The sequence below is a fragment of the Fistularia commersonii genome, chromosome 7, assembly GCF_037954325.1.
Source record: "Fistularia commersonii isolate RoL2024-O1a breed Wild chromosome 7, RoL_Fcom_v1.0, whole genome shotgun sequence".
In the NCBI taxonomy this organism is placed as follows: Eukaryota; Metazoa; Chordata; class Actinopteri; order Syngnathiformes; family Fistulariidae; genus Fistularia; species Fistularia commersonii.
Genome location: NC_141290.1, coordinates 9,326,712 through 9,395,175, shown reverse-complemented (window position 1 = coordinate 9,395,175; position 68,464 = coordinate 9,326,712). Strand labels below are relative to the sequence as shown.

General features: G+C 51.9%; 5 protein-coding genes across 9 annotated transcripts in view; 2 read left to right on the top strand and 3 right to left on the bottom strand.

Annotated features, from left to right (window-relative positions):
* The first annotated feature begins 13,353 nt into the window (after positions 1–13,353).
* On the top strand, positions 13,354–28,296 carry nckap1l (NCK associated protein 1 like). The gene is made up of 31 exons (XM_086149680.1): positions 13,354–13,494; positions 14,365–14,475; positions 14,574–14,666; positions 14,774–14,830; positions 15,073–15,215; positions 16,888–16,978; positions 17,090–17,227; positions 17,591–17,639; positions 17,716–17,872; positions 17,962–18,018; positions 18,098–18,194; positions 18,288–18,397; positions 18,660–18,792; positions 18,968–19,049; positions 19,137–19,195; positions 19,264–19,409; positions 19,492–19,624; positions 20,381–20,500; positions 20,604–20,743; positions 21,052–21,183; positions 22,496–22,714; positions 22,809–22,939; positions 23,875–23,972; positions 24,162–24,255; positions 24,928–25,010; positions 25,903–25,983; positions 26,844–26,937; positions 27,037–27,153; positions 27,654–27,763; positions 27,854–27,943; positions 28,020–28,296. The coding sequence occupies exons 1-31, from the start codon at positions 13,405–13,407 to the stop codon at positions 28,134–28,136; spliced, it is 3,372 nt and encodes a 1,123-aa protein (XP_086005806.1). The 5' UTR covers positions 13,354–13,404; the 3' UTR covers positions 28,137–28,296.
* Positions 28,297–31,472: 3,176 nt separating this feature from the next.
* On the top strand, positions 31,473–39,986 carry LOC147232686 (dual specificity calcium/calmodulin-dependent 3',5'-cyclic nucleotide phosphodiesterase 1B-like). 4 transcript variants are annotated; one of them, XR_015106386.1, is made up of 14 exons: positions 31,473–31,690; positions 32,774–32,887; positions 33,027–33,209; positions 33,503–33,569; positions 33,648–33,764; positions 34,554–34,694; positions 34,855–34,955; positions 35,979–36,104; positions 36,560–36,661; positions 36,734–36,854; positions 38,411–38,484; positions 38,620–38,678; positions 38,753–38,886; positions 39,174–39,986. XR_015106386.1 is itself a non-coding variant. In XM_086149681.1 (14 exons), the coding sequence occupies exons 1-14, from the start codon at positions 31,638–31,640 to the stop codon at positions 39,325–39,327; spliced, it is 1,605 nt and encodes a 534-aa protein (XP_086005807.1). In that variant the 5' UTR covers positions 31,473–31,637; the 3' UTR covers positions 39,328–39,986. The 4 variants fall into 4 exon arrangements, 3 of the variants coding, with proteins under 3 accessions (XP_086005807.1, XP_086005808.1, XP_086005809.1); XM_086149681.1 differs by having other exon boundaries at positions 38,561–38,678; XM_086149682.1 differs by having other exon boundaries at positions 38,403–38,484.
* A 465-nt stretch (positions 39,987–40,451) lies between these two features.
* LOC147232685 (uncharacterized) lies at positions 40,452–50,785 on the bottom strand. The gene is made up of 7 exons (XM_086149678.1): positions 50,429–50,785; positions 45,410–45,470; positions 42,880–42,917; positions 42,730–42,793; positions 41,968–42,153; positions 41,727–41,852; positions 40,452–41,390 (listed from the first exon to the last, which is right to left on the bottom strand). Exons 1-7 carry the CDS (start codon positions 50,507–50,509, stop codon positions 41,329–41,331), a joined length of 618 nt encoding a protein of 205 aa, XP_086005804.1. The 5' UTR covers positions 50,510–50,785; the 3' UTR covers positions 40,452–41,328.
* A 4,402-nt stretch (positions 50,786–55,187) lies between these two features.
* npffl (neuropeptide FF-amide peptide precursor like) lies at positions 55,188–55,812 on the bottom strand. Its single transcript, XM_086148825.1, has 3 exons — positions 55,611–55,812; positions 55,429–55,532; positions 55,188–55,348 (listed from the first exon to the last, which is right to left on the bottom strand). The coding sequence occupies exons 1-3, from the start codon at positions 55,746–55,748 to the stop codon at positions 55,228–55,230; spliced, it is 363 nt and encodes a 120-aa protein (XP_086004951.1). The 5' UTR covers positions 55,749–55,812; the 3' UTR covers positions 55,188–55,227.
* A 2,137-nt stretch (positions 55,813–57,949) lies between these two features.
* The window catches only part of itga7 (integrin, alpha 7), a 24,036-nt gene continuing 13,521 nt past the window's right edge, over positions 57,950–68,464 (bottom strand). For both annotated transcript variants that reach the window (XM_086149677.1, XM_086149676.1), the window contains exons 7-25: positions 68,405–68,464; positions 68,147–68,230; positions 67,939–68,071; positions 67,586–67,681; positions 67,429–67,490; positions 67,189–67,358; positions 66,952–67,101; positions 66,555–66,670; positions 65,075–65,261; positions 64,912–64,986; positions 64,743–64,822; positions 64,582–64,659; positions 63,397–63,499; positions 63,076–63,291; positions 62,594–62,710; positions 61,858–61,971; positions 61,588–61,686; positions 60,608–60,733; positions 57,950–59,201 (exon numbers count right to left, since the gene is read on the bottom strand). The exon at positions 68,405–68,464 is cut by the window's right edge and continues 137 nt beyond it. In XM_086149677.1, the coding sequence (XP_086005803.1) occupies positions 59,046–59,201; positions 60,608–60,733; positions 61,588–61,686; positions 61,858–61,971; positions 62,594–62,710; positions 63,076–63,291; positions 63,397–63,499; positions 64,582–64,659; positions 64,743–64,822; positions 64,912–64,986; positions 65,075–65,261; positions 66,555–66,670; positions 66,952–67,101; positions 67,189–67,358; positions 67,429–67,490; positions 67,586–67,681; positions 67,939–68,071; positions 68,147–68,230; positions 68,405–68,464 (2,222 nt within the window). In that variant the 3' untranslated portion in view covers positions 57,950–59,045. The remainder of the gene's footprint in view (positions 59,202–60,607; positions 60,734–61,587; positions 61,687–61,857; positions 61,972–62,593; positions 62,711–63,075; positions 63,292–63,396; positions 63,500–64,581; positions 64,660–64,742; positions 64,823–64,911; positions 64,987–65,074; positions 65,262–66,554; positions 66,671–66,951; positions 67,102–67,188; positions 67,359–67,428; positions 67,491–67,585; positions 67,682–67,938; positions 68,072–68,146; positions 68,231–68,404) is intronic.

The window sequence follows — 68,464 nt, the reverse complement described above, 5'->3', positions numbered from 1 at the left end:
CCCGTCTGAGCTGCTGTTTTTCCTTTTTCCCTGCAAGAGTGTGTGTGTGTATGTGTGTGTGTGTGTGTCACGTGCTCCCCAACAAAATAAATCCAGATGTTTTTCCATCTCTATCTGTGGAATCCTCATTTAGCCCGATGGGAAGCTCACAGCGATGATGGGTGGGGGGAGCAGGTAATAGGAATACTAAAAACAAACATGGCCGCCGTTTGCGGCGTCGCATTCACGGCGTGTTTCTTCCACGATCCCTGATGGGGGGGCAGGCACCCCGACCCGCCCCCCCGAGGGGAAAGCGGGTCACTGGGCCAATGGAGCGAGCTGGAGAGAGACAGTGGAAACAGTGTTTGGGACCCGTCTATTTGTTGGCGCAAAACTCTAAAATACATGAAAGGAAAACCAAACAAATCTCCATATGTTTATCTTGCGGCAACCTGTGTGTACACGTGCACATGCACGTGAATTCTAATCTCCCAGAGAGTGGTTCGATTGTGTGTGTGTGTGTGTGTGTGTGTGTTTGTGTGTAAGGAAACGTCTTTCTAGCTTTCCAGCATGTGAGAGCCGATTCATAGCCATCCCCGCTACCGGCCCTTCAGAATAAAAGAGGGGGTCGATGTGTGTGACAGCGGGCGCTACCTGGTAAACGTGTGGCCGGGAACAGAGTCGCCATTGAGCCGGGCGCCGCCGCCGCCACCGCCGCCGCCGGTCCGAACGGGCCCCCTGGTGGAAGAAATCCTTGTTGGCCCCCGGCTGGCAAAAGAGCAGCGGCCCGCTAAGCCGATTATAGAGCGCCATTAAACACAACGAACAGCGGATAAACTGCCCCAGCCAAATGTGTGTGTGTGCGTGTGTGTGTGTGTGCGTGTGTGTGTACACGGCGCGCGCTGGCATTGTCATTTGTTTTTAATGGGCTTATTACACAATAAATGGACCCACAAAAGGGCGGCTGAGGAGAATAATGCCCCGGTGTGTTAGCGGCTGCTAATCTGACCGCGGTGGCTAACTCTCACTCGTTCACCTCCGTTTAGCTCTTTTCTGAGGGGGGAGTGTTATTAAGAGGCTGTTACACCGCGATGCAAATATAGCCCCCCACCACCACCTGAGGCGCAGCTGGCTTAACCCCGTGCGATGACGGCGGTGTGGGAGGTGAGCGTGGCTTCAGTCAGCCGGCGGTGGTCACGGCAGCGCCAGGGGGGAACAACTGCCTTCAGAAAGAAGATCAATGGATTCTCTGTTCAGTCTTGGCGGGTGGAGGAGGGGAGGTCATTCATTCATTCATTCATTCATTCATTCATTCACTTATTGAATGGAAGGAGTCAATCCCAGCTGTCATACAGCGAGGGGTGGGGTTCACCATGGATCAATCACAGGCCACTTATGTTTTGAGACATACGGCCTTTCACCAGAGCATGGCTGTATGCTAATACAGCTAATGCTAATGCTAGCCGGCAAATGCAATGACTCAGTGTTCGCTCCTTCAAAGCAACGCTCACATTCGGGGGGGAGTATTTTCATCCTAAGTATTTGCTGAGGGAGTTCGCCTGCAGATGTTTGCCATCACTCTTTTCACACACATACACACACACACACACACACACACACATTGACATTAATGTTCAAAAGAAATTATCTTTAACTTTTGCAAAAATGTTGAGTGGGTGAATAGTTGTTTGACATGTGAATGAGAGGGTGAATGGATGTATGGCTTAGATAGATAGATAGATAGATAGATAGATAGATAGATAGATAGATAGATAGATAGATAGATAGGGTCCCTAAATCAGACGCCGCTAAAAGTATCATTAGCCGTTAGCCGGAGATGACGAGGAGCATCAGTTAGAAAGATTGTTGGTGAATGCTAACCTAGCACCGCTAACCACATTGTCCGCTTCCTAGCGACAGCTTCAGACTCATGGCCTGGCAGCAACCTGAGCACCGCTGATTTCCCCGACGTCCCCGGTTCGAGTCTCCATGTTCTCCTCGGGTCTGCGTGGGGTTCCTCAGGGTGAACACATGCAGGAGGTTCATTGGAGACCCTGGATTGACGTGTGAATGAGAGGCTGAATGGTTGGATGTCTTGAAATGCAGACCTGTGATTGTTCCAAGGTGAACCCCGCCTCTCGTCCAATCACATCAGAAGCAGAAGAAGTGGAAGGAGGTGTGAATCAATCCTCCATTGATGATCAACCAAATTGATTTGTTCTATTGATCCCCTGAGGAGTTCCTGAGATGTTACGCTATGAGCACTTTTGGCAAAGGCCGCTTGTATTTTATTTTGAAATCCGCGGTAAAACAAGCAAGCATACCTGGCGGGGGGGGGGTCGGACCTTCCCTCCGGCTCACTCGACATTTTATAAACGACCCCCGTTAGGAAAACATCACTTGGGCCGCGTGAGCATTTTCCCCGCCGCGCTCCACAGAGTCCCCTCTATGCGTCCTGTTTGAGGAATCCTCCAGCCGCGGAGGTGGGACCGCGGCGGCCACAAGTCCGGATTGTGCGGCGCTCACCTCATACGGACACTGAGCGCTTTTTTCAGGCGGTGGAGAACAGGCCTGTGTCAATACACGCCGAGACAAGGTCCTGATTTATCCGCGCGCCCTGACGCACCAGAATTAGCTGAAATAGCCAGTTTCCACGACCCAAATGTCTGAAATGCCTTCTTTATCCAGGGTTTCACCTCGGAACTTGGGTGCAACGTTGAATAGTTTTGTTTTGTTTTTTTTTTAAAAAAGACTGTCGCCAGGGCAATAGCCGCCAGGAATGATTGAGCTCCTCCGGGCCGGCCCATCTGCCGGCGGTTTGAGAGCGACGCGCCCAGGTTTCCTGCCAGCCGGCGAGGATTCATCCCATATGGGAGTCTTCCTCCCGGTGTTTGCCCAGCACAGTAGCGCTCAGTCGCCTCGCCGGTGCTCGACATGCACCGCGGGGTTCTGCTTCTGAGCGCCAGACATGGCGACACCCTTCATTTATATCTTCGGGGAACGGTGTGAAATTAGGAAGCTGTCATTGGCGTGAAAAAAAACAAAACGCGGACCGAATCCCGGTTTTCCGGCGAGTCCCGTTCTGCCGTCGTCTGTTTGGATTTTCAGCCCAGACACTAAATCTCCTCACCAAACGCGGCGCTCAGATGGACTCGATTAAAGGCTCCTTTGCACCGTCTGAATTCTTATTGGCCCGGGACAGGATGTGGAATGCTATGAAGTCTTCGGGACCTCGCGTACACCGCCAGAGATGATACCGTCTGACCAACGTTAATTCGGGGGTTCTCGAAACGGGACAATCGACGGTGTCTTCTACTTTGGAAAGACGTGCATTGGAAGGTTCGGAGGAGGCACTCCCGTTCACGCCTAACAGGATTCACGCAACCAGTTCACTCTCATGTACACGCCTAATCCCTGATTGGCTGTCACAACAACATCACACGTCTTCGCTGACGATGTGTCGTTCCAGAACTTTGAAATGCAAATGCTGATATTTGTTTGCGACCTTGTGTTGTATGTCCTTGAAAAGGTCTATCGGGGTCACCTTCGCTCTCAACCCTTCAGTGATGGAGTTTGGATAGGCGTCTCCTCAGGCAGAGACGGTTCCATCGGCTCCTCGCAGGGGGCGGATCGTCTTCGTGACAAGTCGGACGGCTTAAACACAGCAGAGACGTCCGTCTGTCCGCCCTGTGATTAGAGGAGGCCTGATGACACGGTAGTTCACAAAACTACAACGTCCTGGACCGCTTCCAGAAATCTAATCAGGCGCGTCGCGAGAGCGACGCCGACATTCTCGGCGGACACAGCGGAGGTTCAGACAAAACAAAACGCCCTTGTCTCTCATCAGGGCGAATAAAAAGGAAACAGATTCCTCTTTATTTGCAGCCTCTCATTATAAAGCGAGAGCCATCAGGACGAGCGGCGGCGAAGTTCATGCGCAGGAAACCAGACGTAAGAAGAGGCGGCCAACCCTGTCCCGATTGTCCAGCCTCTCTCCATACTCTGGAGGAGAATCCCGTTGAAGTAGCCCGTCTTCTTCGGCGAGGCCGACCAGCTTCAAGCACAACGGCGACATTCCGCATTTGGCGAGCTCCCGCGGTATGATCCTGTGCGCTTGTGTTTGTGTATTTGTGTTGTTGCGCCTCCCACATCGGGGGATTCCTCATCCTGCACCCTCCTGGCACCCGGAGGAGTCCGTTTTGCACAGAGCATGAAACATATACCAGGAGTTGGGCTAGTTAGCAGCCTGTCTAGCTATTGTTTCACCCTCCCCCCCCGACCCGCTCTGCTAACACACAGTGCATCGCGAATTGCCTCGCCACTTTCCGGCGACAGAAAGAAGGGGAGCTCTAGGACTGCAGGCATACAACCCATTGCAGATAAAAAGAGAGAAAGGAAAGTGGGGATGAGGTCGGTTGGGATGTAGGTAGGATATGTTTTTTCCAAATAAAAGCTTACAGAGAGAAGTTTCAGAGCTCACGCTGGCGATTCCTGAGAAGAGGCCGATGCAGAGATGGAAGGAGCAGACTGGAAGAACTAAAAGACGAGCGGAAGGCATAGGCTGCTTCACTTGTATGCTCACGGCACTGTGGGTGAAAGGGTGCAAGTGCACATCACCTCCAGATGATAAATATGTGCAAATCAATCCAAGGTGTTTTTGTGGTATGGAGCTGCCCCGGCGCTAAAGTATGTGCGCCGCAGTCGCCCCCAAGACAAAAAGTAGGGCCGGACAAAAGAGATCAACAAATCCTTCAGCACTGTACGCACCGAGCTAGGTTTGCATCGGGGTCAGGGGTCACGGGGGTCACTTGAACTGACCCTGTTGCTGAAGGTGGGGGGGTGCGCGTTAGCAACCGGGGGCACTGCTTGGAGAAGCCCAGTGGATGTGGCGAAAGGTCTCGGGGAGGCAAACAGAGCAGAGGGTCAGTTTGTTTGTGGTTCTTGAGCGGAGATAGCCCTTCACAAAGCCCCTCTAATGGGAACCAGCTGACCGCTAATAAAGCTACGGGCCGGCCGGGGCTATTTGCTTTTGTTGTGGACTTTTAGCGAGGAGCTTCTGTTTATTGTACTCCGCTCTCCCAAGCCCCTCAAAAGGAGGCAGGAGAAACTCGCGCCGGGTTGGAGTTTACTTTGAGTCTGCCGGATTTCGGCGAGCTCTTCCGCAAGTTTTCCCAGAGACAGAGGTTCACTGGCGCCGAAGCACCGCGATACGTCCATGTGCAGGCACCTCGGATTTTTTTTGTCTTGGGAGTCCAGTTCATGAAAATATTTGGAGAATCGGTATTTGGAAAGCACAGAGTTAAAGTAATTTCATGCGATATAAGAACACAAACGGCTTCGGCGACACAAAATGCTATTCATTAAGCGGGATTTCCTGTAGTCTGGGAATTCTTTGTCTTCTCATTCTTATGAAACACGGGTTACTTTTGACCCCTTCGGTGGTCGGATGAAACCGCTGGAATCGGGAAAACTGGTCACAGCTGTTAAACATAACCAAGGTATTGTGCCGATTTCAACTTCGGCTACGCTTCACGGGCCTCGGGCCAAAAACTTCCCTGAATCACGGCGATGCCGAGTTTTTTAAATACAACAGCGCCGGGCGCTCTGAGGCAGGGGGCCGATAAATTATCTGTTTCTGTCATGTTTGGGATGCCGGATGAGTTCACGCGACGCAATTCTGGTTAATCACAGCATCATCTGCGTAAAGTCACATGGGGAGACTCAAGAATGTGCTGAAGTTGACAGACTGCGGAGGTGGTGGCGGGCGGGGGGAGGTGGTGAAAACAAATACCCTTCCCTTTTTTCATCGGCTAAAGGTTGGCGGGGCCCGGAGGACTGAGCATCCTTTGTTGGACCGAGATGGGGGGGCGAGGAGGGGCTCTTAGGTCTCAGACAGCACCATCTGGATCAAAGCTCCACAAGCAAGGCCCCGGACTTGTTCCTCGCCGTGATCTGAAGATGATGGGCAGGGAGTCGTCCAGAGGGGGGAGGAAAAAAAACCCTCGGACAAAAACGATTTACAAAGAAGCACACCCCAAAGAGAAGGAGAAGAAGAAGAAGGAGCTCAGGTGGATTGTTTTCAGGGTTTGCAGTTTGGGGTGGTCGCCGGGCAGGAGGTGGAGGTGGAGGTGGCGGCGGGGCTCCGGAGTCCTGACAAAAACCGAGACAGGCCAACAAAGCTACTATTCATGTCCCCTGTAATGGAAACGTGCCCCCCCAAACCCTCCTAACCCACCCCTGTGGAAAACAGAGCGAGGGGCAAATCTGCAAAGACAACAGAGAGGGGGACGTTCAGATCTCCTCGCCCCCGAAAGGAAGCAGGCATCTGCACCAGAGGGCGCAGATTAGGTCGGAAATGAAAGGGCCCGTCTCATTCCTGCGCCGGCGGCGGGATGGAAGTGGCCTTGGAGGCCTGGGGGACCCTCGCCGACCCCCCACCTCCACCTCCAACTTCACCTCCACCAGGCCTGCCTCTGGCTGCTGCCCCGGACAGTCAAATACCCGCGATGCTAGCATTTATGAGCTAAGGTACTTTGCCAACACTTTGCTACAAAAAGAGATACATGTCTTGTACCATGGGCGAACAAACTTCGACTGGGTTTACATGTCGTCGGTTTGCATTGGCATGATCACTATTTAGACTCACTGGACGTCGTCCTAGTCGTCTTTCGATCAATCGATAATCAATCGCACTCCGCGCAGTACACATACCTGCCACAGGGGGCCCTAGTTGGTGTTCTCTCCCGGACTAACCCGACTTACGATTCCGGGGTGATTCCCCGGAATCGGGGGCGGTCGTGAAAATCCAACGGCTCGGCGGCTGAGGATCGACTCAAGCGACACAAAGACGTCCCTGTTGGTGATCAAAGGTTGGAACCGGTTCCAACACCCTCGTTTTTTTTTTCTTTTCCCCCAATAAGTGTTTGGTTTGACGGCCGGAGGCCGAGGGCTGGGATGTCCTGTTTCCTTTGGGTGGGCGGGGGGGTTCCAGCCATGGAGACACTTGAAGGCCAAAACTGTTTTTATTTTCATTTCAAGTGTGTGTTGTGATTGGACGGGAGATCAACCCCCCCCCACCCCCCCCCCTCACTCCAAAAGAACAGATGAGCTGATCCAGAGCACACTATTTCCCAGAATCTGTGTTGGAGTTCTCATGATGGGGAAGAACAATTGTTATTGTTATGTTATTGCTATGTTAATACAATGTTAATCCCAGGTTATTACCATGTTCTTGCATTAATTTCTGTAATTACACTTTTGATTTTCATTTCAAAGTCCAGGAATTTAACTCCTTATGCTGACTCTGATCTCAGGCGGATGAAAAATAGTTGTTACTCCCCTGGTGGGTTCTTGCCATGTTCTCTCCACGTTCTCCATCTTCTTGAAGACCCTAAATTGTCCGCAGTTGTGAATGAGAGGCTGAATGCTTTCACGTCCCCGTGTGATTGACAGCTGCCCGGGCGGCGGCAGTGATTGGCTCCACATTCAGGCTGTCAACACATCAAGCCTCTCCTACATTGCCAACCGGTTCCCGCGGCAACTGTCAGAGAGACACAATTACCTCGTCCGTCGCCCCCCCCACACACACGCGCTCCGATGACAGCTTAACACACACCTGTGTCAGCCGTTACCACGGCAACTGATGGATGACGGCGGCACGGGCCGGCACCTTCAATCCTGTGACTGATTGGCGAAGGCGTCACCGGGCCGGACGCATGGAGGATGTGGGGGGGGGGGGGGGGGGGGGTAAAAGGGCGGCGAGGGGAGGTAAAGGGGGGGATGAGTGGGGTAAAGAGGGGGACGTTCATGGGCGGGTGGACGTGAACACTGGGCGCTCTGTGCGGCGAGGCGGCGTCTGCCCGGAGATGCTATCTTTACCTCGGCTCATACAAAAGCCTCATAGACGGTGGGCGCCGCCAAGCGGGGGGAGTGCGACGCTCGCAGGCGCTAGCAAGCACTGCAGGGGGGAGGGAGGGGGGCAACCTGGATGATTCAAGGTGGGACGGGGGCGGAGCCACGTGTCACGTCCGGCGTCCAACGGGGTCGTCGTCCCCTGGTCATTTGCTAAAATTCCATGATGGAGCCGCTAGCTCTTCCCATGCGGATTGGCAGTCGATCCAAGCTATTATAAAGTTGTTGGGGATTAGCATTATGCTAGCTGTTTCAGCCAGATGCAGCTTCTTCAGGGAGACCCCGAGGTCCCCTGACCATATTCCGCGGATAGTTTTTACTCGGGAGCATAAATACTGCACGTGCAGACCATGGTGTGCACGCCGCTCGTAAATCTGGCACCCGAGCTGCAAGAAAAACGGCTTTCCTCTCCTGGTCCGGCAGCCCGACAGGATAAAAGGAAATAAAATAGAAATACTGTTTTTTTTTATTCTTGTGGCTGCCAGCTGAGCTTCTGGGGGACGGGGGCAGTGGAGGGAGGGTGTTTGGGGGGGCAGATGACAGGTAAATACAATAAAAGCTAAAAATAAAGTAGTTTGGCCCTGCACACACAACAGCATGTGTGTGTGTGTGTGTGTGTGTGTGTGTGTGTGCGCGTACCTTTTTTTTTCCACGCATTCCACTGCATTTGCGTTTTTCCCCTCTGAAAAAAACAATATTTTATTCTATTTTCTCTTCTTTTTGCGCCCAAACAGGCTCCATTAACCAAACACACCAAGTGAGCCCTGACAGGGCAGGCCAGTACTCTAAGTACCGCTATTAGTACTATTTCATGCTCCCTTGTACCTATTATCATACAATTGTGTATTTTCTTTAAACATATAATTATTAAGTTGGTGCGGGATAAAAGAATGCTAGGATCGTGCCAGCTGTTTCAGGAAGATACAACTTCCGGGACGTCTTGGAGCCCCATCAGGTCCTCTGATTATTCCAAAGCAGGTGACCAAATCCGGGTGGGTCGAGGGGACGGGATGCAGGAGGGAGGGGGGGTTAAGTCCTCCCAACCTGCTAGTTTGGATCACTAATGCTCCCCTCCTTCCTGGTCGGATCTCACGGGTCACTCTCCCAGACAAAACCTGAAACAGTTTGCGGCTGAAGCCTCTGCCAGGTTAGGGGATTACTGTCCAACCCCATCCTTCAGCAGCACCCCCTCGCTTCCCCCACCGCCGCTGCGCCCAACTTCATTTATAGCCCTTGACCTCCATTTACACCCTCCCCCGAGTGTCTTTCTGTCTGCTGGTTCTGTTTGTGTCTGTCCGTGTGAAGCTTTGCCAGGTTGTGGGATTTACAAGGCCGCGCACGGAGGAGCGGAGGCGGGGTGCACGTAGCGCCGGCTAAAGATGGAGGCGCATGTTTGCGACCTGTCGGCCTCCCGCCGTCGGTAAGGCCAAAGTATACGGGCGGCGAGTGTTTGAGTGTTTAGCGCTAACGTAGCGCTGATGTTACTTGGAAAAAGACGCGTATCCCGGTGGAGTTAGCATACCAACGCGCCCGGGTGACGATGAGGAGCGGAGACGGGATCTGGGTTTTTTTCGCGTCGACCTTTTTCGCGACTCACATACCTAAGTAGGTGAAAGTGGGCGTCCTCGTCGACACGACCCGTCGATGACGGCTAAGTATTTTAGTGCGGCGCTGTATGGCCCGCGCCATCCTGCTCCACCCCCAAACATCCACCTCCCGTTCCTGCCCCGACTTGCTGCAGCAGAATGTCGTCCCCGTCAGCTCCTCTATATTTAACCATTCAAATGAGTATAATTACACGCCGTGCGTGACGGCGTGGCCCCGGGGCCGAGGGCTTTACCGGCCTGTTGTTGAACGGGGGTACGTCTGCTGCGCTGATCCGACAGGAAGAAAATAAAAGCTGTTTATGATAGTTGTTTTTACTGCTAATACAGGGAGGGAGTCAGGTATGTGTTCTGACAGAGTACTCTGACGTACTGACAGAGTTCACCGCGTCCACAGATACCTCAGTGCAAGTGTCTTCATCACTGTCAGTGTTCAGATTTGTCGGGTCCGTAAATCAGAACTTAGCCTGGCAAACTTAGCCTTGGTTCAATGCAGCGGTGCGTTCGGACATCCTGCGCTGCCGGCCGGGCTACATGTTGTGGACCGCATCTCCTGACCGGCCTTTCTGAGAGATGCCATGTGTGCTGACACCTGTGGTCCAGATGTCAGGAGGTTTCTGGGACTTTCTTCCTCTGCCATCACCATCCTCTCCTCCGTCAGCTGTCGGAGCAGATGGCCGGAAAGACGGCGGTACCTTCGCTCGCCTCAATCGCTTGAGCGATTTGTTTTGACTAGACAAGCCTCCGATGTTCTGGTGTACGGAACCTGCCTCCATCCCTTCCTGGGGTTACGATGTTGTACACATGGACAGATTCCAACCCCTTGCTGTTTCTTCTGGTCAAAACCAAAGCACTAATCTGCTTGCTCCTCCACTGTCTCCGCCTTAATGATGCATTCTTGCGATGATACTCCCGTCCCAGACAGCCCGAGCGCCTACCGCTCTCCGGGCAACAGATTATTCCCTCCAGTTCGCCGGCATCGGTAATTGCTTTCTCTTCAACTTCGGCGGCTCTCGTTAATAAAATAGGACCGCCTGCCCCACCTCCCGACTCACCCTTCACTTTACACCTCGCCGAACCCGTTACCACATCCCCAGGTGTGACGGAGGACTTCTGGGAAGAACAGAAAGTGACACCCGGCTGCCGAATAACTCGGGACCTTTCTAGTTTACATGACAGGTCTTTAGTCTCTCTAATTAAGCGGACATTAGCCTGCTGTGCTAACAGTCAGAGGGGCGGACTCTGGGAACCTGGAAAGATGTTTTCCAGTAAAGGATTAAACCCCCCACCACCCCACATCTTCAGCCTGCCCACTGAAATCCAGTGTTTGGACCTGCACAATGAAAATAGCCCTGATTTCCAATTTATAACCAGTACAAAAAAAAAATGGAGGATGCAATACTTGCTTTGAGAAGGGGATACTGCAGATGCAGAATTGACTTTGAGAGGGAGTACTACAGATGCAGTATTTGTTTTGAAAAGAGTACTACAGATACAATGATTGCTTGAGAATGAAGGACTAAAAGTGTAGTATTTGCTTTAAGACAGGAGGTACAGATAGAGTGCTGTCGTCGAGAATGCAGTCCTACAGAAGCAGAATCTTATTTGAGAAAAGACTATTACGGCTGCAGTTGTTGCTACAAATGTAGAATTTGCTTTAAGAAAAGACTACAACGGATAAAGTATTTGCGTGAAGAAGAGTACCACAGATGCAGTATTTGGCTGAGAAAGGAGGTCAGGATCCAGAACCTGCTATGAGAAAGAAGTGCTACAGAGAAGGCCAGAAAAATCTTCATTGAGGCTTTGTAGATCCAGAAAGAGCATAGAATGGGCTGCAGAGAAGAGCTATGGTTGTATGAGGAAGTCTGGAGTGGTGGAGAAATATGTTAGAGTGGTGCAGGACATGTATGACAGCTGTGAGACGGAGGCGGGATGTGAGGTTGGTGTGATGGAGGTGTTCAAGGAGGTGGAACTACACCAGAGATCAGCTCTGAGCTGATCCTGGCTGACAGAATAGGTTAGATGGGAATCTATATTTACAAATGACAATGTGACCTGTGATTAGAGTAGGAAGAAGGTGAAAGAACATCTACAGAGGTGAGGTATGACCAGGAAAGGACAGGAATGAAGGGCTAAATATACATGTGTGAATGACAGGGCTGAAGAAGGAGGAGGATTTTAAGTACTGAGGGTACAGTCTGGAGCAACAAGGTAGTGTGGAGAAGATGTGGAGAAAGGTGTGCAAGCAGGTCGTGAAAGTTGAGAACAGGTCGACATCAACCAGAAAGGAAAAGAAAGGTGTAGAAGATGTCTGGTTTGGAGACACTGAGAAGAAGACGGGAGACAGAGCTGGAGGCAGCAGAGATGACTTTGTGGAAGTTTGCTTTGGGAGTGAGACAGATGGAGAAGATCAGGAACGGGTCCATCAGAGGGACAGGGAACATGTTAGATGTTCTGGAGATAGAATAAGACTGAGAAGGTTTGGACATGGACAGAGGAGGGATAGTGAAGATCTGAGTAGAAGGATGCGGTAGAGGTTGGAACAGGAGATCTAGAGGAGGACCAGAGAGGAGGTTTATGAATGGAGGGAAAGAGGACATGGCGTTAGTTGGTGTGAAAGGAGAGAGTTAGATGGAGGTAGCTGACTGGCTGTGGAGAACCCTTGAGAAAGCAGCCTGAAGGAGAAGAAGGAGAAGAAGAAGAAGAAGAAGAAGAAGAAGAAGAGCAACATACATGCTAACTCGTCACGAAAGGGAGCGTGCTAACGAAGCAAAGGAAGTGTCAGAGAGCCAATCAGCAGGGAGAATTATAGCTGTGCCAGGCATTGACCACAAGAGGGCAGACCAGCAGCTGATTGTAGGAGACGGCCCTTTCATATCATGTGGGGTTTAGGGAAGCTGTACTGTACCTTTGCAGATCCAGAAATAGCAGAAGACAGGGTTCTGTCTGGTCGTATGAGAAGACAGAGCAGAAGACAGAGGAACTATGGTCATATGAGGAAGTCTGGAGTGGTGGAGACATGAGTCAGAGGGTTGCAGGACATGTATGACAGCTGTGAGACAGCGGTGAGCTGCAAAGGAGGAGTTCAAGGTGGAGGTGGGAGTGAATCGGGGTCAGCTCTCGGCCCCTTCATGTTCGCTATGGTTGACGGACAGATGAGGTTAGACGGGAATATCCGTGTTTGCAGATGATATTGTGATCTGTAGTGAGAGCAGGGAGCAGGTGGAGGAACATCTGGACAGGTGGAGGTATGCTCCTGGAGAGGAGAGGGAAGGTCCGCTGCAGCAAGGTGGAATACATGTGCGGAACCCAAGTGGATTGGTGAGGCTACAGGGAGTGGAGATGAAGAAGGTGGAGAAACAAGCAGGTTGGAACGGGTGGAGAAAAGTGTCAGGGGAGATAGAGGAGTATTAGAGGAAGGGTGAAGAAGACAAAGGTGAGAGCAGCCTTGTTGTCTGCTGGACAGACTCTGAGGGTGAAGTGAGGGTGGAGGCCAGGCGAGGATACCGCTGAGAGCTGCAGCTGCAAGTTCTGCGGCGTCACACTTGTTGCATAATCACACCACCCTTTCACTTCCTCCTTCGCCTGCACCTCCAAGGCAGAGGTATCTGCTGGTCAATGACACCATCTTGTGGTACAAAAACATACAAGTAGTACTCCAAAGCCCTGGATGGCTCCCACCATCTACAGAGCAGGTGGAGGAACAACACGACCGATCCTCAAACATCTCTCGACTTTGATTGGCTCCTCGGAGCTGCCCAACATGGCCGATTCTCAATCCGAAGCCGAAGCTCCGCCCCCTCAAACCCACGGCAACCCATGTGACCTGGGCGGGGCGCGGGGTGCACTTGTTCCGAAGGAGCTCGGCGCTCAGGAACTCACTCCTGCCCCCCGCTGAGACAGAGGAGCCATGGACTACCAACAGAAGCTGGCGGAGAAGCTCCTCATCCTGAACGAGCGAGGAGCCGGGGTGCTCGTTCGCATGAGCTACATCAAGAAGGTGAGGAAGGAGGCGCCGCCACCAGACGCGATACAAAGAAGGAACTTGAGGTTCTGTTTTTCCCCGAATGAAGTATTTCTGGATATTTCTCCACCCATAGTACAATATCTCACAATACCAGCAGTTTAAGAGATACTTCTGAAGTACTTTCTGGCCTGTTTCGGAACAAAGTACCCTGAAAAGCCTGGAAGTACTTCACATAATCAAGCATCTCCGCCGTTGGTGATAAAACTCAGAAAGTACTTCAAACAGAAGTAACGGCGCAAAGTGAACGAGAAAGAACCAAGCCTGAATGAAAGTTGTGTGTGTGTGTGAGAGTGAGTGAGTGTGTGTGACAGTGTGTTTGGACATCACTGTCTTCGAACTGCGTCTGTGTTTTCTCCTCCAGACAGGAAGTTCTACCAGGAAGTCAACCCCTCCTCCCCCGCCGCCGAAATCCTCCCCCCGTCGCCTCAAGTTTCACCCAGAAAATGAAAACAGATCTGTCAAGCAAAGATTGAGTTATCGTGTACTTTGTACTTTGTACTTTGTACTTCGTACTTCATCATTTTAGCTGAGATAGCCTGATAGCATTGTGCTAAAGAAAACTGCTAATGGGGAACCATTTATACTTAAGTGGCGTCTTTTAGGGAAGTACAGGTACTTGTTCTGCACAGTGCTTGCAGCACTTATAGTACTTGGGACGAGTATTTGCCGAGATATCTCACCTCATGCAGTGTGTGTGTCACATGACCACAGCCGTCACTTCCTGTTCAGCCCTCCTATGACTCAAATAATGCCCACATGCTCTGTGTTTATATAAAATTTGGCAACAACGTGCTTTTATTTTGATGTTGTGACTCTTCCCTCTTCCCCACCCTCCTGTTCTAGACCTGCGCCGATGTCAAGCAGCGTCCGTCGGTCCTCACGGACAAAGCCGTGGAGCCCGCCATCAAGTACATCAACAAAAAGTTCCCCAACGTCGACTTCAGGGGAAACAACGTAGGTGAAATGAAAACACGTATCTTTGCGTCGTGTTCAGATCGCAAAGATTTTTAGGAGATTATCCCGTTTGTTTTTTTTGTTTTTTTTTCGTGCAGCATCATTTGGCCAACATCCAGCGGCAGAAGGCGGAGGTGCTGGCGGTCACGGCCAGCTACTACGACTCCTTCCTAGATGTGGTGGAGTTCCGGGTGAGCGTCCCTCGGGAGCGATTTGTTGTTGAATAACCCTTGTTATTGTTATTATTACACTGTTATTACACATGTGTTGCTCACGTTTTTGTTTATTAAATTCTCAGGATCATGTGTATGAGTTGCTGAACACCATCGACGCCTGCCAGTGCTTCTTCGATATTGTGAGTATTGCTTGAGTCGCTTTGTACGCATTTGGCACCGCTGCTACAACAGAAGGGCCGCAAAACTGCAGCTTGTCAAAGAAAAAAAAAAAACATGCATTCCCGTCTTTTCACCGATCCCCTGAATCTCTCCTCGCAATTCATACTACACCTACCGCGTCCGCATAGCGGCGCCGCTAGCCTGGACCGACCGAGATCACGCTTATTACAAAATAATAAAACAGATCATTCATTATTCACAGACCGTCAACTTCGACTTCACCAAGAACTACCTGGACCTGATCATCACCTACACCTCGGTGATGGTGATGCTGTCCCGCATCGACGACAAGCGAGCTCTAGTGGGGATGTTCAACTGCGCCCATGAGATGATGAAGGGCAGCAGGTGAGGCAGACGCGGTACAATTGTGTTACGACAGCATTATAACAACAATGGCAACCACTCCAACGACTGCAGTGAACGTCATACGTTCGCAACGTGGCTTGTGAATGAGAGAGCGAATGGTTGTCCAGTTGAATCTGGACTCACAAACTCATCTACCGGACCTACGAACAGCGTTTCCGATCAAATTTTGAATGGCGCTCGGTGAGCCTCTGTGCACCAACACGCTAACAAACAAACTCGTGGGCTTTCCGAGTTGTGGTGTTGTTGCGTAGCGGCAATCCTGTGTGCTACTCCGCTTTGTTTACATTGTTGATTGTTGTTCTCTTGTTCTAATGCTTTGTTTGGGCTTTCCTCAGTGGGCTAGCCCTCATTAGGGTTCCCAAAAAGCTAAAAGTGCGAGTGGTGTTAAGAAGTAAAGAATCACAGTGGATTTGTAGGAGGACGTAGCTAAAGCTGAGCGCGGTGTTGGTGTCACAGATCTCGCTGAGCACAACGACACGGCCAAGTCAACCATCTGTACCATCCTGAAGAACCTCCATCCATTCATTTTCCCTCGCTTATCGGAGTCGGGTCATGGGGGCAGCAACTGGAGCAGTGAGGATCAGAGCTGCCTCTACCCCGCCACATGGTCCACCTCCTCTGGGGGGACCCCAAGGCGTTCCCAGGCCAGCCTGGAGACATAGTCTGTCCAGCATGTCCTGGGTCTTCCCCATGGTCTTCTCCCAGATGGACATGCCTGGAATACCTCCCCCGGGAAGCGTTCAGAGGGCATCCTGACCAGATGCTTGAGCCACATCATCTGACTCCTGTATGCTGAGGAGCGCCATGTGGCTCTACTCTGGCCAATGTGGACCAGGCTCTGTCACTAGTCATGCAGGGACCGAGCAGCTGAACTGCGTCCGACTCCATCTAGTCGTAATCTCTCAGCCTTGCCCACCGGCTCGAGCTCCTTCCCCACCAGAGAGGTAACATTCCATGTCTCAAGAGCCGGCTTCTGCAGCCGAGGATCGGACCACCAAGGTCCCCCGGTCCGGCCACTGCCTGGCTCACACTGCACCCGACCCCCTTGGCCCTGCCAGTGCTCGGTGAGCCCGGTGGAACAGGAACCTGTGTCGATCCTTCGAGCCCCATGGGTAAAGGCCCGGCCACCAGGTGTTCGCCATCGAGCCCCGCACCTGGCTGCAGGGGGGGCCGCAGTGACCGCTGTCCGGGCAAGGGACAAAGTTTGTTTATCATGAGGGTCCTCTGAGCCCCGCTTTGTCTGGTACCTCACCTGGAGAACAAAGATGCGCTAAAGACGGCTGATGTGGCCAAAGGTGCTGCTACGCTAACGAAGCAAAGGTCTCAAGTCTTAGAAGAGGTAGGAAAGTGAAGAGTTGGCTTGAATGAATGAAGGGCAGCTAGCTGGAGAAAGCGTTAGCGAGAAGGCTTTACTTTTGCTGATTCAGCGAAAGAAATGCCTTGTACAAGTGCTGGCAAGAAGAGAGAGAACAGCAGAAACACAGCAACAATTAAGGTTATCTAATTCTTTTCTGCCCCAAATAAACCCAAAAAAAGTATAAACCACGACGTCATTGACATTCGGCGATTGGCCGGTGGGGTGGCGTGGGAGGCGGAGCCAGCGACGGCGAAATCAGAACCTCCCTAACCAAAGGTGTTCTCCCTCCCACAGCGACCCTTCGTACCCGAGGCTCAGCCAGATGTTGGTGGAGTACGAGCACCCCTGGAAGAAGCTGGCGGAGGAGTTCGGCCCGCACACCAGGGTGAGTCTGGGCAAGGGAAGGGGTGTCGGCAGTTGACGTGTTATTACTGTGTTATAACCATGTTATAACCGTGTAATAACATGTAACGTGTCATCCCCGACCCGGCTCCAGACGGTGACCTCGGCCCTGCTGTCCCTGAGGAACATCTACCCGCGCAGGAACCTCCCGGCTGAGCAGTGGCGCGGCGCCCAGCTGCTGAGCCTATTCGCTTCCCCCGCCAACATGCTGGAACCTGCCTGCAGTGACACCGTGAGTCCCCCCCTTTAAAAAAAGTAACCTTCCCCAGCCGGAGGGTAAAGCGTGTAATCTGTGAACCCCCGCGTCATTAATCAGGATTAATCCATACTTACAGCTATGGAACATGTTTGATATTGGACTTCATATTAAATCCGTTAAGGGTTTAAAAAAAATAAATGCTTCATTTCTAACATCTCCTTCTGAACTGACCAATGGCAAGGCAGGGTACTCACATAACCCCTGTAACTAGTTGTTACATGCCTATTATATGTTTATAAGCATGTTACGACCGTGGGTTTCCGAAAACACGAACAAACCACTTAATTTTCTCCCGGGTTACATGCGTGCTGTGACGTTTGATGCCCCCCCCGGCAGATGGCCTGCGAGTTCCTGCCCATGGAGGTGATGGAGCGCTGGATCATCAGTAAGTTCATGCAATCGGGCCTGGAGATCAGAACCTGTTTGTAACAGGATAAAAAATACCTACTCTTCCCCCCCAGTCGGCTTTCTGTTGTGCCACAGCAGCCTCGGCACCAACCAGGCCTCCCAGGATCTTTGGAAAATGGCACTGCGGAGCGGCATGTACCTGTCACTGGCTAGGGACGAGCTGCTCAGCGTACACAAGGTCTCCGAGGACATGTTTGATGGCATCAAAGGGTGTGTGTGCGTTTATGTGTGTGTGATACGCACTCCAATATGGCTTATTTGAAGGTAATAGCCAGTCACTGTTTTTGGGTTTTGTTCAGCTACAGCAAGAGGATTGCGGATATCAAAGAGTGCCGGGACTTTTTCATTGCCAATAGGTGAGACGCACACACACACACACACACACACACACACACCAGACACACTGACGGCTGTTGTTGTGCACCTGGCCGGTAGTGGAGCGCTACACCGTGAGCGGAGGCACTTTCTCCGAGGAGCGATAAAGGAGCTGTTCAAGGTTCTGGAGGACGAGCCCGGGCTGCTCGGGCCGAAGGTATGCGGGAGGAGCGAGAAAACATCCTGCCTTTTTTTTTTTTTTTGTCAAATCGGTGTAAAAAGCTTTTCCTGCGCTCTTTGTCCCCTCTAGGCCCTGTTTGTCTTCATGGCCCTGTCCTTTGCCCGAGACGAGGTCCTGTGGCTGGTTAGGCACTCGGAAAACATGCCCAAAATCAAGACCCCGGAGGACTTTGTTGACAAGTAGGTTCCCGTTTGAGAGCAGGGGTGGATGTGGTGGAGCTGGTGAAGTGGGACCCCCCTCGCTTTGGAAGGTTGGCCGTTCGATCCCTGGCTCCCGCCTGCATACCGAAGCATCTTTGAGCAAGCCGCTGAACCCCCAGTTGCTCCTGATGGCGCGGTTTGCACATTGCTGACAGCTCTGTCGCCATGGGCGCGTGAAAAGGAAAAGGGCCAATAAAGTGAGCATCTGGCCTCCCTCTTCTTTTTCTTCTTCATCTTGAAGTCAGATGGCGGAGCTGCTCTTCTACATGGAGAAGCTGGAGACGCTGATGATCAAGCACCAGTGTGTGGTCCAGCGGTACCACGTCCAGTACCTGGCCCAGTTTGACGCCCTGGTTCTCAAAGACACTATCCAAGTAGGTGGCAGCGGGTTCGGGTGCCGATGTTTCGGTAGGGCCGTCCTGGTGGGTGCGGGGTTGGTGGCAGTCGTCTGATTGACATCAAGTGCAGAAAAAGTGGAGTTGGCAAAAGAGGGGGTTCAAGGGGTGTAGGCTCTTTGACAGAAACCCCTCCCATGCTCTTGCTTTTCAGAACATGCATGTGTGTCCAGAGGAGGAGTCGGTCCTGCTCAGCTCGTTCGTGTCCACCCTTTCTGCACTCTCCATTAAACAAGGTAACGTCACTGTGGCGGTGGATACCGTCCCCCCTGGGAAGGGGGAGGGAGAAAAGTATGCCAAAGTTTTGATGTCACTCTCCACAGTGGAGAACAAGGAGGAGCTGAGTCTCAGCGCAGTGAGAGTGGACTGGCTGAGGCTACAGGTACGATCCGGTAACCTCAAGCAAGCGGGGGTCAGTATATCTGTGTCTAAAGAGTTCTCCGCCCTCAGGCCTACACCAGCGTGAACAAGGCCCAGCTGTCGATGAAGGACTACCCCGACCTAGCCAAGGTGATGAGCCTGATCCAGTTCCACACGATGATGGTGGACAACATGGAGGAGTTGCTGCAGGAGACGTCAGACCTCTCCGTCCTCTGGTGCATGCCGTCACCTCCTCAAACTACAGCAACTCCACTCCCTGGGCCTAACAGCCTGCCCCTGGTTCTGCCCCACCTTCAGCTTCTTCCCTCGGGTGTTAGAGCGGATGTTCTGCCAGAGCAGCGAGGAGATGAACATGAAGCGGTACCTCATGGCCTTCCCGGCTGTCTGCTCCAGCTTCGGCTACTGTAGGCATCCTATGTGTCCAGAGGAGGTCAGTGTTGAGTCACCCGATGGAGCCACGCCGGGGTTACGAAACTTTCACATCAGGATTCAATGAGGGACTCGTTTATGTCACCCTTGTTGCTGTTCTAACACTTGTTCGGTCTCTTCTTCAAGAAAGATTCGGAACGCTAAGCGGCCCTGAAAAAGGGAACCGCAGTACTCAGAGTTCTTCTTCTTCTTCTTCTTCTTCTTCTTCTTTCGGCTTTTCCCGTCAGGGGTCGCCACAGCGAGTCAACTTTCTCCATCTAACCCTATTCTCTGTATCTTCCTCTCTCACACCAACTACCTTCATATCCTCTCTCACTACATCCATAAATCCTCTCTTTGGTCTTCCTCGAGACCTCTTGCCTGGCAGCTCCGATTCCAGCATCCGTCTACCAATATATTCACTATCTCTTCTCTGTACATGACCGAACCATCTCAGTCTGGCTTCTCTGACCTTCTCTCCAAAACATCGAACATGTGCCCCTATCCCTCTGATAGACTCATTCCTGATCCTCTCCATCCTGGTCACTCCCAAAGAGAACCTCAACATCTTCATCTCTGCAACCTCCAGTTCTGCCTGCTGTCTTTTGGTCATTGTAACAGTTTCTAGTCCATACATCACCGCTGGTCTCACCACTGTCTTGTACACCTTTCCTTTTATTCTGGCTGTACTCAGAGTACACACAGTACAAACTGCCTTGTTCTGCAAGTCGCCCGCCTTGAGCATGCTCATATCTGCAGCACTTGTGTGGTGGCATAGGAGGAGGGGATGGAGAAACGGAGTCTGCGCCTGTGCGTGACCTTCCTGGAGGAGATTGCCAAGCAGACCAGTGCCATCGTGTTGGAGATTTGCGCGGAGCAGTGGAATCTCAGTGAGCAGGTCTGAGTGGTCAAACGCCAACCAGCCTATTCGCACGCCGCGCTGTACGCGGTACTGCCAAGTCGTTGGGTGCCTGAACTTCTTCTGTCCGCCCGCCCCCTAGCTGCTGCCGAGGCACTGCGCTGAGAGGATCAGCGCGGCTCGTCACAGGAAACTGAAAAAGCCGGTGCAGAAGAAAGGGGAAGTCGAGAGAGAGAAGCCGGGGGCGGAGAGCATGAGGAAGGACCGGAGTGTCGTCAGCAGGTCAGACCCTCCTCCTCCTCCTCCTCCATCCACTCCACTTTCACTCCATCTTTAGCCGTTACAAAGAGGGGATTGGGAGTTTGCAGACGTGCAGCAGGTGTTTAGGGTCAAAAGACTGTCAACTTTGTCCCCATTTGTAACAGTTAGTTCCCGTGGCGGCCTAGACATCCGCTGTCCGCCGCCATAGCCAGGACCTTATTTGTACGGGGAGGTGGGAGAACGTTCAAACTGACACTCACCATTAAAATATTTGTCCTGATGACTTGCATCCTCCCTTTCTCTCCCTCCCACCTCCTCTCTCCAACCAGCCTGGACAAGATGCATCTGATACTGACCGAGCTGTGCTCCTCCTACAACCACTGCGTAGACATCAACGTCTTCGAACACATCGTGGTGCCCACCGAGTTCCTGCTCTCGCACCTGGAGAAGCGACTCTCTGGGTATGCAAGGCGGGGTTTGGGGTTATTGGGAAGATGTGATTTGAAAGTGATGAACGAGTCAAAACCAAACGGACCACCTGGGCCTAAATACGCAGGAGACACCAGGATATGAATTAAAGATGAACTATTACTCAGAGCCTAAGAGGTTCTCCACAGGGGCAGATTGGTTTGAGCTTCCACCGGACAGCGAGAAGCTCCCTGGTCGGATTGTCGGGTCCATGTTCTCCCTGTATCTCCATGGGTGCACTCAGGGTTACCCGGTTTCCCGCGCCAGTCAAAACTTGCAGGACTTTCATCGGACATACAACTATGGTCCGTAGTTGTATGTCTCCAGGGTGGACCCCCTGCCTCTGTGCAGGACAAGCGGTGTAGATATTGAATGAAGGTACTCTAAGACCCCCAGGAGGTCTTTGCTAGCAGACTTTGGTGGGCGGGAGGGGTTGCGTTGCAGATAGGAAAGAGTTGATTCAGTTACCTTTTTTTTTTTTTTTGGATACGATCACGAGAACCCGGGTTTGGAGGGATCTGATGAAGAAGAGCTCAGTCCGAGAAACCAGTAGCCGAACGGCACCTCTACCTCTTCTGAGTAGAAACATCTAGAGCAGCATGTCCAGCAACAGAACTCTCCAAGCAACAAAATCCCCAAAATTCAAACCTTTGAAGGACAGAGATCTTTAATGTTGACTTGTAACTAAAAAAGCTCCTCTGTTTGTCCTTGTCTGGTTTGGTTTTGCCCAGAAACGCTTCTGGAACGTTGTGTTTCGGGTATTTCAGGGTCGTAGTTCACGTAAACCAACCATCTGGTGGTCGCTCCGCATATTTCCCTCAAGATCTCCCTAGAAAGCCGCTCAAGTGTGCGAGAAGCCCGGTTCCACATCAGGCTCTTGAGCGTCCACTTAGCTGTCAGAGGCGCTATCCTTCTTGTCTACGGCCTGCTCTGCGCCGTTTCACCCCTAACTGGTATTTAGATTAGAGCCTGGTACCGGGGCAACCCGGCGTTCCTGTCGGTTTGCTCTGCTTAGTCTCTCCATTGTAACCCGTCGCCGTCTCCACGATCACCTTCACGTTCACCGCCGTGGATTCCCCTGGACGTTAATTAAAACACGGTCCATCCGGGCGTAGCGGCAGGAAGGAAGGGAAACAAACAATGGATAAAGCGGCGGATTGATTCCCGAGGCGGGGAATGTGCCGGGCCTTAATGGCCACGGCGATGCCGCCACGGCTCGTTTCACCCATTCCACTGCAACATCTGTCCAACCTCAGCGCGCTCCCACCCGGCGATAAGTGACGCGGGCCAAACATGTTTCCCCAGGATCATCGTGAGAATGGCCAATTACAACCAGACCACCCAGGAGATAGCCTGCCCCCTGGACCTCCTGGCGGGGATACGGGCCTACACGGACGGCCTGCACAGCCTCTCCGGATATATCAACGTGGACGTGGCCCGGCTCGTGAAGACCGTCCTGCTGCAGCAGACCCAGCCGCTGGACTCCTACGGAGGGCAAACGCTCACCAACCTTTACACCACCTGGTGTGTGTTACGCACCGTTACCCGTCCCTGTGCACACACTCATTTCTGGAGGTACATGACGCTAAGGGACGCTGGTGTTTCTTCTCCCCTGCAGGTACCTGGAGGGTCTCCTGCGTCAGGCCAGCAACTCACTGATTGCCCACTCCCCCACCATGCACTGTTTCGTCAACCAAACCACCGAGCACGAGCCCAATTTCAGGGCGGAGGAGTTCTCCGACATTTCAGGTCCATAGTCTACGATGCAGCGAGACTACCATGAGGCGCCACTCTCGGTCGGGGAGTGTCATCACCAAATTCTAACTCCTGAAAAAACGATTTAAACAAGTGGACACGACCGGGGTGGCTGGAGAACTTCAGCTTTGAAAGGAAAGGGTAGAATATTGCAGAGACCTCCAAAAGGTTCTGCATGGATAATAGCATCATCTTGCTCCTCTCTGATTTCAGCATTTTCAGCGGTAGCATACATTTGACAGAATCACACCAGGCTGTGGTGAAATGGCCGCCGGCTCTCAGGCTCAGGGTACTCGCCCATTCGATGCGAGCGCACTGACCCTCGCCGCCCGGGAGGAGGTCCAGCTGCTCGCTGTAGCGCTGTGCAGTTTGACTTCTCACCGCCTGTCACGCCGTTTACTCTGAGTCTGCCTGGTTCATGTAAGCTTCAGTCGTACTTGTCAGCCTCCTCCCCCCCCTTTGTTTCCGCCCCTTCCTCTTCGCCACTCCAGCTATCAAATGCTGTCCTCCCGTTTCCACCGCCTCGCAGGAGCAAGTGACCCCTTGGTTACTTGTATGCTCGCTTCACTATATACATCACATGCGCACACACACCTGCCCGCCCCCCCTTTTCATGAGATGCACTCCGCAACTTGCCGCACTTCAGTAGATACCCACGCGGAGCGTCACGCTCGCCGGCTAATTTTAGCTGGTACAGAGCTTCCTGCCGGGGCGACTCACTCGCCTCTCCATTAACCACCTCCGCTTTTAAACAGGCGCTTCCGTCCACATTCAGGAAAGGATGATGGGCTGTCTGCTGGCTGTCGCAGACACGCACACACACACACACACACACTGCAAAGAAGCCAATTTGTTGATGTAAACTAGTGTAGCCCCACCTCTAAAAGCCACAAAAGACATCTAACCGGGTCATGTGACCTTCTGAACAGAGCTGCGGGCCCTCGCCGAACTCCTCGGCCCGTACGGCCTGAAGTTCCTGGACGAGAACCTCATGTGGCACGTCACCTCTCAAGTTCGGGAGCTAAAGGTAAGCGTACCTGTCAATCAAAGGAGGCCTGTCAATCAACTCTCTCCCGGGCGTTACCTCGGGGTGAAAGCTATGAAATCAAAGATGGGGGAGGGTTCCTCCCCCCGCCCCCACCACTGTCAATCTGAGCTTCAGGTGATGGTTGATGAAGTCCTTCTGAAGTTCACCCCTCCCCCCTCCCCGTGTCAGAAACTGGTGGTGGAGAACATGGACGTCCTGGTTCAGATGAGGAACAATTTTAACAAGCCGGAGGAGATGGTCAACCTCAGGAGGCAGCTGACAGGTGAGAGGCGGGAGGTGGAGGAGGGCGGGTGATGGAGAAGATGAACGGGGGAATTAAAAGAGGGGTGAGTCAAAGGGGAAGCGAGTTAGCCTTCGTCTCGGCACCCGTTCAACAACCCTCAGAATTTAAGGGAACGCTCCTAGTGTGTTTGGTTAGCTTAGCGCAGCTAGCGGCGCCAGGAGTGTGCCCGAAGCGTCCTGAAGCGACCGATTAGCAATCTCACCTCAGAGAAAGAAGGTTGCCGGTCTGATTCCCCGCACAGGGTTGCATCTTGTCCTCCCCCTGCATGGAGTCCTTCCGGGTTCTCCGTCTTGAACGTAGTGTCCGCCACACGGCTCCATGACTGACCGGTGACGAGGCCCGGGGTTAAACCCCGCCCCTATCCCCGGTGACCGCTGCGATTGGCTCCGCCTCAGGGTCTGAAGGAAAACAGGGAAAGTTCACATCAGTACTGGAAATGTAACCGACGGTTGCTCCCCATGGTCCGGTTAGCATCTTGCTAACGTCTCAGTGTTTGAGGCGGCAAGATGTGAAAGCACGACAGAACTGAAGACCTTTCGCCGTTCATTCATTCATCAAACAGGAGCCTGTAAATGATTCTTGCGCCCGTTGAGCTCAGCCTAGCTGTGTCCAGAGGTTTGAACCCAACTTGTATGTCTGACGTTCATGTAGGTGGTGAGAACGTGCTGAAGAGGGTGACCATCATCGGCGTGATCCTGTCCTTCAGATCCATGGCGCTCGGCTGCTTGAAAGACGTAATGTCCCAAGACAGGAATGACTAAAAATAAGATTAATTAATCTGAGATTAATTATAGTTAAAATAGTTTGCCGAGGTGAGAATAATTGAACAGAAATTAGTTACGCTGTCATTTAAAGTGAGATTTTTTTTTTTTTTTTGGTTATAATAACTTGAAGTGAGATTGAAGAAATTAGATCAAATGATTAAAACTGAGATCAAACTGAAATGACTTCAAATGCCTGACAATAAGATTAGTAAAACTGAGTTTAACTAAAGTTGAAATTAGTTACGTTGAGATGAGTTAAAAATCGATTCAACGGAGATCAGTTGAATTTAAACTAGTTACACTGTGATGTTTAAAATAAGATTAATTTAGACTGAGATTGAGGTGAAATTAATTCAAATGACTAAAAGAATTAAACTGAGTTTAATTAAGGTGAAATTAGTCACGCTGAGATAAATTAAAGAGTTAAACTGAGATTAGTTGAACGAAAATTTGTTACACCGAGTACTTTAAACTGAGATTAGTTAAAGTGAGTAAAACTGGCATTAGTTGAACTGAGATGATGCTGTGTGTTGGCACTAATGTGTTTTCTAAAAATAAAGCTGAAATTAGCTATGCTGATATTACTTGCACTGAGATTAATAAAATAAGATTATTTAAACCGAGGCTAGCGACGCTGATATTAGTTCAAACAAGTTAAACTGAGACTACTTAACCTGAGATCAATCATGCTGAGGTTAGTTTCACCAAAACTGGTTACGTTGATGTTAGTTAAAATAAGATTAGCTCAACCGAGATTAGCAAACTCTGAGATTAGTTAAAATGAATTATACTCATATGAGTTAAACAGATTAGCCAATCTGAGATTACTGGTGTCTTAATCTCATGAGAACATCCCTTCCAGGTCCTGGACAAGCACTGCTCTTACATCATGGGCCCCATCAGGTGCATGAGGGACTCCATCTCCATGGAAACCGAAATCAAGGTAAACCTCGGGGGTTGACGCGTACGACCATCTGACCGGACCGTACCATCACAGTCTATCAAGGGGGGGGCGGAGGACTTTTGAATGATAAATGATGAGGACATTAAATGAATTAGAATGAGATGGAGGGGGGGGGGCATTTGTTTTTTTTAATAATACAAATAAATAATAAAATGTGAAATAATTCCTTCACCCCCCCCAAAACCTGAAGGTCAACAAAAGGTCATTCCTGGCTGTTATTGATTCTTCTTACTGTCCAAGTCAACGCCCGAAGCCGGGACGTACCACCTCCAAGCACTCTGTAGAAAAGAGTCCATTTGCTTATATAATAGGAAAGTTGTTGGGGGGGTAGTTGGGTGGGAGGTTATAAATCAATATTTCATCCCAGCCTGAGAGGAATTTGAGATCCAGGAGGGAAAAAAAGAAACCTTCCCTTCCTCTCGTTGCCGACCAAATTGAATTCCTTATCTCCCCCCGGAGCGGTCCATGTGAATATGACCCCCCCTCAGCAACCCCCTCCACCCAAGCTACCCCTTCCCACCCCCTCCAACCCCTCCAGCCAGGCGCTCTCCTACGTCTGGTCCCTGACAGCCGCGCCACAGTCCCCGGCCAGGATAACCCTAAAGACGTCAGCAGCCTCCATGACGAGGGTTGAAGGCGGAGTGGGTTCTGCTGAACAGTCAGCAGAAAAGAAAAGAAAGAAAAAAAAAAATCAGCTGGAAACATTTTTGCACCCCCCCCCCAACGATCCAGAGCATCCACACGATGTTATTACACTGTTATTACACATGTGTACTGCTAATTACATGTTTATTACAGTAGTTTTAGAGTGTTTTGTGCCCCCCCGCCCCACCTTATAGGTAACGCTGGGTGTCTTTGAGCTGGCCTCCAGCGCCGGACTGCCCTGTGACATCAACCCCGCCCTGGTTGCCGCCATCGGCAACTTGCAGACAGGTAAGGCTAACGCCATTAGCCGTTAGCTTTTAGCTGTAAGCGTTCTCCTGCGTGTTCTAATATTTTTTTGGGGGTGGTTGGGGTGTAAAACCTATCCAGACAACACGTCCATCGACGAAGAGTACAAGCTGTCCTGCCTGCTGCTCGTCTTCATCGCCGTGTCCCTGCCGGGCCTGGCCGCCGACGCCAACTCCTCCTACAGCCGCGAGCACGGAGGTGCACGTTCGCCGGTTTCGTCCGACTTCGCAAAGGCGGTTCTACCCCCGAACTCTCCCCCCGGAGTGAAGGTGTAGGACGCCGCTGATACCGTTTACCGAATAAAAACGTAAAAGATCTGGACTCCGCCCTCTTCCCGCCCCCATAGCCCGTCGTACTTTCCATTCTGAAGTGAAGGACGGCGGCTAACGAGAAACACATTTCTGTTAAGAAGGTTTTTTTTTTTCGTGTTTACAGATAGCTCCGGCCCGGCGGCCCCGCTGACCCGGGCCGTTTGGCTCCGGGCCGCCGCCGCCACGTGAACGACGGCGAATGGCCGAGATTTCGATCAAAGCGCCTGTGATTATTTTACTTCGCCTCTTTTTCCACTGGCCTCTTCCAGAGGAGACTCCGGGTTCCGTGACGGTCCACTAACCCGGTTGCCGCCCCTCCCCACCCCCGCCTTACCACCTCCAACCCGCCATCTTGGCTCTGGAGTTGAAATGTTCTTATCTTCTCAGGCCACAACAACAACATCCACTGCTTGGCCACGGCCATCAACCAGCTCGCCGCCGCCATGTTCACCGTTCAGGGCAAGAACATCGAGCAGCACCTCAAGGAGTTCCTGCTGGTGAGCTATGGTGGCGGTGGCGGGGGGGGGGTAGAGGTGGTCCACGTGACCTTCAGGTGGAAATGTCCTGCCGTGACTTTCTTTCTCCAGCTGGCCTCCTCCACGCTGCTCCAGCTGGGGCAGAACACCGACAAGTTAGAGAGCAGGAACCGGGAGTCCGTCTACCTGCTCCTGCACAAGGTAAGCTCCGCCCACGGAGCCACCTGCCAATCAACCGCTATACATCGATATATACCGTATATATTTATGGTTTTAGATCGTGGAGGAGTCTCCGTTCTTGAGTCAGCACATGCTGGAGAGCTGCTTCCCCTACGCCCTGCTGAGGAACGCCTACAGGGATGTGCACCGCTCGCAGGTCGTCACGTTGGGCTGAGGTCATCTCCATCGCCATCTCCATCCAAGAGCTTCCACCTCAGAAACGTGCACGTTCTTCTTCTTCTTCTTCTTCTTCTGCAGGGGATGAGCTCCAGAACGTTCAATGCAAATGGAGCGGATACGAAATGACCTGAAATAAACTTCATTCTTCTTCCGAAGTTGCTCTTATTTCCTGAGAGGAGATCAAACTGAGTGTGTGTGTGTGTGTGTGTGTGTGTGTGTGTGTGTGTGTGTGTTAAACTCTGGACCTGAAAAATCTCTGATTGTGCTGATGACGCAAATTCTCTCCTGGTGACCCCCAAGGATTGCAAGCGCACACACACACACACACACACACACACACCGAAAGCGGAGTGAGGCTCCAGATGCATCGGCAAACGTAAACAAAGATGTCGGCTCGTGTTAACAAACAGGTCGCCGGATTCGGAGGACACTTCGCAGAGTCGCCACAGCGTCTGCCGCCCGTGCACGAGAGGTCGCGCCCCCCCCGGTGTCCTCACCACCGGTTTGGACGACACCACCGCACCCCTAACCGGTCACATGACTCGGCCGTTCGAGGCTGTTACTAATGTTCTTGTTTTGCTCGCCCTCCCGGTGTCGGATGACTTACATCACCGACCCCGGCATCGCGTCTACAACTCGGCCAGCTGGAGGCCTTTCAGGTGACGAGCGCTCGGCGGCGGGTGGGCGGCCGGACCCCCGCGGCCCGGTCTGCGATGGGGTTGCGTTCATCTTTGCAGATGGTGATGAAGAGCAGCCTTGCTAACAGAGTTAGCAAACAGAGAGAGAGGCTATAACTGCAAGGACGGGTCGAGGACAGCATGGAGATACCAGTCTCAACAGGCACTCCCAGGCTGGCTAACACACTTCCGCCAAGAGGACCCGACGACAAAAACGGCTAAGAGAATCTGCGACAAGGAACAAACTAGCTGCTAGCAGGATGCTAACCACTAGCTGGGATACGCCCGTCGCGCTCCTCGTTGATTCTCACTGTTCTGTTTCTGCTTTAATTCCTATTTACTTCTGAGAATTAGGACAGAGGTGAAAGAGATGTTAGCCAAGTGTGAACAAGACGCCGTGTGTCGGACAGAAACTCTTTATATGTTACAGCAAGATTGTGAGACCTCCCCGTCTTGGAGAGCAAAGAGGCGATGAAGGGCACTGACCTTCTTGGATACGGAACAGTCGTCAGCATATAAAGGTAATTTCCAATGCTATCCTGAGCAGGGAACGGCTGTCAGACGGTAAATGAAGTATTTATTTTGGGTCGGAGATGGATTCATCCAAATTCCATCGTGCCTGACAGGAGAATAAGTTTTGGTTTATGAGCATTTAGGAACAACATAGATTCACAAACAGAGGACTACCTGTAGGGAGGGGATGATCGTCTGCTAGGGGTCAGTGTTGGACCCGACGTTGTTTCTGCGGCATCTATCAGTTCAAATACCCTTGAATACGTCGCAATGGGCCACAAGGGGTCGCTGTGAAACCCCGGTTAGCTTCTCCTCCCCCAGAGATTGGAGTCTACGAGCATTCCCGACAGAAATAGGTCGTCTAATTAAGAAACAAGGTGCTTTGATATTGAGATGAACCAGCTAGCGAAGGTGGTCCCGCCCCCCCCCCGGCTCAAACTCCGACCCCTGGGATGAAGTGCTGGGTGTGTTTACAGGGGGGCTATAACCAGCACAGCATGGACCGGGATCACACTCGGTACGGTCACCATTCTGGAGACTAAAGAGACACTACCTCGCACATCTGGAGGCGTTTCATTTCTGTCGGAACAAACGTCGCCGCGCCACGTTGGAGATGAATCACGGCGAACTGCAAAGTTCACGACTGGAGAACTCTAATTGCTCCACCAGAAGCGAGAGCCTTGTTCTGCGAGAGCAAGAGCAAAGGTCATTTCACGCTCGGAGCTGAACTCTAGTCCTCCTTGGCCCCACCCATCGCACCCACCCGGCGCTAAGCATTGTGGGAATCTGCAAGAAACAACAACAAACTCCATTTGGCCTTTGCCAGTTGGACACAAAGGTGTCGCCATCTCTGCGACACCTCTGTTTCAAGCTCCTCTTTGCAGGAATCACTACCCATTAGCCTGTCTTTCTACGCCTCACCAGATGTGCTACATAGATCTTCATACTTCACCCTCAGGACTAAATACTGCGGATCCTCTGGCACCAGAGGAGAAGGGGGAATGACAACACTTCTGCCAACTTCGCTCCTCTGACCAATCATACGATAGTTCTGGGAGGCTTCTCCGGGAGGCCCTCCAGGCCTCTGGATGCCAGCGTCTCATTGAACGTGAGAGGTGACTTAAAGTCGACATCTGCATCTGCAAATTGTACAAACAACGCCCTCGGTTCCCATGCAGGAGCCCGTAATGTCTCGGACGTGATTTACGGACTGCGGAAGATCCGCAGATCCTCAACCTCAGCCGTGCAGTTTGCGTAATTACAGAGCACAGGAGGGTCGACCTCGCTTTGACATCTGAAGGAATCCAAGCTCACGTCATGGCGGCGCTCCTCTTCTTCTTCTTCTTCTTCTTCTTCCATTTGCAATAAAAGACGCAGCGGTGTCAAAGAGCATGGGAGCCCTGGAGTCCGTCTGACCCGGGCGGCGGAGCGGGGCGAGCGTGGAAGGAGCCATTCGGCAGGCAGGGGCTTTCCCAAGCAGCCGCTCCCATAGCGCTCTATAAAAAGCCCGGTGGCAAAAACCTGGTCCCGCCACGCTTCCATTATCTCCTCGGGCACAGACGCCGGCTCATCCGCCCACCGTTCTCCTCTTCGCCCAATGAGTTCACAAGCAACCCAAATACCAGCGATCGACCCTTTCAACACCCGCCACGTTGATTGATTTGCTTCGGGGCGTCAAGGAAGTCCACATTCTTCTGCCGTCGTCGCCAAGCGGCAGGTTTCCCCACGTACGAGGCCTTCGAGGACAGGCTTTGTTTGTGTTGTACTTGGGTGGTGGTGCTGGTGGTGGTGGGGGGGCTCTGGTGGGTTTTTGTGAAAGGCCCCCACTGTGGGATCCCGGCCCGTGGCGGCGGAGGAAAAGTCTAATTTGGGGATTGGAGAGCGGCTGCTTGGAACCCAGCAGTCGACACTTCATCAGCGGGGGCAGCTCACTCGCACTCCACGGGCCGGGTGCACACGTATATACAAACACTCAGCCCACAAAGACGCTCTCTCACACACACACACACAGGATCTGGCCAGCCAATGGGAGTGGAGAGGAGTGTGTGTGCGTGTGTGTCCCTTCACCCCCCCCCCACCCCCCACCACAAGAAGTGGGCGGAGGGTTTAGCTGTTGAAACAGAACTCTTGTCTCAGGGCACACAACTTCTCTGTGGTGAACTTTCCTGACGCTCCACGTTCGCTCTCCGCTTCCATCCCAGCCTCGGGTGTGTATGTGTGTGTGTGTGTGTGTGTGTGTGCGCACACGAGTGTGTGTTTATTGTTTTTGAACTCTGGGTTCCATTCGAGGGCAAGCTGAGGGCGGTATGGCCGAGTTGGTGCGAATCCGCAAGAAACGGCTGCAAGTCCCCATCTCCAGGTAAGACCCTGGTGACGACCTGGCACCTACTGGTCCAGGCCACCCTGGAAGGTTTTTGAATCCTGGAAAATCAATCGTCCAGCTGTCTGCTGCCGGCGCTGGATGGAGTTGATTGCTCGTTTTTGCAGGGACGCAAAGCGACTTCTAGCTCTTCGCCATCAGTAGGGACCAAACGGGGTTCGGAGCGGTGGTGGCGGCGGGGGTCCGACTGGCTCGCCCACCGCCACCAAACCCCCACCCATCACCCCCATTCCCTCACCAGACCAGGAATCATGTGACATTCAGAGTTCAGTCCACCACGGCACGGTCGGCACTTTTCGGCACTTTTCGGCAGAGTGCCAACGGTATGCTTCGTCCCCACCGGGCGGGCGGGAGGTGTCATTTGCGTCTGACCGAGCTTGACGTATGCCTCTCGGCGGCGGCTCCTCCGGCGAGAAGAAAAAAACAAAAAGGGGGCGTTATCTTGAAAGATAAGCGGGGGATAGAAAAAAGTAGAGGGGGGGGGCAGCATTCTGATGCTATTTTTGAGACTCAGCCTTGGGAAGGCCATCCGCGGCGTGATAAACAAAGCGAAGCGGCAGTGGCCAACTGATCGCTCAGAACCGCTAGAGGTTCTGGGGGCTTCAGAGGCAAGTTCGTGCGTTTAGTCACCAAATGAAAACATCTCTAGAGACCAAATCTGGAAAAACAAAACAAAACGAAGCCTCTTTAGCCAAACGACGATTATATAAGACCCCGATCCTGGGAAGATCCCCCATCATGGAAACTTGGGTCGCGATGCCCCTCCTGCCACCGGCTCTCCTCGGACCGTCCGACATTTTAAACCCCCTCCAAATTCTCCCCCTCCATTGTGGAAGTTTTCTCCAGCCGTTGCCAAGACACTTCACTGACCTCATTCCCGCGGCGGCCAAAACGGCAACTCACTCGCGACGCTTTGCGGGCAAACAACCCGGTCCTGCTCTCGGTGCCGCTGCCCACCGTGACCTCTGACCTTTTTTACTCCCAACACCGCTTCTTCATGCATCTTCTCAAAAAAAAAAAAAAAAAAAAAAAAAATCTTCATCATGGTCATCTTCCCTCCAGGCTGAGGAGCATCCTGAGGCAGATGGAGGAGACAGATGTCGACTTCGAGGAGATAAAGAGGAGCTTGGACGTTACTGTGTCGCTGCTGGAGGCCGTCTACCTGGACGGGAGCAGGTAGACTTCTATCCTTGAGTTCCCGAATTTCCTCGTCCACTTGAATGTCACCTGCTATTCTTGGCATAACATTTACCTGGAAGTCGTACTGACCTTTAAATACACCGTGCACGCTCGTGTGTACGTGTGTGATGAACAGGCAGTGCCTGGAGTCGGAGGACGACCTCCAGCAGCTGCAGTCGGAGGGCGTACCCCCGGAGGTCACCGATTGGTTGGCGTCGACCTTCACCCAGAGGGCGCGGCGGTCGGCGCGGCGCCCGGACGAGAAGCCCAAGTTCCGTAGCATAGTGCACGCTGTGCAGGCCGGGATATTCGTGGAGAGGTAAAAGTACACGGGTACTAGAGTACTTGAGAACACGGGTAGCGTAGTATTGACGGGAACAAGTAATTTGGACACTATTAGCTTAAAATTTGGATGCTATTAGCTTAAAATAGTGCTTCACTCCATCCGGTGCACTCGCAGATACTTCTCTGCTCAGCTCCGGTCTACTATCCTCATGAGAAGATCCTTTCCGAAGGGTTCGGAGGGGGTTTGTGTAAACATCTCCCCCTTCGTCGCGCAGTCTCAACATCTGAACCTTTACATTACCTCAACGTAAACACTTGTCCTTCCAGGATGTTCAAGAGAGCCTACACCTCCTCCATGCCGGACCAACCTGCAGCCGCCGTCAGCTGCCTGAGGGTGAGCCCGTCCTCCCCCCGCCGGCGCCACGTCCACACAGGAGAAGAAAAACGTCCGAGCTTTTCTGTTTCCCCGCAGGACGTCGACCGGTGGAGCTTCGACGTCTTCGCCCTCAACGCCGCCAGCTCGGACCACGCGCTGCAAACCCTGTTTTTCGAGCTGATCACCAGATACGGGCTCAACGGACGCTTCAAGGTGGACACACCCCTCGGACCGCCGTCACGGTTTCTGAGTTTTTAGATGAGATGAGATGAGATGAACTTTATTAATCCCGAAGAAAATTGTTGTGCCAGAGTTTCAAGTAAAAAACACAACAGTAATAGATAATAGTGGAAAGGAGGAAGAATAAGAAATATATGAAATATAAATTGTCTTAGCTGTTAGCAGTAACTACAAAGATTGAAGATTCCCTGCGGCTGAGGGAAGAGGAATTAAAAAGTCTGATAGCCTCAGGTAGGAAAGATCTCCTGTGGCGTTCAGTGGAGCTCTTTGGTGGTATCAGTCTACGACTGAAAGAGCTCCGACAGGACATCAACGTGGCATGCAGGGGGTGATGGATGTTGTCCATGATGCTGAGGAGCTTCCTCATCATCCTCCTCTCTGAAACCTGCACAACAGACTCCAGCTCCACTCCCAGGACGGATCCAGCTCTCCTGATGAGCTTGTTGAGTCTGTTGGTGTCAGGTGTCTTGAGCCTGCTGCCCCAGCACACAACAGCATAGAAGATGGCCTTTTTAGACCGAAAGCGCAAAAGCGGAGAAAGCGGAAGGTCCCTGGTTGGCTTCCCACAGGGAGGGTAGCCTGTGTGGAGTCGCCACGCTCTCCCTGTGGCTGCATGGGGTTCCTCCCACAATCGTCCAGACGCGTGAATGGTTGGAAGTCTCTGAATGACACATGAATGAATGAAACGACGGTTTTGGAGATCCGGAGATCCTTCCTCCCATGTTTCCCTGTGTAACGGGCGCTGTCCTCTCTTCAACTCAGATTCCCGTCTCCTGCCTGATGAGGTTCCTGGCGGCGGTGGAACAAGGCTACTGCAAGCACAGCAACCCCTACCACAGCCAGCTGCACGCCGCCGACGTCACTCAGACGCTGCACTGCCTGCTGCTGCGCTCGGGACTGGTGGTAACGGAACATCCCATAATACGGACGCAACGTCGCCGGTTGCAACTCTGAAGCCGACCCATCACGTGAAAGAGCGAGTGAACGGTCCCGGCACCTGCTATTGTCTATCGTCCAATCGCAGAGCGACGTGCCTTCATGTTCGTGTCCCTGTGTCTCCCAGCACTGGCTGACGGAGCTGGAGGTGATGGCGGCGCTCTTCGCGGCGGCCATCCATGACTACGAGCACACGGGCACCACCAACAACTTCCACGTTCACACCAAGTAAGCCGATTTGTTACCACGGCGACACCATTTCAGAACTTTCAGGAAGCGGAGGGGGGAATGGGGCGGAGCTCTTAGGCATACATGTCGGCGCCAGTGGGAGCATGGTATTTTTAGTTACTGTTTTTTCCACATCGGGGGCAGGAGAGCTCAGTCTCCTGGCACCCATCATCATCATCATCATCATCATCATCGTGCTTTACTTGCAGACTAAGACAGAAGATACCCGCCCACAAGACCGGAATGCTGTCTTGCAGAACCTTGAAGAAGCGTGGGAAATTTGGAGTATCTGTGTACTTTGGGAGTGCAGGACGCGCACGCGCTAAGCTAGGAAAAGAGAGTTGCCGAGCGGGGGTCATATTGGCGAGGGAACGTCAGGGTTCTAACAGTCGCACAGGAACATCGCCGTGGCAACGCGAACTCCGGATACTTTCATTACAAGGTGGAACAGACCGTGCACGGTTCAGTGCATGCCAGCAGTGACCTGATGATCAGGAGGTATCGAGGGACAATCAAAACCATTTGTTTCCCCCATCGTGGCCACCGGAGAAGGTCAGCAGATGATGGACCTTCATACTGTGTTTACGGCACACCGCACAAGGGGTTCACGGACTCACCTGGTCTGACTCAAGGGATTTGCAAGGTTCTCCGAGTTGAGCCTCCACGTTCTCCTGCTTTGGTTGTGTCTTTTCTCTCCACGTTCTCCGTCCACGGTGCAAAAGCACTCAGTGGGTTCACTGAGGACTTAATGGTCTGCAGGTGTGCTTGGTAACTTGCATGTGTGGCCCTGTGATTGACAGGTGCCCAGACAGGATTAAGCCCCGCCTCCAACTCCACCCCTTCCTTTGTAAAAGGGTTCAGATAAGGAATGAGTGAAAGTCAAATAAAGATAAATGAACCGCGAGTAAATTAGAGATTAGCTTCCCGGTTCAAATCCAGGAAGGGTTTAAATCCCCGTCTGTCGACCTTCATCTCGGGTGTTTGACCTTCACCAATGTCCCCCTTGTGTTTCCTGCCCCCAAGGTCGGAGTTCGCCCTGATCTACAATGACCGGGCGGTGCAGGAGAGCCACCACCTGAGCGCGGCCTTTCGCCTCCTGCAGGACGAGGAGATGAACATCTTCACCAACCTGACCCGGGAGGAGTGGATGTAAGGCGGGCGGCAAGGCCTCGTGGTTCTGTAGATCTGGCCCGCGCGGAGCCAAAGGTCAAAGGTCAGGGGAGGAGCATCAGTGCTTAGAACCTCCTGCGAGCCTGGAAACTACTTCCATGCTCCTGCAGCAGGAACCGACAGAGAACCTCCCATGTTCTCATTCGTTCTCTGACGCGCAAAAACAACACGGCGTCCTTGAGGGTCCTCGGAAAACCTCGGGCGGCCGCCTCCGGATGAACGCGCACCATGCTAGGAATTGATGCGTTTCAGCTAAATGAAGCCAATTAGCGCCCGGTCGCGTTTCCCTTTATTACAGGGTAACGGTCGCCGTTTCACTTCCCGCGCCTACAGTAGAGGTCTTCTCGGTAAGATCCATAGCCAGTTACCATGGGAACCGGATAAGAAGACGCAAAATCCTCCTTAGACCCCCATGTTCCTCCGTCCCCCTGCAGGGAGCTGCGGTCGCTGGTGATCGAGATGGTCCTGTCCACTGACATGTCCTCCCACCTGCTCCAGGTCAAGGCCATGAAGTCCTGCCTGCAGCGGCAAGAACGGTAACTTCCCTCGCCGGCACCGGGGCGTCGGGGGCGGAGCTCACGGCTGACGCCGGCGCCGTTTTTTTCCAGGATCGAGAAGCCGAAGGCGTTGTCCCTGCTGCTGCACACCGCCGACATCAGTCACCCGTCCAAGCCCTGGGCGCTGCACTCCCGCTGGACCAAGGCCCTGATGGAGGAGTTCTTCAGGCAGGTAGGACCTTCGAGCGGGAATGAACGAATGAACGAAGGTCTAGAGCAGGGGTGGCCAAACGTTTTTGGCTCAGGGGCCGCATTGACTTTTAAAATTTGACAGGCGGGCCGGGTCAGCGCAAGATATCAGACTCATCTGACATTTGCTTTGAAAATAAAAGCAGCTCGGTTTTGAAGGCGTTCGCTTGTATTTCACGGACAAACCATTTTTTCTCTTGTAGCTTCACGTCCAGCTCATTCATGTGTGTCAGTATGTTCACAGAATATTCCACCTTTTTTGAGCCGCGGCACATTTTTTACATTTACAAAATCCCGGGGCACACCACCATCCAAAATGACACTAACACACGGTACATTAAATACCTACAGTCAATAATATGGTTTTTAATGTATTTATACTCCCTCAGTGTGAAACCTGGGGCTGTTTTGATGAACACACAATGGATATCCTGACAGTTATGGTAGAAAGACGCACACGAAGCCCCTGCTCGAGCTTTACAAGCTGCCAGTATTAATGTTTCTGCCACACTGTGGGACTTTTTTGATTTAGCTACGAGTTCAGCGACAAGGTAGCTAGCTTTGAGGGCTCTCTTGATTACCATTGTGGTTTTTCTCCCCAAAAATTCCCCGTCTCTCATTAATTGTATGAAAGCGTACAAAATAGTCCATCGGTTTGTTTTGAATGGAAGGGTGTTTCGTTTGGAGACGGCGTTTAAGCTTGCTCGGCACCGTGGCGCTATTAGATAGCTTCTCACCGCTCACCAAGCGCATCCACCGGCACTGTTCCCTCTAAGCCGTACGTTTGCCCAATCCCACGCTGCTCCGGCGTTCCCCACCCACAGTAAATCTATGCTGCACACAAAATTAAATCCGAGCTGAACTTTAAATAAAACAAATGTGTTTAATTTATTTACAGTTTAGCTTTGCTGTGCGTACAGAACGCTGAAGCAGTTGCGCGATCGCGAAAACGCGCGGCTTGGAGGGAACAATGAATTCCCCAGTAAAAGTGAATTCAACTGAAAGATAGCTTTGGCTGGATTGCCTCGAGCTCACCGTCTTTTCGTTTTTCTTTTGTCCATCCCCATCACTGCCATTCGCTCGTCTTACCTCGATCCCAAATTAGCACTGTCGCGCAGCACTAACGCTAACATTGACCTCGACGTCATCGCGTCACGGACGTGGCGCTCAGCGATCTCTCATGGCACACTAGCGCGCCGCGGCGCACCGGTTGAAAACCCCCGGGCTAAATCGCAAACCCGATCTGTGTCGTGCAGCTCAGGAAAATTCTCAAGTAGCTCCAAAATTGAATCAATCTCATGCTCGAGCTCCCGCATTCATGGATTCAATCATGCAATCATTCACACCAAGTATGAATTCTCTACCGATACTGGGCTGGATTAAAAAGACCGGCGGGCCGGATGTGGCTCGCGGGCGGCAGTTTGCTCACCCCTGGTCTAGAGAGGCGTTTGGAGGACGGGTTGAGGGAAGGGGTGGAGACTCACCTCCGTCTTTGAGATGTCTTCTCTCTCCTCCCTTCTCTCCTGCTGAGGGCGACAGAGAGGCGGCGCTCGGCCTGCCCTTCTCTCCTCTCTGCGACCGAAACTCCACCCCGGTGGCCGAGTCCCAAGTGGGTAGGTACCTTTGCCGCCGGACCCGACCCCCCCGAACCCCCGAACCCCCTGACCCCTGACGACGAGTGATCTGCAGGTTTCATCGACTTCATTGTGTACCCCACCTTCTCCCTGCTGACCGACATGGCCGAGAAGATCGTCATCCCGCTGGTGGAGGAGAACCCCGGGCCTCCGGACTCCTGCAGCCGCCACAGGTAGCGCCCCCCGCTGGCGTCTGTGGGTATTGCAGCTCGATGAACTTTTGCTCTCCACCTTCTGCCCCGGGCAGCATCTGGAAGGAGAGCTCCAGAGGCCTGCAGTGGAGTCTGGCCCACATTACCGCCGAGCTGGTGAGCTTCCGCTCCACCTGGACGCGGCACACGGACGACAACAAGCTCAAGTGGAAGGAGAGCGGCTCCAACGGTACGTCGACCCCTCGGTCCGCGGGGGATGACGTTGTAATAACTTGTTTATTACCACGTTATTACACGTTGTGTTTCTTTTAATTACAAATCCCCACGTTGGTTCATCTCGAGGCGATCGCAAGACTTCGGGCGAGAAGGTTTTTTTGGGATCTCCGCAAATCCCACATTTGATTTATTACCTATTTATTACTGTGATCCCACGCAGATACGGAAAAATCATTTTTCCGCCCCCCCCCCCCTCCTCTTTTTTTTCCGACGCCTCTTCCAACCTTCCTTGTCCCGCAGGGTTTTCAGACCCCGGCGTGACAGAGGAGCGGCCGGGGAGGCCCCGGAGGGACCCCGGCGCCGGCGGCGAGCAGTAAAAAGACGGGACTGTGTTATTTTTGTAATCTTTCCATGGACTTGTGCAGAGTGGGCGGAGTCACTGTGTGTTCGCTAAACGCCTTATTGCTTAACGACCGGAGGGGGCGGGGTTCGGGTGGACGCAACCCCCGGCGTCTTACTCCGAGGCGCAGTACGACAAGGTAATTTAATTTAAAAAGCGCACATGCTGGTCATGTGACATCGTTGCCGTGGTTACACGACCAAGGTTTCACGACCTCCAGCCGCCCGCACGCCCTCCGCCACACACCGATGCACTCCGACCCCGAGCGACCCCGCCCCCTCGGCCGCCAGACGGAGGGACGAATGAATGAATGAAGAAGGTCTTCATGTTGCTTGGGGTTCCTCAGGGGTTCTCCAGGTTCCTTCCACAGTCCAAACACGTGCAGAAGGTTCAGTGGAGACACCGCATCGACCTGACCTGCGAACGAGAGGCTGAACGGCTTCGTGTCCCCATGTGACATGTGAATGACAGGCTGAACGGCTTCGTGTCCCCATGTGACATGTGAATGAGAGGCTGAATTGCTGCAGGTTTCTAACTGACATTCATCGGAGGCCCTACATTGGTTTGTGTCTCCATGTGACCCGTGATGGGTCCGAGGTGAACCCCGCCTCTCGTCCAATCACAGCCGGGATTAGCTAAAGCGGCGCCACAACCCCGAGTGGGGGACGAGCGGTAAACATGATGAATGAATGAATGAATAAAACAAAGCTGCTTCACTTGGACTAAGGTGTTGTAATTCCCAGCTCCTCCAGCAGATGGCAGTGTGCGGGAGTGTTTAAAATCTCAACCGCCTGCATCTCTGCTCCCCCCACGGAGGTCAGATAAGCCCCCCCCTCCTCCACAACTGTGTGCACGAACTTCTTGGAGAGCAGGTGCGTGGCGGTGGAGGGCCGGGGGGGGGGGGGGGGGGGGGGCGTTCCATCCCAAAGCTGCAAAATCCCTCGGATTTCATGCTAAATCTCTTGAACTGAAAACTCCATTTCGGTCTGTTTATGAAAAATGGATGGCCTTTTTACGCTTCCGGCTCAAACCGGCTGAATTATTTATCGCCGACTCCTATTTTTAGGACGTAGTCAAAGTCAGGGCCGGGTGTGTGTGGGGGGGGGGGCATGATGGCCCGGCGCCAGCTTTGACCTTCACGCGACGGAAAAAAACTAAACAAAAAAAACAAGCCGATAACCAATCAATAATTCTTTTATTATCAAACGAATCATGATCACACATGAAACTGTCGATGAGTTCAAGTCCGTCCCGTCCCCCGAATTGAACCCGAATACACAGTTTGGAAATAAAAATAATGTAAAACAGCACAGAATCCAGGGAGACACCGAAGAGGGGAAACTACAGCCAGATTTACCGTAATTCTCCTACTATGCGCGCACTGACATTTTTATTTTGTGTGTGTGTGTCGGCGGCTGAAAAATTAATATGACGTGATATTAATATGATATTAATATTTATTCATGTGTTTTATCTTGCCAGGGTGGAGGTGGTCGGGGGGCGTCAGGGTTGCTCGCTTGTTGATAAGGCGTGGAGGGATTGTCTGCCACTCGGGCGATGAAGGCGAGGAGATTTGGTTTTCGTTTATCAACAAGATGGCGGGCCGTACCAAATTGTTTCGGGTGGAGTTGGGGATTGGATTCCGTCAGTCAATTTTCCATGAAGTGCAGATCAGTGTTATTGCTTTACATTGCGGGCCGGAACCGTGAAGAAGCTGAAATCAAATCCAAATCACGTGTTCTGGAAAGAAAGGAAGTGCTGAGCTCCTGCACGGAGGTTCATTTCACTTCAGAGGAACGGAGGGGCGGGAGGGGGGGGGGGGGGGGGGTCGATCTTAAGAATTCGTTTGTCGTGACTACCCCGCCTCCACACTCCCGTTGATAATTTAGCTTTTAACACAAACACACACAAAAGCAAAAGAACACAAACCCTAAGAAACATCTCCATCGGGTCGCCGAGCCCCGGCCGCAAAAAGAACAAGTGCTGGTCCAGATGTAGAAGGTGGATCTGCGGACACAATCTCAGGTCGCTGCTGGCTTTGTGCAGGAACAAGCTCTATTTCTCGCCGGCCGGGCCGCTGCTCTCTGTCTTCACCCCCAACGCCGCCGCTATCGTAGCTGCAGATGGAGAGAGCAGGGGATGATCAGACACAACAGGACAACCGGACGTCCAGTTCGCCCTCGTTGGATTTCGGACCCAAGTCGCCGGCTGGTTACGATTCTCCTTCACTGTCTGCCAGAAGGTTATTGGACGGCAGGCGGTGGCGTCAAACCCCCACCACCACCACCACCGCCGCCGCCGCCACGCTCCGCACAGCGACGTGACTCGAAGAGATCAGTGAAGGACAGTGGAAGTACTTTGCACTTTCAAAATGGAACAGACACTTTTTGTTGGTACTTTGTCTTCTGCTCCCCTGAATGACCTCACAAATGTATGACCACACCACTATTTACCAGCTTGTGCGTTGTTGTGTTGTGATGGAGGCTCTGCTACGTCAGCGCCGGAAAGTTCTTCTGTGCCCTGGGAGTCGGGACGTTCCAGTCCCCCGGCGGCTTCCAACTGGCTCTCCCTGGAGAACTCTAGTGGAGGAAGAGAAGCTTCATGTGATCCCCTCCAGGGGCAGTTTTACCTCGATACCAAAATGACCAAAGAGCATTTTTGAGAGAAGGTATGACACGTGGATCCCAAACGTACCTTCCATTTGGCAGCGAAGCTTCTCGAAGGCCTCTGCCGTGGCCTCGTCGTCGTGCGGGAGCTCCTCCCCCACAGGGCCGGAGTCCGGGCTGGGCCGGTCCGACAGGCAGCTCTCCGAGGAGCACTCGTCACCCCCGGCTCCTTGTTGCTGCCTGTACAGGTGGTGGTCCACGAGGAACTGCAACTCTGGCCAATCAAACAGGGGAAGCAGAGAGAACTTCAATGGAGATCTCGCTGAGATGAAGGGAAGGAGCAGACGTGACGAGCAGCGGGTGTGAATGGGCTAAAGGTACATTCATCTTCCCAAGCGCCGGGGTTCCACAAGGAAAGGGATTCATCACAGCTGTCGCTAACGGCGCTTTTCCACGACACAGTTCCTGCTGGGTGGTGTCCCATCACGTTATGGCTTCTCCTCGGTGTTGGCGGAAACGTCGCAGCGCCAAAACCTTACAGACGACACGCAGAGGCGTTGGTAGACGGCTCTGAGTCCAGAGGTGAGCTAGAAGAGGCTACAAGCAGCCAGACGGGGCTGCAGCCATGCTAACTTTTGCCGCTCTTGTGGGGCGATTGCAAAAAAATGGTTTGATTCACGGCGCGCATTCCCAGTCCCGGTTTGTTGACATCACGTCTCGGCTTTGGCCTCACTGGAGCAAGGTATGATCCCTGATAGAAAGGCCCAAAGAACCCAATCCGGTCGAGTCCTGTATCATGGAGAAGCTATGAGCTAGCTGAGGCGCCCCTGGACGACGACCGAGACGGTACCTTTCATCGTGGGCGTTCCCTTCTGCCCTTTCCGCCGCTGCCTCGGTGAGTTCAGCAGAGCCGCCTGCGGACACGGACATGGATCCGGGTGACAATCATACCTGCGAGGTTCCGGCAAATTGGGGTTCCTTGGCGCTGAAGCTCAGTTACCTTGTAGAGCTGGTTGGGGAGACGATCCTCGTCGATTTCTGCCACAGAGACAAACGAGGTGGTTAGCAAATAAGGGCGGCCATGTTTGAAGAATTAAAACGACACAAATGTCCTGGGTGCATGCGAGATGACTTCTAGGACATGTTCTCCTGCCTGAGTTCTCTCCATGTTCTCCAGTACAAACACAGCCGGTAAGACTCCCGGTTACTTCTCTTCTAGGCAGTGCAGTGAAGACACCTGGTTAAGGGTCAGCGATGTGGACCCTCCGGTTGAAAGCCGACCCGTCCAGGTTAAACTCCGCCTCCCGTGTGACCTTGAGAGGTTATTGCTACATTTTGGACTGGATTATTAAAACAGCCGCTACGAGGTAACCAACCGGGTGGCTGTTTGCTCAGTAGGATGACGGAAACAGCACACATCGAGATCCCGTGACTCCCCAATTGGTTGATGGGTGAAATATGACCCAATGGCGTAAGAAAGGGATAGAAATAGCAAAGATCATCCGTCAACCAATAAATGGGATCAATATTGTATGTTGAACATGCAACCGGCACGTTCTCAGCCTTTTTTTTTTCTAGGACACCACCTTGTTGCTTGGCAACCTATGCATCCCTAGGCACTGGCAAACGCTCTGCACGGGTTTTTGTGTGCGTGTGTATGTGTGTGTGCGCATGTGTGTGTGTGTGTGTGCGTGTGTGCACGTGCACGCCATAGAGCACGTGCATACATTACTCGTAGTGAAAAGCATGCGCCCCGGCTGCTGGAAATCATTGCATTTCTTTATCAGCTTCCCTTCCTGGTTCGGTTTCAAGTCCCCAAACGCAGCTTGGAGTCAGAGTGAATCCCCAAAGCCCCTCTGGACCAATCAGACGCAGGAAAAGGGGCGGGTCCTTCCTCCCTTTTAGTTTTTTTTGTCTTGCTATTTAGATGTTTCCAACTCCCGAGTGAAAATGTACCGCACCAGAGCCGGCAGACCGGAGCGCAAGAAAGTGCGAAGAGTCCGATTTGACGGACGCATTTCGCGGTTGTTTGGTCGCGTCCTGTCTTTTTGTCTCCGCCCAGATGCGGCGGCTTGTTTTTGCGCGCCTCGCCAGCCCTGAACGTGAGCCGATGGCTGCTCCTGGCATGTCTTTTCGGGGTTCTAAGTGCACGGGGCAGAGCAATCTGCAGGGTGTTAAATAATGCAGATCCCCGTCTGATGTGGGGCACGCTGTAACTGTATCATCTCAGCGAGACCCCCCCCTTTTCCTTCAACGTCTTGCTTCTCCCCATCCCCCCGTCTCCACCGTCTGATTTGACATCAGCCCTCCACCCCGTTGGTGTTGACCAAATTGTCTCTTCCATTTCTGCGGCAGACGTCTACCTCCTAACTTTGGAGCCAACTATTGCTTCCAGCTTAAAGGTGCACTTATTAGGAGTTCCCTCATGAGGGCAGAAGGTCCTCTTGATCCTGATCAGAGCCAAGAGGAGAGTCTGTCTGTGCCAAGATCTGCACAAAAGCCCAGGTGGTGGTTTATCTTGGCGGGAGGGAGGACGTCGAAAGGTCTCATTTGCTAAGTGCCATAATCGAGGATGGACCTACCTATTTTCTGCGCGGCGGTTCCCTGGAATCCACCTCTGAGTTGCTAAATGGATAGCATGCAGGCAAACTGTTTAAACAGAGGTACCGTAATGCTAGCAGGCTAAAATTAGCGGGCCAATCGCAAGCATTAGGAGACTCCATTGTTCCCAGGGGAGAGAGGGGCTAAGCTCAGCTGCGCAGCCGTTAGCTGTGTGTTGTTAGCCACCTTAGCTGTGTGTTAGCACCTGCAGCCACAGCCGGCGGAGTGTTAGCCATCTGGTGCCTTCTCAGGCAGAAAAGATGCTACTCTAGGCATCGGACTGTTAGATGTCCACATTGCTTGACGCAGTTACGTTTGTCGCCCCGAGTCTGTTCTGAGTCCCACCGTACCTATCATCCCAGATAAGAATTTTTCTTTAAAAGAGGTTTCAAAGATTGTGGTGAGGAGAGCAGGAGGTTTGAATGTCAAGGTCATCCCAGCAGATGAGTTCTCCGAAAGCTCCAGAATATAATTTTCCCCTGCTTTCATTTTGAAATTGTTTCTTCACCCGGCACTCCCCGCCAACTACCCCTGGCTGAAATGCAAAACTTTGCATCTTGAGTTCCAAATTGTACAGTTTTGCATCTTCTTTCCACCACTGCTACTTCTGAGTGCCTGGATATCACTGCTGCATGCCTGCAGAGCCGGAGGCTGGATGATGGTGCGCCGGGGGGGCGGCTTTGCGGGAGGAAGTTCAATACCAGCTCGATGTTTGTTTGCTTGTATCGTGTGGCGGCGCCCACTCCCTGCACCCTGGTACGCCTCCCGATTTGCAAACACCTCCACTTTCCTGTTTTGCAACTCCTCGGGTCGACGTAGAGTCGACCGACGATCCTTCCCGTCCGGTTCCCGGAGAAATAAGGATGATCGAAGTCAACATGATGCAGAAACCAACCCTCTCTGCAGGCGTCAGTACGAAAATGGCTTACCGGGCGACGACTGGTCACTGGATGCCACCAGAGTAGCTGGCGTGGGTCGGCGTCTCCTGATCTGGAAAGAGTAGAACAGTTTCAGCCCATCTCACACAGCATGACGGCAAAGCACTTTTCCCAGGGATTTCACTTCGACCGAGTCCCTGGTGGGCCGGGGAATTAAAAAGCCCTGAGCGGTGCACTTAATTTAAACCCGTTCTCATTACCCGGCCTGCTTCCCTCTGTAACGGCACTGTTATTGCCCGGGCGAGATGGGACATCCCAGAGCGCTCCCTATGAAGGTCTTAACGTGGTTCATGAGGTGGCGCTGCTGGAAGATGCTGAGTGGGTGGAAGCCAACTGGAGCATACGAGGTCTGGACGTACCCTAGGCCCCTCCCTCGATCTGTGCAGACAATCGATAAATATAAGGTAAGGAGTGGCGCCACTCCCTGCTGCTAGGCGTTAGCCCGACACCAAGGTGGACAGAAGTTACGGTGAAGTGTCGGGAACCCCGCGGCCCAGCTCACAGGTGGCCCAGAAACTATCCAAGCAGTCATCGGGCCGTTTGCGGGGTTCACACTGGATCTCATTCACGTCTGGACCGGCGTGACAATAGAGGAACTACAACTACCAAACTCCAGGTCGAGAAAAGCTAACAGGTTAGCTTAATGACCAACGGAACTGCGGAAGATTAGACGTTTCGTCTTTTGTGCTGAAATTCAGAGCACTGGATGTCAGCCAGGCGGCAGCGTGTTGCCACGGAGCTTTTAAAACTGGGTTGCAATTAATCAAGGGCTGCTTTTGAGACCGGATCAGAAGATTATCATCCTCGACCCGGACCAGGCTTCTCCGCCTCCACCCAGAAGAGAAGTCACTGAAGTCCGTTCCAAACTGCAGGCCGTGTCGATTAACTTCTATCAACTTGAAGCCGATCCCTCGCGCTGAGAGGCGGGGCTTAACCCGGAGGAGGTCAGCTGTCAATCAGAGGGTTCACATATGGACGTGTCCAACCGTTCACGACTGGGGACAATTTAGAGTCTTCCATTAACCCGCGACCAGGAGAAGCTGGAGAGCATGGATGCAGCCGCTGATACGATCATACCTTGACTTGTGAGTCTAACTGGTTCAGTGACCAATCTTGTAACTCAACTCGCTCGCATATGAAATTACATTTCCCCGTTGAAATCCTTAACTTGCTGGTTCCACACTTGATGCTTCAATTTGTTGCTAAGGGCTACACTTTAAGTGTAAACACCATTTTTGGAGAGGGTGAAGCCACTCCTCTTTCTAAAACCATCAAACCGTCCCCGACCGACTTTGAATTACTCTTACGTTCTCGCCGTCCGCCGTACCAAATCCCTGTAAGTGCCTCCTGGTTTCTCACAGACAACGCTCTCCATCGCCGGCTCTCACCGACAACAAGAATCCACCGAGCGACGGCTCAAATCTGTGAAAACTCGGATATCGATGCCCTCGGAAGTCGAAGTACGGCTGAATTTGATTCCTGCGCTGTCGGGCCAGGACCCCCCCCTCCCTGGGAGGATGTGATCACGCCCAGAGTAGTTGTCATTCCTCTCAGCAAGCGGTCCTTTGGCTCGCGCCCCGATCCCGCCGCTCATTGGACGGGCTCGCTCCTCAGAACCCAGCCCGTCACCCGCCTCACTGGCGAACAAAGAGGGCCTTCAAAGGGGTTGGTGGGTGGGAAAATGTTAAAAAAAAAGAAAAAAGAAACTGAGCACACTCGGTATTCTGGTCTTCACGTGGGAAGTGGACTGAATTCCCTCGAAGCTGCAGCGTAAACCCCGCCGTGTGCGAGCGGTCGTCAAAATAAACTCTTGTCTGAATCAGAAGAACATCTACGACGCCCCTGCAGAGGTTCTCCTCCGAGAGAAGACCAACCTCGCGCTTTGAGCGTGAAATGAAACTCAGAGGAGGAGGCCGAGTCGTCTGAAGATTTCCTCTCCCCGCTTCGATCTGCCTTTTTAAACTCCGCTTTGGCCCGGAGTCTCCATCGGAGCTGCTTCACGACCTTCAGCGTGAAAGTGTGTGTGTGTCAGCACTGAGTCCATCTACATTAAATCACGCCGCAGAAATAGAGGTTAAAGAGAACTTCAGAAAGCCTTGTCACGGGTTTGGCAGAGGCGTTTTTACTTTTTTCCTTTTTTTTTTTGCTGGTGGTCACGTGATCTTCAGAACCAAGATCACTAACTTCTGCTTCTCGGTCACTTCAGTCCTTAGGCTACGTCTGATTTTCCACCACTGTCCCGGCCGCCTCCTGCCCGTCCACCAAAAAAGCCCACCCGGGGTGACTCCCGATGACGATTCCACTCATTGATTCAGTATCCTTGTCATGACGCGAAGGCTGGGAGCCCAGCCGGCGCCGAATCTAGAATCTCACCCTTTCACGTACCTTTATATCTCCGCTCGGTGCAAAGAACAAGAAGTCCCAATTATTTCCAAACAAGTACCTTGTGTACATCAGTGTACTAGCTTGTAGCTTGATGGCTTACTGACATGTAAGCCGTCAACCAACCAAATCAAAGACAAAGGCTCACCTGGACAATCTCCAGCAAGCTACCAAACTAGCTTGCCGACCTAAGCAGGCTGGCTGGCTAGCTAGCCTCTCGAAACCCCGGATCCCGATGGCGCCTAGCAAGACGGCATTTCCATCGGCCGAAATCTTCTTGCTCCTCCTGCTCCATCATCTCTCCCTCCACCCAAAAATCCATCTCCGACATCCAGCTCCAACACTTGCCTCCTCACAGCAGCACGACACTCAGCTGCACACCGGCGAAGCTCCTCCAGCTTGTCCCTGGACTGGCGCTCATCGCCACACTCTGCAATTATGGACTTCTTCCCAATAATTCTGTGTATGTTCTGTTCCTTCTGTTTTTTACTTGTGAAGCGTCTTTGAGTGTCATGAAAAGCGCTATAAAAATCCCACGTATTATTATTATTATGTCAGGACTTTAGGCTACAGTTGGGACAAGCCTGCCACAGCCCAGCCAGCAAACAAATTAAATGTGTTCAAGAATGTACAGCTGCACATGTTCAAGGTCCAAAAGTAGTCTTGCAGTTGCAGTTCAGTGAAGGGATACTACGGTGGCCTGCAGGCTGCTCCGCAGAGGTGGAGTTGGCTTCATGGACTTGTCTCCTCCTCTGGACAGGAAGTTGTGGGTTCTGTGGTGAGGCCAAAATAAACGACGCCTCTGTGGGTACTCGGTGTGGACTTTGATAGAATCCCAGGGGATTCTATCAGAATAAGACTATGTGTACCATCACATATACCCAAACCTCACTTCCTGTGCCAGGAAAGACCTGGTTCTGAGCCACGATGTGCTTTTCAAACCCAGTGGGTTCTGAAGTAAGCACATTGTAGATAAGAGGATGTGCTTGGGTTGCGAGGGTCAACCCCCCCCAACCCCTGCTCCATCTCTCCACGGATACTGATTCGCCACGCTGGGAGGTGTCAGGTTGCACGGATTATTGAACCGTGGGCGAAGCCCCCCCGATGTGATATTCACACACACACACACTTTCTACTTGTTTATTTAAAACCAGTGCTACCGTCTCTGTGGGGGACATTCATTAATGAGAAAAATAGCACCAAGTGGAATCACACCAGCTCCTTAGCGGCTTGAATTAGAATAAATGAAGAGCAAAACTGGCGTTTTGTCGAGGTTCAGGTTCGGAAGGGACTTTGTGGATTTAGGTCTTTTATTTCAGGACCGTCAAAGCCCAGTGTCTGATGCTGGCAGAATCTTGTGCCGTCCAAAACGAACCCCGGGGCTTTCCGCGATGGTTCAGTCCGGTCAGGGAGCTCAACTGAACTCCCTTACTGATCAAGAGACAAACTCCGAGTTGGTCCCGATCAAACTCCGGTGCGGTTTGTCTGAGCAAACGGACTGTGTTTGGCCCCAAAAAGCAGGGGCAGAGCAAAACGTAGTGCATCATGGAAAACAGTAAGTACATAAAAACCTCTTCCTCTCCCTTCAGAGGTCTCCACACCAAACATCTGACCGTCTCCTCTGCATTCTCTTCTTTCACACAACTACCTTCCCTTCCTCTTGCCCTCCATTCTCAAACCTTGTCTCTGGTTGTCCTCAAGACCTCCTCAGGATTCTCCATCATCCCTCCTCTGTCCACGTCCGAACCAATCTCCAGGAAGCAACGTGTCCAGGAAGTAAAGAAGTGATTGGCAACATTCAGGGAGGGGACGGAGGCAATGGTAGGGTCACCTTCTGGTGCAAAAACCAGGGAGCTTCCCTTCATTGTTTTGTCGAATAGATCATCAGATCTTTTCTATGTCTTCTTCGTCTCTGATGTTCATTGACCACCCAGCCGTTTCATTCGCCCATCAAATTGAGGTAGCCACTCGTTCATCGTATGGAGCATACAACTCTTCATCCTCTAATCCACATTTATGGATAATGTAGGGTCTCAAGTGAACCTCCTGTGTTTGGACAGTGGGACGAACCCGGAGAACCCTGAGGAACCCCACGTAGAGAAAAATGGAGACCCCACAAGGGAAGGGAATCCAATCCAGATGTCAGAAACTTTCACTCATTGGCTCTCAAACCCATTCGTGTTCCTCACGTCAGAAACCTGGGAAGACCTCCTCCCCCTCCGGGTCTGAGTCATAGTGAGCTGAGGACACTAGAACATTTGAGCAGCTTCTCCTAAAAGCTCATCCAATATAAATGGCCCTGTCATGTTCTATTCATAGAGACCAGACGTCCCTGCTCATGATGGTCTGGAGAGGCACGGCTCTCTGCTGATGAAGATGCACCTGCTCCTTCAGGGCGCCCGGTGAAGACCAGCCAACTCACCCTTTCATTCAAAGTGGAAGGACGCCGAAACACCGGCTTAGCTCGAAAACATCTTCTACCAAGAGGAAGGATCGGCAGATCTTGGTCCCGATTCTTGATCATCAGACCTACAGGTTCCCTGCGATTGCCGGAGAGCGTGGTCTCCTCTCCTGCAGAAGCTCCTCAGCACCCATCCCTCCCCGATAAAGAAACGAAAAACCCCTCACCTGCTCGGCCGCCTCCGGGTCCAGGTGGGTGTCAAGCAGGGGGACGGTGAACTGGATCTTCCTGGGGCTCCCGGTTTCCATGGTTTCCACTGCTACCGGCGAAGAGGAGGAAGGTCTGGGGAGAAGATCTCGAGGAGGGGGGCAAAAAAAAGAAAAACGAGTGGCTCCGGGTTTCCAGGAGGACGGAGGAGGAGCTGGACTTCAGGAGGCGTCTCTTCCAACCCACTTTGCCCCGGTTTTGTTCCTCAACACCTTCTCTCTAACCGAACATCCGCTCCTCTTCCTCGTCTTCCCCCCTCTCTCTCCTTCAGCACCTGCCAGCCTCTGTTCTTCCCTCAGCCCCCCCACCTGCCGTCTCTCCCGGCTCTCGGCGCCGAGACAAGGACGTTCCGAGGATGGGAACGCCTCTCCAACGACACCATAGGCCGAGCCCGACTCCCCTTCACGACAAGCCCCGCCCCCACAGTATCTCTCTTTGCCTGAGCTCAGCGGTTGGTCGGCTGCAGACAAATCCCCCTCTCTCTCTCTCTCTCCCTCTCTCTCCATCCCACCTCCTCCTCTTGCTTGGAAGATAGTACCCTCTGAGATCGCCTCCAAGCGACAGCTAAGATGTTACCTCTGGAAGCAATGAAATAGCGCATCTCGAGAAGCTTCTGGGATCCTCCGATCTTGTGCTCTTGCACTCCTCGTTGACCTGAATTGTTTCCCATGCGGTGGTTGGTGCTTGGATTCCTAGCTCCTCCTGCATGCCGAGTGTCCGCTGGCAAGACAATGACGCTCCCAAGGTTGCTCCCCGTTGAATGGTTCTGCACCCTGCAGGGCAGCAGTGCTGCCGTTCAAGCATTCACCGGTAGCACACAAGCATACAAGTATCAACTCCAGTGACCCTCCTGTTCATGGTTGGAGTGTGGGAGAAACCCAGGGGAGCCCCACGCTGACACATGGAGAACATGGAGACTCCACACAGAACCCCCCCTATGGGCATCTGACTGGGGATCTTCTTGCTGTGTAGCAGTGACAACAATTTATGCTAGCGCTTTATGCTGTTACCCCCACCCAGTGTCTCACATATTCGTGCACCAACGGTGGCAGAGCTGCCACGCAAGATTCTAACCATGGGAGCAAGTATGGGGGTCAGTCCTTTGCCCTGAGTCACTTTGGCATGCAGACAGTAGGGAAATTGGACCACCAACCTTAGATTGGCTGCTCCACCAACTGAGCCACCAGCTTGCTAGCAGACACAACCCCATATCTAGAACAACATTCTGGCGTCTAGTGAAGTCGACCTCTTGCCGGGTCAGTCCTGACTACAAACATGGCGGTGGACAAAACACCTACCCCATGTTCCACAAGACACCATCTGCTGAGGTGGAGATACAGCGAGGCTTTTGTCAGCCATGCAGAGCTTCTGCAGCTCCTGCTCCTCCTGGTCACCTCTCAGATTCAGTCCAGGTCTCACATGTGAGTCAAATGAGCAGTGATTGGATACAGAGGTGGCACAGCTGAGCTCATAATTGTCATTCAGTGTGTGTGTGTGTGTGTGTGTGTGTGTGTGTGTGGGTGGGTGGGTGGGTGGGTGGGTGTGAGTGTGTGTGTGTTTGAGGGGGCAACGGTTGTTGTCATGATTTTTAATGTCAATCTTTGTTGATGTTAGCCTGGAAGCCTAGGTGCATCAATGGTGCTTCTCCGTAGACTCCACTGGACAGGGTCCTTCTACTTGGAGTGTCCATCAAGGACATCACCTGGTACCTGGTACTTTTTTCCAGCACCTGCTCCGGTGATGTTCCAAGAGAGCCATCGCTGAATTGGCCGGTGAACGTCCTGACTGAGCGCGGCGCTCCACGCAAGAATGTAACCTGCCATTTTGTTTTTCGAAAACCCACAAAATAAGAGCATTGCCACTGCAGCATACTGCCTGTTAGCGTATAGCCTGTAGCCCGTAGCCTGTAGCCCGTAGCTTGCAGTCCATAGCCTGTAGCCTGTAGCCTGTAGCCTTCCACGGCTCCACAAGAAGCAGGAGCATCATCGTGAGATTTGCAAGGAAGGCGGGGTTTTAGGGATATGAGTTTTCAGGCTGAAGGTGCCAATTTGCTACCCAGGCTAGTGTTCTGCACACCGTGATCTTCCACACATCTTCTTCTATGTCTTCGTATGACGTGTGAATGAGGGGGTGAATGATTTTCACCGGCTTTCTCCTGCGTATGGACGTATGGACTTCTGGGACGCTTCTTAGTTCCACCAGCTGAGTAAACGGCAAAGCTCCGGCTTCGGTTTTCTCCAGGAAATCCATTCAAATTAGCGCCGCCTTGAAAGTCGCCCTCCTGTTTGGTGAGGGAGGTAGGAAGAGGAGGAGGGGGTCCTTCCTCTCACCGGAATTATGTCTCCATTACCCGAGCAGGGACGGGCTTTATGAAAAGGCCACGGGGTCGTCACGGCCGACACGCCTATATTTTGTCCTTTACGACCCCTGGAGGTCGCCTTTTAACGAGCACAGAGCCCGGAGTGGAAAATTTAGATGCTAATATTAGCCGCTAATTGACATTAGCCACGTATGATTTGCTGGTCTGCTCGTCCACCTGCACTCAATAGTTTGAGCAAATGGGGAAAGGAAAATCCACCGGTCTTAATAAGTGCTAGGAAGCAATCCCCCCCCCCTCCCCCCCCGTCACCACTGCTGCCGCCATCGTACCATCTCAGAGCGCAGCTGCCTCCGTTTACCCCACCAATTACCTCGCAGGCGTGCCCAAATTCATGAGCATGAGTGGCAAAATTTCATGTTGTCGCTTCAACGTTTACATTAGTGTTGTTACACATCAGATGTCGCGCCCAGTGAATGGGATCTTCAAAAAAACAAAAAAAAGGGCGAACGCACACACACACACACACACACACACACACACACACACACACGACCATCAAAGAGGTGACAGATTGCACTTCGCCTCGGCCAGAACGCGTAGTGTGTGACCTCCCGCTAATGGCGTGGGGTGGGAGTGGGGGGGGCAAAGGTCAAGAAGCGTCGGACGGAGGAGGATGAGCTCAGAAGGTCCACAAAACCAGCTTTGTGTCGGCGGTGACGGCCGCACAGTTGTTCGGCCTCGCCGACTCATAAAATTCAGATGAGCTTCTGCTCGCGTCTTCTCGCGTCATATTTATTGCTAGTATCATAACATGGCGGCGCACGCGGGTATTGAATGTGTTCATCAGGGTGGAGGTCATGAACCCCTCCTCTCTGCTCCATAATAGATGTACAGATGTTCGGGAAGAGGGTTAGCGGGCGGCTGTTAGCCGAGGAGGCGCCCGTGACCTTCTGCTCGGCAGCTCCACCGTAATCGGTCGGGAATCACGAGTTGATCAGGAGCTCATCGTTTTTCATGGAATTTGCCTCACGCGCCGGCATCATCGCCAACCTTAAACTACTCTGTCATTTAGTAGGTCTATAATAGATGTACCATGATTTTCGTACTATTGAGCATGCCTGAGTGGAGATTTTGAATGAAATACATACTGTAAATGTTTTTTTTCTGAACAGTGTCTGCAGCATGTCTGGCTAAAAAAGGAAAAAATAGAGTAGCCTAGCGATCAAAACCCATTGATTGCTATCTTCGTCTTCAAACCGCTAAAGTTTCTCAAATCGGTCCGATATAAAGCTTAATATTTAGTGGCGTCAGGCTAGTTAGCCCTTAAAATCCATAAATTAGCAGTTAGCATCATTATTTAAGCCACGGCGTTCAAAAAAAGTAGCGGCTAATGGCCATGATCAAAGAGGGCGACTGGACTGCACCAAATGGACCAGATGTGGGGGAGTCCATCAAGATAGGGGCGGGGGGGTTCTGGATTCCTCTCCTTCGTGCCAAAGGGGGGGATGCAATTCCCAAGTTAGGTTGCCTCAGCTGCAGCCAAATACACAAGAGGTCCCCCAGGGATCCATCCTTGGCCCGCATCTGCTCCGCCGTTCCAGCGGATTAAGGAGATCAGAGTGAAGGTTTCCCTTGAAAATATTATTAATTGGACGAAGAGGAGGTGGGATCCAGGTAGGTGGAGGTCCCACTTCCTCCTGAGCATCGACCTGGAACATCAGCGATCATCGGATGGGTCGGTGGTAGAGATGCAACCCGCCGCTAACATTCGAAACAATACGAATCGATCGCCGTGGCGACTCTCCCTTCAATCAGCCGGGCTCCCGATGAAGAGGAACGAAGCTCCTTCCCGAGAGGGCCGACACGCCTGCCCTCCCGGTAATTGGTGGCGCGGAAGCCGCGAGCATGGGGGTGTAATTGCACGTTACTACGTTTTAATTAGTGTCGGGGCCCGCGGCACACCGCTTCCTCCCCAGGTGGCCCCTCAGACCCCGCCAGAACCCACCGGCCTCCGAGCCAAGCGCTGGAGAATATGACCCGAGATGCAGAGCCGCCGCATTCACTCATATTTAATGACATGCTTTCATTTTTGCAAATCCCTGAAGCGAATTTTGCAAAAATTTGCACGCAAAAAGTCGGCGTAATGGCGGCTCACGGCCAGCGGAGGGCGACATTTCACCCACACTGCTGCAGAGACCTGTTTCCATGGTTATCACGATCGACCGGGCTTCTCCCGCACCCGGGGTCGTGAGGGGGCAGAGCCTATGCCAGCTGTGATTGGTCCAGAGGTGATGACAATGACAATAATATAACATCTCCCTCCACAACATCTGCAGAGGAAGCCGGTGTGAAACACAGCCGCGGGGAGCCGACTCCATCTTTACAGATCTTTATTCACATTCTTATCATCATCGTAAGTCGAGTGGAAATAAAAAGGGGCTACTTCTTGCCGAACCTCTGCGGGACGGCCATGCTCCAGATCTGCCCGGGTGCCGCCTCCCAGTCCGGGGAGCTCATCTGGTCCTCCGAGACCACCTGGCTTCTGGAGCCGCGTCCGAACCTGCGGGTCGGGAGGAGACGGAAAGGTCACGAATCGCCACGGCGATGACGGCGGAGCGCGACTGCGGGAGGAGGCCGAACCTCTGCGGCTGGTGGAGCACCGAGTTCCTGGCTTCTCGGCGGGACCCGAGCAGAAGGGCTCTGAGGAGCGAGGCCAGCAAACGGTCGCCGCCGTCCAAGACCTCCTGGGATGTCACACACACACACACACATGGCGTTGGAGGGGAAAGGGAGGGTGAAGGTGCAGGAGTCGGCGGTCTTACCATCGTCCCAAGCTGGTGATCGTCCATGTTCTCCTCCATGCTGTCTTCCTCCTGGCCGCCTTCGGCGTGGAGAGCCTGGCCGACGCCGGCGAGCGCCAGCAGCAGCACCAGGAGGGTCGCCGCCGATGTCGAGTCCATGGAGGCGGAGGAGGTTCGCAGAAGGAGGCGAGTTTCCGGCGAAGCGATGGTGGATGTGACCCGGTCGGGCGTCTTCTGCAGAGGGAGCGTCCGCCACGGCGCCTTTTATACGCCTCGCCGTGACTTCCTGGATGACCCCAGGAGAGCAGGGAGGTGAAGACGCTGCTGCACCGCGGGGACGGGGGAGGACGCTGCCCATTTAGCAGGACCAGGGTATTAGCGGTGACGGAGGGCACGAGGCGGCCATTACGGGGCCCTCAAGGCGCGCCGGCTGAGCACTCCTGGTTATTAAGCAGATAAATCCCCGCAAATGGACGGCGGCACGCCGGTCCCTGGCGTCCGCCGGCGAGAGAACCTACGGGGGAACCGGGGGCGTGACGCGGGGAACGTCCCCCGGAGACGAGGCGTGTCCATCCATCGGACGTCGGACGCAGGATGATTCCCAGAGCGATTCCCACAGGTTAATAGTTCCAACGATTAAGTCCAGCAGAGGATCATAATAATAAAAACAAAATGAGGATGGGTTTAACAACCCAACCGGTCACAGCGAGGGGGCCGAGCTTTTCGGAATGCACCTTTAAAAAAAAAAAAAAAAAAAAAAAGTAAAAATCCCCCACAAAGACGCTTCCACTGAAAAAAGTACATCCAGCTAACGTGGTTGATAATAACAATAATAATAATAATAATAATAATAATTTCAATATAAGGCACCCTCACCACAACATTTACACAACATACAGATTTAAAAAACAATGTGACAAGGTAGTAAAACTAAGAAGAAATAAAATAAAATAACTAAATAAATAAATACTGTTTAAAAATTTAAAAAGTTTACTATTAAATTTGTTTATTTGCAATTCATTGTGCTAGCTTTATATAAGTGATTGTGAGTATGTGTGTGTGTGAGTGTGTGTGTGTGTTTGGCTGTTTAAGCAGATTGTTACCCATTAAGGCACTTTAACGCGCAAGATGTGTTGACGTCTCACACAGCATCAAGGAAGTGGCTAATTACCAAACACACACACACACACACACACACACACACACACACACACACACACACACACACACACACACACACACACACACACACATGCATGCACAGTGAGTAACTGCCATGGCAACTGGGATGACATCCGAGGGTTCCTGAGGGGAATTACTTTCCAAAGCTGTAAAAAAGCCGCCCCGCTCGCGTCGGCATGACGTTATTGGAATATTCATTGGCTCATAATTAATTTAGGCTCCCAGGAGATGCAACTTCAAACGTATTATGAGCCCACGGCTTAATTGTTTTTCGTACTTCTAATATCTCTGCCCCGAGTCTCCGTCTGGCCGAGAAAACGGAGGGAGGATCCGCCGAGGCCTCGTGGTTTGAGGGGGTTTGTCTCCTCCTGCTGCTGACCAGGGGAACTGCAGGGCTCCCGCAATGCAGGGTCACCTGGAGGCAACCATTCACTCATTCATTCACGTGTCACAAAGAGACGTGCAACCATTCACTCACTCATTCATTCACGTGCCACATAGAGACGTGCAACCATCCACTCATTCATTCGCAACACCATATGCAGACATGCAACCGCTGATTCATCCATTCACGTGTCCTATGGAGACATAAAAGCATTCACACATCATTTGACATGCAACATTCATTCACACAACACAAATGGACGTGCAACCATTCACTCATTCATTCACGTGTCACAAAGATGTGAAACCATTCATTCATCCATTCATGTCATATGGACATACAACATTTATTCATTCATTCCTTCATCCATCTGGGCTCCTACTACAGCTGTGTATAACTTCATGTGTTCCCATCACTCGTTCATAAATGATCATATATCGTAAATGTGTGATAACATTTTAACCGCTCGTTTCTTCTTCTCTCATCTTCATACCTCCAAAGTCTCCTGAGCCAATCACAGCTGCTTCTGGGGCGAGGGGCGGGGCTTAACCTGGACAGGTCAGCCGTCAATCATCCAGCCGCTCAGCCTCTCACCTACACAATCTCACAATGGACCATGTGACTGCTTCTGGACGGTGGGAGGCAACGGAGAACCTGGAGAACCCAGGCAGACAGAATCCAAGCGGGAAACATGGAGAGGAACCCAGGCACAACCCAAAGGACACAAATATATGGATTTGACTGATCGAAAACATAAAACGGATCGATCAATTACCCGTCATTGATCGCCGGAGACTCAGCTGACATCTTTATTTATTTTCCAATATTATTTACAGTGTTAAAACGAGGCAGCCAAACGAAAAACAAACGGAAACGCCAACAATGAAAGGGAGGCGGGGCGAGGGGCGGGGCAAAGGACAAGGGGCGGAGCTAAACGGAGCTTCATGCAGCGAGATTGTCCAGCAATACCTTTGCAAAAAAGAACAGTCATGCTTCTTATCGCCCCCCCCTCACTTGCCCGCACCCCACCACTCTTAAACCCCGCCCCCAATCTTTAAACCCCGCCCTCAACCTCTAAGCCCCGCCCCCACATTTGAGTCCAAACTCCAAAAAGCTTGTCTTCTTCCTCGCCCACTTTCTGTTGTTCCCAAAAATCCTGACTCCTCCTCCTCGGTTTCCATGGCAACGCCCAGCCCCCCCAGCACCCCCAGCACCCTCCCCACCAGTAAGGCACTTTGACCGGCGTCACAAAAAAAAAAAAAAAAAGGAAAAAAAAAGAAAATATAACACGCTAGCAAAATGAGAAAAAACATGGAAACATGACCGGACTCAACCATTTGTGAAATACAGGGTTCCTGAAAGTGTTATATTATGAATTTACATTGACATATGTAGGCTGTGTAAATATATATTTATATATAAATTGGTGTATATATATATATATATATATATATATACATACATATAACTGTTATATGAAAACCTTGTGTTAGATACGACTCACATCAGTTCCCCCCTCGGAGCAGGTGAAATGGTACAGCCCGGAGTCACCGTTAGCATTTAAGGCTTTGTTTTGAGTGCATGTGCTGTGTGTGTGTGTGTATGTGTGTGTGTGTGTGTGTGTGTGTGTGTGTGTGTGTGTGTGTGCGGTGGGAGTCCGAAGTGTGTGTTTGTGCATTCACGCATGTCTTCCTCCGCGCCACATGGCGGCGCAGACAAACGGCAGCTGCACTTTTGTTTTTTTTTACTGTGAGTTGCCGAATGGACGGCGAGAGCGGGGCGGGTCCGAAGAGGAGGGCGGGTTCGCCGCACAAAGACAGGATGAGGGTGAAACACGGGGCCGGAGAGAGGCGGGTCTTCTTCTGGGTGGGCGGGGCTTAAGGCCCAGGCTACGGGGCGCCGTCGCTCCAGTGCGTGGCCCAGTCCTTTTTGTGCGTGGCGCCGGGCTTCTCCGAGTGGAACTGCGGCCGCTCCTCCCGTGGGATCTTCACGGCGTGGTGCTGGGGCAGCTTGTCCTGGTGGTGGGCTCGCCGGAAGAAACCACACTTTGGAGGGAGAGACGGGAGGGATCAATCAATCTATCAATCCATTCATCCATCGACTGACACCTTTTCGTTAGCGAAGCGATTAATTAGATGTCGCTCGGACGATGAAAACTCATGGATGCTCACCCTGTCACCTGAAGGCTAAACATGCTTATCAAGCTGATCGTCATCATTTGTAGTCATTTACAAACTTACGCGTTCATTCACTCATTATCTATGTTGCTTCCACAGGCCTATCTCTGAGTACTAGTGGTCGAGAAGTGGGGTTCATCCTGGATCCACCATGGGGCCACACGTAGAGGCCAGTCATTCACATGTAATGTGAAGGCATGTAACCATTCACCCTCTCATTGACACATCATATATGGATATACAACCATTCACCCTGTTATTCACATGTCATCATTGATGACATACAACCATTCATTTGTTCACACTCATATAGAGACTCAAAGCAATTCACTCTGTCATTCACATGCCATATATGGACATGCAACCGTTCACCCTGTCACTCACATGCAATATATGGGCATGCACTCATTCACCCTGTCATTCACATGCCATATATGGGCATGCATCCTTTACCCTCTGGGTAATGTATGTTCTCCAATGAACCCTCTGCACCTTTTCTGCATTGACTCCACATGGGTCCATGATGAGCCCCACAACCGCCATTGGTGTGACTTTGTACGACCCGGTCTCGACCCAAAATCACCCCTGAGTCTCTTTCAATGAAAAAAAGCACAAGCCCAACCCCACCCCCCAGTGGACAATTTCGGTATTACACCCCTAGCTTAGCATTAGCCATCAATCAAACCTCCCTCAGGACTGGAGATTCTTCATCTCTGCGCGGAAAGTGAATTTATTCAATGTACGTCCCTGAGGATGTGGCTATCATCTGCAAGAGTAGTGTCCGTATTTTGCCAACATGGTTAGCAAGTTAGCATGCTAACAAACAAGCTTCTCAAACGGCACCGGAGTGGTCGAATTAGGGCTGGGGGGGGTTAGGAACAGCAACCATGTGTGAGGGGTTTTACCGCTTGGTTTGTTTTGTTTTCATTACAGTTCCGACGCCGGCCGCTCCACCTCCGAGGGTTGGACCCCCAGGTGAGCGCTGTGGTATTCCGCCTCATAGCGCCACTGCTGCTCGCTGCGCTTGAAGAACCCGCACTGGCGGCGGCACGGCGTGGAGATGGATGAAGGAGGAAGGATGGGAAGAAGAAAAAAAAAAGAGGAGACACAGAGAAGACAAACATGTGGAGGAGAAGTGATGTGGGAGAAGAAGGATAGAAAAATGGAAGCGGGGGAAATAAAGTGGGCGGAGCTTTGCCTTCATGGGATTGGTGGGAACAAACGGCCGGATGGGATGGACGCATCCCAATGTGTGTGTGTGTGTGTGTGTGTACCTTCCACAGTATGCAGACCAGCAGGGTCAGCAGAAGGATGCCTGCCAGCACAGCGATGAAGATGATCCACCAGGGGATCCAGTCCTGGTCCGCGAGACCGGGCTCCGGGTAGATCATCACCCGCACCTGGAGGGACAGGAGGAACGTTGAGAAGGTCCAACAGCTGAGATGATCATAAAGAAGTTCATAACGGAAGCCATTAATCTCTCATTTTGCCAGCCATGTTATTAATTGTCATTAATAGGTCATTAATGCCTTATTACATGGTACTCACGTGTTATTAATGTGTTATTACCATGTTAAGCATGTGTTATTAACATGTGAGTATATCCCTTGCAACAGGAGATATTCATCTCCCGTTTGACCAGCCGTGTTATTAATGAGTAATTAACTTGTAAAGTTATTACTAAGTTAATGTGTTGTTAATATGTTGTTGGCGTGTTATTAACTGTTAATGCGTTTTTTAACATGTAAATGAGTTAATATGTGTCAGATGTTACAATGAGGTATTAACATGTTGACGACTATGAATAAATTCATAACAGAAGCTATCCCATTTGACCAGCCATGTTATTAATATTTTATTAACATTATGAGGTAACATGTGTAAGTGTGCTATTACCATGTTATTAACGTGTTAGCAACGTGTTATTAACATGTCGACGACCATGAAGAAGTTCATCACGGAAGCTATGAATCTCCCATTTGACCAGCCAACATGTTATTAATATCTTAACGAGTTAACACGTGTTAAAGTGCTGTTAACATGTTATCACCGTGCTATGAACCTGTAGATAACAAACAGAAGTTCATATCCGAAGCGAGTAATCCATGAGACCAGCCATGGTTATTAATGTCATCGATGGGATAACGTGTTATTAACATGTTATAAGCCATAGCACAAAAGCTCCGGCATTCGATAAACTTGATCTTCCAAGCGTTTGCTCGGCGGGGCGTCGTCGCACGTTCAGCCCGAGTACCTGCGCCGCGGCTTCTCTCAGGATCAGGTGCTTGATGCTGGACTTCACGGTGACGTTGGCCCTGACCATCAGCTCCAGAGCGCTGAACCCCCGGAACTCCTGAAATAACGGGCGCACAGTGGGAGCAATGAGAATAAGTGAGGAGTCCTGGAGGATGGATGGATGGATGGATGGATGGATGGATGGATGGATGGATGGATGGAATATGCACTGGGTTCGGACACTTGGAACAGTGTTATTCCACGGATGGCTTTTCTTTTCTTTTTTCACCTCCAGGAAACTGCTGTTCCACAGCCTGGCCTGGATCCTGAAGACCGCCTGACCTGAGAAGCTCTGGAGGGGACACTGGAGGAGAAGGCAGCGAGCCGTCCCCAGGAGGCAGTCCTGGGGGGACGAACACACAAGGACACAGCAAACAAAACAAAAAGTTGTTTCATTGAATGTCCTCTGTGGCAATAAGATCTGGGCTGATCACACACACACACACACACACACACTCATAAACACACACACACACACACACATGCACAGATACTTACACACACACACACACACACACACACATACATACACACACATGGACACATACTCATAAACACACACACACACAAATATACTCATACACACACAAACACACACAGAAACACAGACACACGTGCACACATAACACAAACGCATACTCATACACACAGACACACACACTCATAAAAACACACACACACACAAACACACACACATAATCACATGATCACATAAACATATACTCATACACACACACACATATAGTCACACACTCACACACAGGCACACAAACCCACACACATGCTCTCTCTCCCATCTCTCTCCCTCCTCACACACACACACACACACACACACTCTCTCTCTCTCACACACACACACACGCATGCATACTAACACACATACACATACTCATACACACACAGACACGCATACACACATATTCACACACACATGCACACACTTACTCATATACACGCACACACACCAGTTTCATTGACTTGCGCTGCTCTGATGCTGCCACAGACAGTGAACTCTCCCCTGCAGGGCCCTTCGTCATCACCCAGCCTTCGTCGTCAGGGTTGGAGCGCCGCTGCCGTCCAGCCTGGCAGGGGATTGGAACCACACACACACACACACACAGACACACACACACACACACACTGGAATCTCAGTCGCTGAAAGTGATAGTGACAGCTAAAGCTAGTATCCTCATACCTCTGTGAGTGTGTGAGCGTGTGAGCGTGTGTGTGTGTGTGTGTGTGTGCGTGGGTGAGCGTGTGTTTGTTCAGACAAGATAAATGCCCCCACCACACACACACACACACACACACACACACACACACACACACACATGAATGCACAAACAAGAATGGATCAGCAGACAGGAACAGGTTGTACGTCACTTCCTTTCCTTTCCTTGCTAACCGCTAGCGACGGCACAAGCTGAGGTGAGAACGTTGAGCTCACCGTCTGGTTCCCGGGTTCCCCGGGTTCCCCCGTCAGCAGGGCGCCGAGCCTGAGCGGGTTGAGGGTGCCGGCTGGCGAGCAGCGCGTCTCCGGAAGGCCCTCCTGAGTCAGGACGGCCGGGTAAAGCAGCCATTTGTGATTCGGTAGCTCGTGAGGCCACATGATGTTGAGGAAGGCGGAGCCGAGCGTCTGGAGAGGCTGCCCGGGATTGGCCACCTGGAGGGGAGAGGGGCGGCGTGAGGACACACAAACCCACGCATGCACGCGCACAAACACACACACACACACACACACACAGACACACACACACACAGTGCTTACCACAAACTCAAAGTCCACAGGGCTGCCGATGTCCTCCAGGACGGCCATGGCGCTCTCACCCCTGACAGCCCCGCTGAAGAACAGGTGATGAGGCCGGGCCAGTCTGGGAGACACACACACACACACACACACACACACACACACACACACACACACACACACACACACACATACACAAGAACACACACGTAACAAACACATACACAAATGCACACACACACATACACATATGAACATAATGCACACACACACACACACACGAATGCACACACATACGTAAATGTACACACACAAATCACGCACACACACACACATACACATTTAGACACACACACAGACGCGCACACAGGAACATAAAGACACAGATAAAAAGTGCATACACGTACACAAATGCACAAACACACACAAAAAGAAACACAGTCACACAGACACAAGAACACACACACATATATATAACAAACACACACACATATAAAATAATTGACACACACATACACAAATGCACACACACAAAACACACACACACACACACACACACACACTCACTCACATACACACAATAACACACACATATACGAAACACACACACATACAGACACAAACATGCAACATACACACCCACACATAATTCGCACACACACACACACACGAATGCACACACATACAAAAATGCACACACACAAAACACACACACACACACACACACACACGCATATATGAACATAATGCACACTCACACGAATGCATACACACATAAACAAATGCACACACACAAAACAGCCGCACACACACATACACGTATAGACACACACACAGACACGCACACAAAAACAGAAACACACGAGTGCACGCACGTACACGAATGCACAGACACACACAAAACAAACACAAACAGCCACACAGACACAAGAACACACACATATATACAACACACACACGCATACACACACGCATATACACATGCACACGAACAAGCACACAAAGATGTAACATACACAAAGACACATAATTAACACATAAACAAAATACACACACACACACACACACACACACACACACACACATGCTTTGATTATCAATTCTGTACTGCGATCATCTCAGGCTGGAGTGGAAGTGATATTTGCACAGGGAAGGATGGGGGAAGCACAGGGGAAGCAACAAAACCCCATTAGAGCCGCCACTCACCCGCTGACCGACAGGGGGAGCTCTATGACCACCTTGGCAAAGGCGGTGACGGGCGCCAGGTCCGGCTGCTCGCTGATCCTGAGGAGGAAGCACGGGCGGCGTCAGCGAAAAGGCCGTAACCGCGGAAACGCCGGGAAGCGTGCGGCGGGGGCGGGGCTTACGTGGACAACGCCAGCTCGGCGGTCAGCTCGGTGGTCTCGATGGTGATGCCGGACGTGCTCAGGTTGATGGAGAAGGTCAGCTGGACGGGAGGACGGGAAACGTTAAGAGGACGTGGTCGCCCGGAGCGGCGTGGTCCGATGGCCGCCGTCGCCGCCGCCGCACGCTCACCTTGGTGTCGCGCTTCATCGGGTTCCCCAGGTCGCACTCCACCTGCGAGCCGTTCTGGTTGGCCTGGCACCTCATCTGCGGGAACGAGGCGGGAGAACGTTCAGAAGTTGGACTTTAGAAACGTCTTCATGTCGCCAATCCGTCGTTGGGCGGAGGTCGTCACCTGCGGCGGGACGCGCGAGCCGCTGTACGACAGCGTTCTGGGCAGGGAGATGAGGAGCTGAGCGGCGTGCGCGTCGTCGCCATCTTCCTCCGGGTACAGAGGGTCGGAGGGCAAGTTGGTGACGGTGATCTCCAGGACCACCAGCCGCTGGTCCAACCACGGGAACACCGGCACGCCGTCCTCGTTTCTGCGGGGAGGAGCGAGGACGCCATTAGCGCTTCGACACGCGTTCCCAGCATGGGATTCACACGTTTTAAAAAAAATGTAATTACACTTGCGGTGTACCCCCTTATAAACGTGTCATTACATCCGTGAGCATTTATACCTGTGTAATTACACTTGCGGTATAGCTCCTTATAAACATGTCGTAACACCTGAGGTATAACTCGTTTCTAAATGTGCGATCACAGTTGTGGTCATTTATACATGCGTAATTACACCTGAGGTATCATTCGTTTATAACCGTGCAATTACGTAGGTGATCATTTAAACATGAGTAATTACACTTACGGTATAGCTCCTTATAAACGTGTAATTACACTTGAGGTATATATCGTTCATAAACGCAGAATTGTGGTTATTTATAAATGTGCAACTACACCTGCGGTACAACTTGTTTGTAAACATGTAATCATACCTGGCGTATATGTACTTTACAAATTTGTAATTACACAATCAGTATAACACCTTTAAAAAACATGATGTATAGCCCATTTATAAACTTGTAACTACACATGTGGTATTTTATACATGTGTACTTACAACTGAGGTATCATTTGTTTATAAACAAATAATTACATCTGTGGTAATATATACACATGTAATGACATTTAAGGTATAAGTCGTTAATTAACGTGCAATTACAATTGGGGCAATTTACAAATGTGTAATAATACCGATGGTAGGACTCATGTCCTTTATACACTTGTTACTACACAATCAGTATAATTCGTTTATAAAGGTGTGATTACACATTTGGTATCACGCGTTTATAAACGTGTAATTACACCTGCAGTCTCACTCAATTATACCCGTGTAATAACAAGAGTATCACTCATTTATAAACGAGCAATCACACAAGCACTATAACTGTTTATACACATGTAATAGGGCGCAATAACACCAGAGGTGTAACTCACTCGTAAATGTGTAATCGCACAAGGTGTATAAAGAGTTTATTAACATGTAATTATAGGTGTACATGTACTTTATCAAATAAATGTAATAACAACAGGAGTATGACTCAGTATGACACGACTATGACTCAAACTTTCTTATAAAGTTGGAATTACGCAAGAAGTACAACTCTATTATCAATCGGTCATACCACTGGAAGTACAAGTACTTTGTACACGTGTTATTGCTTAATTTAAAGTAATTTGTGTGTATTTCACCCCCCATTAGCCGCTACATGTTAGCATGAGTGGCAGCTTCATGACGCCGCCCCCCCCCAAGGTGTCGGTGGAGTCTGGATACCAACCTTGGCAGAGGGGTGAAGAGGTCAGAGATCAAGGGTCGCGTCCCGAACCGGTAGCTCAGCCTCAGGTTGCTCTGGCAGATCTTGTCGTAGCCGCATCCTTGTCGCAGGAAGTTGACCTGCAGCGAGGAGGAGGAGATGCAGTCAGGCTTCAGGGTGACAGAACCAGACGCAGGTTTTCTTTGACTTCAGACCCTGGAGAACATGGAGAGAAGCCAGGAAGGAGGACCTAGAGAGAACATGCAGACAGCACAGAGGCAGGGGAACCCGCAGGGAACCAAGTCAGGAGAACATGGGGAGAACGTGGAGACAGTACCCAGGCAGGTGGACCTGTGGGGACTGAAGTAAGAGGAACATGGAGAGGACTCGGGCAGGAGGACACGGAGAACCTGTCACAGACCTCAAAGTTCAGGACGTTGGAAGGGGACAAGCTGAGCACTGGCAGCAGCCTCTCCAGCTTCTTGGACCCCGAGTGTCGGCGTGGTGGCACCGTCTTGATGGAGTGGGTCATCACCAGCGAGATGGGCCTCAGCTTGTCCCGAATGTTCTCCTGCGTGGCGAGGGGGGAGACCGGTCAGCAGGTCTACATCTTGAAACATTTTTTACTCGCTAAAATCCAAATCCGATCGGGCCCGACCTGTAGCTGGAAGACGGCGCTGGTGCATGCCACATGGTGCTGGAGATGCAGATCCACCTCCTCTGTGTGCGTGTACTCCGCCTCCAAGGAGCTGCTGCCCAGGAAGCTGACGCGATGCGGTAGGCCCAGCTTCCTGCGCTTGGTGTCCGCCTCAAAGTGCACCAAGAGGGCTGGAAGAGAACCGAGAGGTGAGGCCGAGGCGCCCCTGGTGGAAGAGCAGGAAGGGTCGCGGACGCTTACTGATGTGAGGCGAGTAGTGCTCGGGATGGGCGGTGAAGGTGAAGCAGGCCTTGACCTCCACGCTACAACAACGAAGGGAAACAAACAGCGTTGAAGGTTCTCCTGCCGTTCCGTTCCCTACCGCGCAGGTTCTGCAGCGTGGCCAGGCTCCACGTACCACACTCCGTCCCTGCCCTTGCAATTGTGCTGCTCCAGGTCGATGTATGAAGGCTCCACGGACACCTCCCTTATAACGTGGATGACGGTACGAGACCTTGGAGGCCGGAGGAGAACATACATATCATTTGAATACTACGAGCACTGCGATAAGTACTTTGTCGATGTTGAGATACTTTGACTGTAGAAGTACTACAGGGTTACATTCGTATTACCGCTGTACCACAGAGTGCAGAAAAGCAATCGGCAACTGGAAAGTATGTGGACTTAGCGAGTAGAAGGATCAGTGAGTATCTGTGATGTCTAGAGGAGCGGCGGAGCACCGGAATTACTTGTTCTTCATCTAAGGCTCACCTGAAGAGAACCACCGAGTTGTTGAGAGAACCCACCGCCAGGTCTGGATAGTGGTTGTTGTCAATGTCCATAGCCCCGGCGATGGAGTAGCCGAACTGCTTCACATCAAAGTCCCGGCCGTCCAGCACCTGAGGTCATCGCAGCGCGGTCAACGCTATCGCTACCTACTTCCTGTTCGGTCCCGGCCGAACCTCTGGACTCACCTGAGCAGGTTTCGTCTCGATTCCGGCGTCGGACCCTCTGTAGATGAAAACCTTGCCGTCGCCATCAAACGGAGCCCCCACAGCGATATCTGCAGAGACATCAGAAGCTGCAGAGTTGGCATCGGAATGGCAATATGTCCGATTTCAGCGCTGCTACAAGGAAGTGAGAGTATACACGTGTATATATAGACATCTATGTCTAGATATGGAGTCATTGTGCGGTACTCCTGAAGTCAAACATGGACAGCTCGTGTCGCTTCCACCTCCGTATCCGTCCTGATCCAGGTCTCCTATGTTGCTGACTGTCATGCCGAACATGGAGT

Coding starts and splice junctions, on each gene's coding strand:
- LOC147232685 (XM_086149678.1), bottom strand. CDS start 50,509: ATGGAAACCGGGAGCCCCAGGAAGATCCAGTTCACCGTCCCCCTGCTT. Junction 42,918..45,409: donor CAGTGACCAGTCGTCGCCCG/GTAAGCCATTTT, acceptor TCTCTGTGGCAG/AAATCGACGAGGATCGTCTC. Junction 41,853..41,967: donor GCTTCGCTGCCAAATGGAAG/GTACGTTTGGGA, acceptor TTCCTCCACTAG/AGTTCTCCAGGGAGAGCCAG.
- LOC147232686 (XM_086149681.1), top strand. CDS start 31,638: ATGGCCGAGTTGGTGCGAATCCGCAAGAAACGGCTGCAAGTCCCCATC. Junction 31,691..32,773: donor CTGCAAGTCCCCATCTCCAG/GTAAGACCCTGG, acceptor TCTTCCCTCCAG/GCTGAGGAGCATCCTGAGGC. Junction 32,888..33,026: donor GTCTACCTGGACGGGAGCAG/GTAGACTTCTAT, acceptor TGTGATGAACAG/GCAGTGCCTGGAGTCGGAGG.
- nckap1l (XM_086149680.1), top strand. CDS start 13,405: ATGGACTACCAACAGAAGCTGGCGGAGAAGCTCCTCATCCTGAACGAG. Junction 18,195..18,287: donor CCGGGCTGCTCGGGCCGAAG/GTATGCGGGAGG, acceptor TGTCCCCTCTAG/GCCCTGTTTGTCTTCATGGC. Junction 18,793..18,967: donor TTCTCAAAGACACTATCCAA/GTAGGTGGCAGC, acceptor CTTGCTTTTCAG/AACATGCATGTGTGTCCAGA.
- npffl (XM_086148825.1), bottom strand. CDS start 55,748: ATGGACTCGACATCGGCGGCGACCCTCCTGGTGCTGCTGCTGGCGCTC. Junction 55,533..55,610: donor ATCACCAGCTTGGGACGATG/GTAAGACCGCCG, acceptor GTGACATCCCAG/GAGGTCTTGGACGGCGGCGA. Junction 55,349..55,428: donor GTGCTCCACCAGCCGCAGAG/GTTCGGCCTCCT, acceptor CCCGACCCGCAG/GTTCGGACGCGGCTCCAGAA.